This window comes from Tuber melanosporum (assembly GCF_000151645.1).
Source record: "Tuber melanosporum whole genome shotgun sequence assembly, scaffold_16, strain Mel28".
In the NCBI taxonomy this organism is placed as follows: domain Eukaryota; kingdom Fungi; phylum Ascomycota; class Pezizomycetes; order Pezizales; family Tuberaceae; genus Tuber; species Tuber melanosporum.
Window position 1 is genome coordinate 621,457 of NW_003298819.1, and position 70,983 is coordinate 692,439.

General features: G+C 45.4%; 7 protein-coding genes; 3 read left to right on the forward strand and 4 right to left on the reverse strand.

Moving 5' to 3' along the window:
* Window positions 1–6,490: 6,490 nt before the first annotated feature.
* On the reverse strand, window positions 6,491–9,102 carry GSTUM_00004908001 (uncharacterized protein). XM_002836750.2 has 6 exons: window positions 8,782–9,102; window positions 8,640–8,727; window positions 8,371–8,576; window positions 8,174–8,306; window positions 7,555–8,117; window positions 6,491–7,495 (listed from the first exon to the last, which is right to left on the reverse strand). The coding sequence occupies exons 1-6, from the start codon at window positions 9,053–9,055 to the stop codon at window positions 6,786–6,788; spliced, it is 1,974 nt and encodes a 657-aa protein (XP_002836796.1). The 5' UTR covers window positions 9,056–9,102; the 3' UTR covers window positions 6,491–6,785.
* A 7,556-nt stretch (window positions 9,103–16,658) lies between these two features.
* On the forward strand, window positions 16,659–17,521 carry GSTUM_00004909001 (uncharacterized protein). XM_002836751.2 has 1 exon: window positions 16,659–17,521. Exon 1 carries the CDS (start codon window positions 17,058–17,060, stop codon window positions 17,388–17,390), a length of 333 nt encoding a protein of 110 aa, XP_002836797.1. The 5' UTR covers window positions 16,659–17,057; the 3' UTR covers window positions 17,391–17,521.
* Window positions 17,522–18,591: 1,070 nt separating this feature from the next.
* GSTUM_00004910001 (uncharacterized protein) lies at window positions 18,592–19,871 on the reverse strand. XM_002836752.2 has 2 exons: window positions 19,115–19,871; window positions 18,592–19,057 (listed from the first exon to the last, which is right to left on the reverse strand). The coding sequence occupies exons 1-2, from the start codon at window positions 19,762–19,764 to the stop codon at window positions 18,619–18,621; spliced, it is 1,089 nt and encodes a 362-aa protein (XP_002836798.1). The 5' UTR covers window positions 19,765–19,871; the 3' UTR covers window positions 18,592–18,618.
* A 1,793-nt stretch (window positions 19,872–21,664) lies between these two features.
* On the reverse strand, window positions 21,665–23,613 carry GSTUM_00004911001 (uncharacterized protein; the record flags this gene model as incomplete). The annotated part of the gene is made up of 3 exons (XM_002836753.1): window positions 21,665–21,991; window positions 22,045–22,871; window positions 22,935–23,613. The coding sequence occupies 3 exons, from the start codon at window positions 23,611–23,613 to the stop codon at window positions 21,665–21,667; spliced, it is 1,833 nt and encodes a 610-aa protein (XP_002836799.1).
* Window positions 23,614–28,882: 5,269 nt separating this feature from the next.
* On the forward strand, window positions 28,883–29,820 carry GSTUM_00004912001 (uncharacterized protein; the record flags this gene model as incomplete). XM_002836754.2 has 1 exon in its annotated part: window positions 28,883–29,820. One exon carries the CDS (start codon window positions 28,883–28,885, stop codon window positions 29,693–29,695), a length of 813 nt encoding a protein of 270 aa, XP_002836800.1. The 3' UTR covers window positions 29,696–29,820.
* A 3,059-nt stretch (window positions 29,821–32,879) lies between these two features.
* On the forward strand, window positions 32,880–35,040 carry GSTUM_00004913001 (uncharacterized protein). XM_002836755.2 has 3 exons: window positions 32,880–33,123; window positions 33,214–33,489; window positions 33,559–35,040. The coding sequence occupies exons 1-3, from the start codon at window positions 33,005–33,007 to the stop codon at window positions 33,971–33,973; spliced, it is 810 nt and encodes a 269-aa protein (XP_002836801.1). The 5' UTR covers window positions 32,880–33,004; the 3' UTR covers window positions 33,974–35,040.
* Window positions 35,041–70,467: 35,427 nt separating this feature from the next.
* Window positions 70,468–70,983, reverse strand: part of GSTUM_00004917001 (uncharacterized protein) — a 2,530-nt gene continuing 2,014 nt past the window's right edge. The window contains exon 1 of the mRNA XM_002836756.2: window positions 70,468–70,983. This exon is cut by the window's right edge and continues 2,014 nt beyond it.

Sequence of the window (70,983 nt, forward strand, 5' to 3'; positions counted from 1 at the left end):
TCGGCTATGAAGGAACGAATCAATTCAGAGTATTGATTGACGAAAAGGTTCATGTTACCAGGAACCTTGATTTAGTTAAAATTAAACTTAGTGAGATTGATCGACAGTGATTTAGCACATTAGCTGAGATACATATTCTAGTAACTACACTCGAGGAGGCTAGTAGGGAGATTCCAATGCTACTTACCAAGGAGCCAGCATCCACTATGCTGATACCGAAACCACATGAAGCAGAAAATGATCCACGTTCATCTGGCTCAGAAACTCTACCAAGATATAGTACACCAGGAGAGTTTCCTAACGATATACCAGAGGAGGAAAACATACAACTCAAAGTCCAATAAAGGAGTCCGATACCTCAAGAAGAGGTATATGACAACCAACTACGATGTTCCAATACTGGAAAGTTTACCTCAACAAGATTTCAGGACGAGCACTACTTGAGGTTAGCTACAGCTACCCACGTATTAGAATATTATGCATACACAGCAATGAATGATACTGAACCTATAATCTGTGATGAGGCTATTAGTGGTATGGATAGCGAGAAATGGAAAGTCACAATAGATGAAGAACTAATATCACTGGAAGAAAACAATACCTGAATGTTAACTCAATTTCCAAGTAGGAGAAGTACAGTAAAGTACAAGTGAGTCTTTCAGGAAAAGAAAGAAGCCCAAGGAGAAACAATTAGATACAAAGCAAGACTGGTTGCAAAAGGATTTACGCAACAGTATGGTATTGACTACCTAGAGACGTATGCTCCAATAGTTAAACTAAGTTCACTCTGAATTCTTCTTGCAATTGCCATTTTCAACAACTTTGAAATACACCAAGGAGACATCAAAACCACATACTTTCTAGGCTATCTGGACAAAGAGATTTTTATGGATATCCCGGAGGGGATAACAGTTGACAACCCACGCCAATATTTAGGAAGGCCAGTTTGTCGACTCTTTTGTAGCCTACATGGACTGAAACAATCTGGACGAATTTGGAACCAAATCTGGGATCAGTTCCTTATTGACAAAGGTAGTTTTAAAAGATTGGCTGAGGATTATGGCATATATTACCATCTTGGATTGAGCAACAATCCTATATGGACTCTTATCTGGGTTGACGATATTCTCTAAATCGGTCACCAGAATAATATCATTGAAGCTAAGCAGGAACTTGGAAAACAATTTCCACTAAAGAATTTAGTATTAGCACACTTCTTTCTAGGAATAAAGATTGTACGAAAACCAGAGGAGGGGAAAATCATACTAATTCAAAACTAGTATATTGAGACGATACTCAAACGATTTGAGTTCCAAAACAGCTATACTGTCTCAACACCAATAGAACCTGGATCACAACTAATTAGTCGAAATGAAATAGAGAAGTTAGAAGACGAAAATCTTTATCAGAGTATACTGGGAAGCATAATGTACCTTATACTATGCACTTGTCCCAATTTCACTTTCGTCATTGGAAGATTTAGCAAGTTTAGTTTGAACTCCAGTACTAGGCATATGAGTGTAGCAAAACACCTCCTACAATACATTAGTAAAATTTGTAATTAAGGACTTCACTTCAGTCCATTTACAAGGGGTAGTTCACCAATAGTTTTAGTTTTTAGTGATGCTGATTGGGCAGGGGATAAGGAAAACAGAAGAAGTACAGGTGCTTACCATTGTACTATTACCAACAACTGACCAAACATAATCCAGACAGCGATTGCATGGTCTAGCAAGCAACAGTCCATAGTTGTCCTCTCTTCAACAGAGGCAGAATACATGGTACTGATATAGGCTTTTAAGGAGGCCATTTGGATACGCCGATTCCTCATAGAGATTTCAGGCATTAGTCAAGTGAGCTAGACACAATCGCCAATTACAATTTTTGCCAACAATCAAGGTAGTATGGTATTAGCCAAGAATCCTGAATATCACAATTAAATGAAACATATTAGTATTCAACAACACTTTATCAGAGAAAAGGTAGAAGAGGAAGTGGTAAAATTGGAAATACTTACCAACTGGCAACATGGTAGCAGATCAGTTGACCAAGGTACTACTACAAGAGAAGGTAGAGTAATACCGGAAATAGATAGGAATTGAAAATGCATGAGAGGAAATAAAATGATAGAAGAACAAGAAGAAAAAGAGTTAGGTAAAACTGCAAGGCAGTGGGAGAAAAGTTTTTCTTGTTTTCAAAATTTTCTCAGTATCATCTTTTTCTATTTTTGGTATTTTATTTCCTTACTCCACATTATAGTTTTTTTTTTTTTTTTTTTTGTTTCTCTGTTTTCAAGAGATTAGGGAAGAGGAGGATGATATGTGTTTGTAGAATGGGAGCGTTGGATGGAAGTGTTTCTTTGCTGCTCACCACACATTTCCCCTATGGTAATGACTTCACAACGCTAAACCTCTTGGCATATCAACTACTCTGACACCTTAATGTTTGACTACTAGTTAGCTGTAACATATTTACAAGGTGCTAATCACGTTATTGGTAATAGATACAATAGTTAGAAGGTGGCCTGCTCTTCCAGAGAGAAGGCGAGAGCTGAGAACTAAAGGAGGCTTCGAGGGTGTACTGAGGAACCAAGAAGTAACTGTTCAACCAAGTATATTGAAATACTGTCCATCGAAGTCGGTCTTTTCCATCATGGAATCAGGTGGTCTTTAAATACACAAATCCGTTCATATCTAGCATGAATGTGTTAGGAATACTGAGATCCGATACCTAGGAACCACCCTAGGTAGGTTAACCTCTCCCGAAATCGAAATCTCAGGTCTCCAACACCCCCCTCCGGCCCCCTAACGGGGCCCGCGCGTCATCATACATATTAATCTAAGTTGCGTCCTGTGAGTATTATACCACAGAATCGAAGGTGTTAAAATAACACCGTATACGTCGCCGCCGTCCGTCCGACCAGATCCTGTTCGCAGGATATATAAGAGGGGACCTTCGGCTAGGTCTGGGAAGTATAACGGAGTGAATCCGTCAACTATCCAGAAAGTTACTAGGCTTCAAGAACGAGATATCTTTGGCATAGGCCGTAAGTAACGGGACGTTTTCGCGCAAAGAGATGATGATGAATAGTAAAGGATCTTAATGAAAGACCAATACATTCACATCCATCCTACGATAACCAGAAGAGTCTGGAACTCCTGAGAATACTACCATCGAACCCAATGGAGTTCGAGGAGTGTTACAACTAGGTTCAGGTACATACTGCAACCGAGGGGGTGACTCCCAAACCGGTGACAGTAACCAGAATCCTATTACCCATGGTAACCAAGTGTTACCGACCGAGGGATTATCTACCAACCCTATGGAAAGGCTTCCTGCAGGTAAGTAGGAAGTCCTCTGGAAAAGATCTATCGGTTGGGTATGGAGTTATGAAGAGTTGAAGTTAGATGACCTAGAAAGGAGACGATTGGAGCCAACACAGTTTGACTTGAGAATTGGGCCAATTGTCTAAAAAGACTCTCACCATCAGATAATTACTATTGGAAACAGCATGACTTCCAAATAGTCATATTATAATTATCAAAGAGGGTGTGATAATTTTCAGGGTCTCCAGGTATTCGCACCTTGGAAGAAAACCCGACGTTGCGAGTTATATTGGAAAAAGGTACATGGTTGTATGTTAGTTAGATGTAGCCCGCGAACACTCAGACGCGGAATATAAATATCGAAGTGCCTCCCAAGTTTTAGACATCATCAAGCAACGGAGAAGAGACCTTAACAATATAATATTGTTCTTACGATTTTACTTTACTTTACTTTACCCTACTTTACTTCGCTCTTAGTAGTCATAAACGAAACGAGTAAAGTCCGAGCCTTCCTAGACAATCTCCGTCTATAAAAACGAATCTCGATCGGCCTAGACAACTCTGAAGTCTATCAGGTTGTCTCTGCCTAACAGAATGAAACTAATTAAAGGTATCAATTGATACACTTTGGTAAATCTAATTAAGTATCAAGCGATACTCAAAACAAAACATAAAACAAAACCAAGTATTAAACGATACTTAAAACAAACCAAGTATCAAAGCGATACTTAAAACAAAACATAAAACAAAATCAAGTATCAAATGATACTTAAAACAAACCAAGTATCAAAGTGATACTTAAAACAAAACATAAAACAAACCAAGTATCAAAGCGATACTTAAAACAAAACATAAAACAAAACCAAGTATCAAACGATACTTAAAACAAAACATAAAACAAAACCAAGTATCAAACAATACTTAAAACAAAACATAAAACAAAACCAAGTATCAAACAATACTTAAAACAAAACATAAAACAAAACCAAGTATCAAACAATACTTAAAACAAAACATAAAACAAAACCAAGTATCAAACAATACTTAAAACAAAACATAAAACAAAACCAAGTATCAAACGATACTTAAAACAAAACATAAAACAAAACCAAGTATCAAACGATACTTAAAACAAAACATAAAACAAAATCAAGTATCAAACGATACTTAAAACAAAACATAAAACAAAACTAAGTATCAAACGATACTTAAAACAAAACATAAAACAAAACCAAGTATCAAACGATACTTAAAATAAAACATAAAACAAAACTAATAACCGAGTACCCGTACCGGTTACATTAGCCCTCCTTATCAAACATCATATGCGATAACATCTGTGACGATACCTGTGATGACTCCATATTAGGACATTACCCCTATCATATGGAAATACTGAATGTCCTCGGCTAGAATATACCCTTGGTCGAATTCAGTTATCCTCGGCCGAAGCGGTACAATGGGCAATAGTGAGACTGAATGTGATAGAGAACATGGTATACTCTAGAAGTATGTGGAAGCAGATCAGTATGATCTCGGGAAGGATAAAAGGCAGCTTGTTTTCCCTTGTTAGTTGTTTTCATTCATTATTCAATCTATCTCTCTTTGCTCCGTTACTCGCATTTGGGTCATAGCAGTCTTTACTGTTTTTTTTTTATTCCCTATTGTTGTTCTTTGTGAGAATATTTCTCCAGTTAGGATATTGAAATTCATCTTTACATCATTGCCCTGCCTAAGTCAACATTGTCCAAATCGCTGCCATAATCCTTGTTGTTTAAAAAGATAGATATTACTGACCGATTTCATTCAATCCAGCTTCCCGCGACGGACTGTTCATTATCTATCACTCGCTCTACCCCAGAACTTGAATCGTGGCAACATGCCGGCATCCCCCGGGTAGGTATACGGTCTTCTGCGAAGCTGTATGTACTGTACGAGTACAGTACTCGAGTAGTGAAATATCTGACGCAAGATATCCTATCAGGGAATCCGATAAAACAACGAGCGAATAATATTATGAATTTTATATCACATGTCACTACTCATATCTTTATGATAAATTGACACGCTGGTGCTCAACACGAGGCTATCATACTCGAGTAGATGTTTCAGTGTCCCAAGGGATTACCCGCGAGTAACCAATAATTCTGACAACTACTTGTTCCATACTCGTAGCCAGCTAGGGCTGAACTTGCCCCGAGAAACGACCTCGGTGTGGTGGGGTATGCGCATGCGCAAAACCTAGCTTGCTTGTTTATTATCAAGGGCGGGAATAAAAGTTGCTCTTTTATTTATTTTCGGTTCCCGCATCAGCACTTGAGCTGGCTAAGCTAAATTTATCTCGCGTGCCTGTACCCTGTACTATACAGTACAGTACAATACGTGACTTGTCACTCCCAGAGAAAAATCTTTAAAACTTTGGCCAGTGCTGATAATTTGGTGGGTACCGTTGCCTGGTAGTGGATGCAGTTGTGTGCTTAATCCGCGGGCCGGACTAACCCACGTGGTATCATACGTTTTACTTTTTTTCTATTTTACCAAATGCGAAATGAAATGGCCAAGCTCATGAAACCTTTAGTTACCGATCCGTTGAATTTCTTTGTCAGGTTATCACGATATCTAAGTAAATTTAAGTTACCTTTCACTGCCCCAATGCTTAACCATTTGGTTTCTGCCAGGGGATGACCAATTAATTTTACCTTTCGTGTGTGTGTGAGTTTCCCCTCCTCCCATTTAGGTAGGAGGTCAATGTATAGATAGTCGCCATGGCTGCGACGTCGGTCTGGGAAACAAACAGGCTTTTGGTGTTTTATCCTATTTGGGCTCGCCCGCTTCCTTGCGGCGCTCTAGAGCTGGGCATGGCCATCCATCAGCACAGTAATGTCAGGCCGAGGCTCGTAGGTACGGTACTGTACATAACGTATACATGATTATCACAGGCTCCTATTCTCGCTGAGTGATGCTGACCGTGGGAATCTTTGGCTGTCGGTCGGCTGTCGGATTAATGGTGAAGTACTGTACTGTGCTCGTGAAATTCGGGGGTAGAGGATCTGAATCGATGTTCTCCCACTGGCGAGTTTCCGGAGCGTCCTCGGGATATCCGTCGGATTGCATGTGGTGTGAGACAGAATTATGGGTAGAGGGTTTTATAACAGTATGATGATTCCTTTCCAACCCTTTTACCCAATAAGTGATTATAATTATAATCGAAAAAAATAAAAATAAAAGAGCCCACCCCGAACCTGCCCGGTCACACAATAAGCCCCAACGGGAACCAAACGAAATATCTTACAATCTAGAAAAGAGAAAATTGACCAAGAACGAAGCGCCACCCGTGTGAAGTTAAAACCGTGGTATATAGGTACATGCTAATGCCGTCGATTTAAGCATAAGAAGAAGAAAAAAATGGTGGGGACGCGAATGACTGTAGTTTTTGAGACAGATCTATCCATGTCCACTTTACAACATAGCGCAAACCACCACGACAACAACCGCCGAGTAGAAACATCTAGACGCCGACAGAGATATTGCCAAACTCTTGTCGCCTCCACCACTGCTGGGCCGATTGCCCCCACCCCCCGCACTGCCCTCGCCGCCGCTACCGCCGTCGCCGCTGCTGCTGCTGCCTGTTGTATCCACTTTGAATGAAGACTCCCTGGATAGCGCATGTGCCTTAAACGCCGGTAACCAGGTCCTCAGCGCATCCTTAAATAGGTTATGAGCAGTATCTGCCTCCGGCACATAACCCGCTGGAACTTTTATACCCGTCGTGTCCGGGGCTGCGCCGGTTCGATTTCGCAACCCCTGTCCAACGTACTGTCCTAAATCCGCACAATGCGATCCTCCCTTCATAACGAAGCCGAAGAACGTATCGCCTCCGGCGTTGCTCCCGGACGGGGGAATATTGGTGGTAGAGGGCCGTTTTGGTGCACCGTCTTCAATGGAATTGGGGGTAAGGGCGCGCCAGGGGTCGATTTCACCATCAGTCCAGAAGACATTCGATGGGTTCATGTTCCAGCCGCCATATTTTTTGTTGATGGGATCCAGATTGGGGCCACCTGCTACCGCGTTGCCAAACCAGCCTTTACAATCCCTGAGCTCGTTTTCGATGGTTTCGAATTTGGGGAGGAGGTTTGTTGGACGGGAAATATTCGCAGTCTGGTAGGCGCCTGAGCGAATGTTAGCTTACCCAGTGATTCCGCAGCAATGATGGGCGGGTTTGAGATACCAAATTCAATGCAAGTCTGGTAAATCCAGGACCACTTTGTAACTATCTGCTTGCAGAGGCCCTGATTCCTTGCGCAGTTCACGTTATAAACTTGATCCATCTTGACTCCGTCTGCCGGGTAATCTGTTGGTTTGAGAACCTTCGGCCAGAGTGCTGCCAAAACACTCGTATAGATATCGATGGCAGCACTAGTATTATGCGTCTCAAATATTCCCCTAGCGTTCCGGAAGTCCGCTCCCACCCCCGCCGAATCGCCACTATTGGACTGCAAACCATCGCAGAAGGTCCTTAGAATCCCATTCATCCCCACATACTGAAAGTCACGGTACACGACTCCGATTGCGGCCTTCACATTCATCCGCCTGTTGTCCCATATCTCTCCCGGATCTGAGGAGTCATCAAAGTGGAAGAAATTCCACAAGTCCGAATTCTCCGGGCCGGTGATTTTTTCGAGGAATTGGTCGACAGCCGGTCCATTTTGATCGTCGAAAGCGTTGTCAACCCATTTCGTTATGTTGCGGATGTCCCTGGAACAGTTGGCGTAGCCGGTTTTGTCCAGGGTTCTTGATTGGGAGGATTAGCATGTTTACCGGCGGGATTGGATGGGGAGGATGGCTACTCTTCAATTACGCGGTAATACTGCCACATATTCTTCTGAAGTTGCACCACAGCGGATGAAGCCAGACTCACATGGAAGATGTCAGGATTGCGGATCCGCATCCAAGCTGACCGTGCGCCGGGGTAGGAACCACCTAATGAATCGTCCCCCGTTAGTAAAATAGCATTTAGCTAGGGTGAATGATTCGACGGGCGCACCTAGGTATACCCAAGGAACCTCCCCGGGAGAGACTGTTTTATTGTTGAAGGTGAATTGCTTTGCGAACACTACCACGTCCTCCAATGCCTGCTCGATCGTGTGATATTTTAGATAGGCCCCGAAATTATCGGATGTGAACCGCATGGCATTTGTCATGTCCGGCATTGAGGTACCATAGAATCGATGCTCCCACAATATCAGGAGACTAGCATCCAAAATAGTTAATTACATGAATTCTTCGGATCGGCCGAGCGCGGAGAGAAAATACCCATTGAACTCTTTTGCTAATGATCCCGTGGCTCCCTTCCTCAGATACTCTTCCATGCCGTCCGCATCCGCTTCCCCATTATCGACAACTATAAAATATTAACATCCCACCGAGTTAAGTTGGCGCCTAGTTTCCTACATACAGAAAATGGGCCCCCCAGGGGAATAATAGGTATCATCCACCCAATACCTGTTCTTGAACTTTGGGGACTTTGGATCACCATGATTAAGAGGCAGCTCAACGTAGCGCTTAGGGGCAGTTGGAAGGTCGTCATTCTCCAGTGCCGGCTTTAATATATCACGGTTTATAATTTCTGTAAGGTGATAATCTGATAGCCTAACGCTATTTGGTCGGAGAAGAGATGCCACCGCCTGCGTTGCAACCAGGGCCAACATAAGAAATAAAGGGAAGAACATCTTGAGCGATGCACTGTGTCGGGTTGTGGTAAGAAAGTTAGATTTCCCTTCCCCTCAGAAGTTTTTCCCATTTAAGGGGGACATTAGGGACCTATATACCTACTAGAAGAAAAAATAAATAGAATGCGGGCACACGAAAAAAAAAAAAAAAAAAAAGATTGCTAGGGAGGGATGAGAGGTTACATCTTGTGGGTGTGGCACGTTTAGGGTACCCGTTCAGAGAGAGCAGGATGGTTGGAGGGCAAGCTGTGTGGTTGTCTCAGTGAGCCAAAGCCTCATGTGTGGGGATTAGAATTGAGAACTCATTCCGGTAAGCCCAGCTCCTCAGATACTTCCCCCCCTTCATCGTACTCGCCGTATGATATCTGTAAAAAGCGCCCCCCCCGGGGCCCTTGAGTAGAATTGACATGTTGAAACTTGTCAAAGGGACCACACCACAGTACTGTACCGACCAAGATGCACTTTTGGTTTCCTGAGCCAAGATTCGCGACAACAAAACACTGTGCAGTACCAAGAGCGCGAATAGCCTTCCGGAGCGTGTCGCTCAGGGGGTCTCTTTCAACGATAGCTTCTTAGGAGCGCTGCACCGTCCCCGCCATCACAATCACAGCAATTGTGGCATCGCTTTTCCGCCCACTGCCGGTTCCAGTTGCGATCTGTGTGTGTGGCGAGAAACGAGACCTTAACAAGAAGCTGTCTACGATACGTGGTGAGTAGGGGCTAACCAATTACCAATCAGACTACAGAGTGGGGAGCCTTTATTGCGACAGCCGAGATAAACTGCCAGATCTACGCTGTCAAGCAATACCACGCGTGAATAATTGTACTTTAAAATTTCTTCAAACTCGGGAAGGTAAACTCTATCTACTACCCTTCGCGATTCTTAAGGTTCCCCCGTTCAGCCTGCCTCACTGATTTTTTACTGGTATTGCAATACTGTACCAGTGCTCCAAGTAAAATCGACTTGCGGCACAGATAATTTTTCGGAACCCCCTGCTCCCTGGCTTAGCACCGAGAGCCCAGCTAAGGTTTTATGATCATGCAGCGGTTTAACCACTACCGGTACTCGGGTAGCGCCCCTTGAACCTAATAATCTCACAGTACTTAGGATATCAGGGTAGGTCCGCGAACGGCAGGGTTTATTCAGCCAATGGTAGGGCAGGAAGCGTTCGAGGAATTTTGCCAGTTTTCAATCACACCCCATTTAGTGCGCGCACTATTCCAACCAAACCTTACTGTTCGCGGACTAACCCTGGTATCCGAGTACTCGTACGGAAGGCCGCTCTGTCTCTTTGGTAGACTAGCAACAAGACATGAATTGCAATCGTACTCGTACACTGTAGATCCACTTGCGTTCGGCTGAAGCTTACCACAGGAGGAATCGCACCGGGACTATGATAGTAGCCTGTTCATAATACTGTGCAACCATCATTAGGATGAGATACTGCCTACCAATGGGGGCAGGAGGCGGATATCAGTACTAGTACAGGAGCGTCACCCAGCGTGAGTAATCATATCATAGCCTCAAGGCACTGGTATGAGTACTTGTATGATACCTTGTTGTAGTCAAATAAAGACAAACAGCCTTGTCAGATGATGGATCTTGGGCCCAGAACTTCACCAATACCGGTGCTCCCTGAGGTGCACTAATACCCGTACTCAGGTGTGGCCGAAGTATGCATTACTCATGTCGCCGGATTGAAGTCTAATCGCCCTTCGTGATGACGGGTGAGCGCTCGAGCATAGTACGATAGTCAGCTCATTTGCAAATGTCCTCGGAATTTATTTATTGGGGGTTGAAAAACCCTTAGGGTATTCAATTTTTTCGAGTCGAACTCTGGTGTGTGTAAACGCCCTTTCCGAGTAAAAATGTGGCAGACCCACTCGAAACTTGGCGCTCGAACAATGCTTCTTCGACCCCAGGGCTGAATGCCCTTGGTCTAATGAGGGACTTTCCCTATCAATGTTGTCGATCCCGGAAAGGTCACAAGTGCTATTCTCAATCTTTTTTTAGCTATGAATCTTACCCGTCCCAGTTAGTGAGCCAATCTGAGCCCCTACCGTGGCGTCTACTCGAGTACGAGTACAGTAGTGGGGAAAAAAAAAAAAAAATGAGAAAGTTGGAGAACTAGCAAACTAATAACCCTTTCGAAATCGATCATAGACTAATAGAGGGAGCGTTTTTGTTTCTACGGAAAAAGCCCAGGCCGGGCCAGAGCATTCCTAATAATATGACTTCTGAAAGTCTTTTCGGCTATCGTAGCTTGCGCATGCCAAGCTCTCTACCTGCCGTGACATCCGGCGACCGCATGACTCCACCAGAGCAGTTTCGACCGCTGCAACTTGTATCCGCCTTGAATTTTCGGTAATGACCATTTTATTAATCGGGGCTGGAGGAGCAGAAGCGTCTGGCGGATCGGAATCGAGTCAATTGTTCGCTTGGGAAACTTAATAGAACCAGGCAGCGCTCGATTTTGGACCCATCCAGGCCAAAGTAGAGGTCCCATTCCAGCTCCAAATCGTCGGTTTCTTGGCACTTGGGGGGCCCGTGTGCGTCCCCCGCGGGGATCTCTGATAGCTCTCGAGTAGGAGGATCACATCTGAGACAGACGGGCTCATGCCATACGCATACGGTACCCTACTCGAGTAGGGTTCGGGAGGAAGGTCTTGGTTGGATTGTGCATTTTTACGCGGGTTGAGTAAATTTAAACATGCTCGAGTAGATCTAACAAACGTGATTGAAAGAAGTGGAACGTGTAAATACTGTATGCTGAGAATTAATGTTTCAGGGTTGTCTTTTGCGACTGCATCCTATCTTGTCCGGTGAGGCGAATATTCGGGTTTGGTAACACCGTCCCGGTCCTGTAAATTTACACAAGCACGGTGAGTACCGGTAGCCCATTCCAACCCTGCCTCCCTCAGCTGGCCAACGATATACAATACGGTAGGGGCACTCACGCTTGGCCGTTTTTGGTCCTATGCACTGGTGGCCAGCCTGATGCGCAAACCAAATATGAGGTTGGCTTGCATGCTAGTTGTTGAACCAAACTTTTGAGCACTGCGACTGTGAATCTCCAATTATCATACCTGGGTGTGCTCGGGTAAGTACCGGTGTTGAGCGGGTAGATGTTGTAAGCGTGAGTGCCCCCAACTGCGCCCTTGTAACCAACAACGTAACCAATTATGCCGGTAAGTTACAGCCCAAAATGCCCTGGGCACCTCAAGGAGGGTGGAGAGGAGAGAGAGAATCCTACCAATTACCAACTCTCATTGTTCAATTATTATTACTGTATTGTTCTTATTGGATTTTCGAAAAATTTGTTCTATTTTTTCCTCCTTCCCTCCACCTACTTTACTTGGCGTGTGGCTCATTAGATGATTCTTTCATAGCTGGTGGCTTTTAGGTTGCTCGTGTATGGATGCTGCCGCAATTAGTGATGGGATGCGGTACCTGTAGACAGGCGATTTGAATCCGTGTGCTCAGCGAGGATAAAATATTGGATTATCTGACTTCTTGAACCCCTGTCCGTCCTATCACTTACCTCCGTACCCGCGTACCGGTACTCGAACACTCGTACAGTACCTCCACGAGTTTAATCCCAACCACTGTGCGAGTCCTTCACAAGCGAATCCTCTCAGATGTAACTAGCCTGCCCTACTGCATGAGTACCGTGCTTATGAACGTTTTCACCAAGGCGCATTTCCCGTTCCAAAAACCTCTCACTTCCTCGCTGTTCCACAGTAAGATTCGTACCATACCATTGGCTCCTTGTAGTCGGAAGCAACACGGCACGGCAACGGGGTGAAACCGCAACAGCTTCCAGGGGTCTTCTTAGTAAGGGGTTGACCACCAATTACCCTACCACAGGTTTATCGCAATGGACTTTTGTTTCACAAGCATCCGCCGGCAGAAAATAGTACAGTATGATATGTTTTGGAAAAAAAATGAAGCCTTCTCGGGAAGTATGTGTGCTTGTGGGGTTGGGCGATCGGGGAGGTCTTTAGCTGTTTTTCAGTTCATGGATCATTTCAATGCCACAACTTCATCTATCATAGCAGTACTCGAGCGGGAGTATCGTACAGCATCATACGCTTAACATCTGACCCCGTGGCCTCCCGTGTCCCACTATAGCACCAATATCACTGGCGGAGAGGCAGGTGCATTGCCTTACACTTCGTTACAACAAGGACCTGGAGCCAAGGGACAAAAGGCTCCGTATCTCGTATCGATACCCTACGCCCTCAGCCCTGGTGTCGAATGGGCGTTTTTTCGAGCGCCGTTCTGAGTTGGTTTGCCAGATTTGTATGGTATGCAAAAAGGGCGTTATACACGCCAAAAGACCTTCAGCTCGGGAAACTTATAAGCGTTTTTTTCGGCCCCGGGGCTGAGCGCCTCTATTTGTGTTTTATGCGCTTTTATTAGGTGTGGCCTCTAGCTTGCTCTCCGGCTTGACCTCTGGCTGGGTCTGCGGCTTGGCCTCCAGCTTGGCCTCTAACTTGGTCTGCCGCTTGCCCTCTACTCGAGTAGCTTGCTCTCCGGCTTCGCCTCTAGCTTGGTCTGCGGTTTGGACTCTAACTTGGTGTATAGTAATACACTTGTGTTGACTAGTGTGGGAAAACAAGGAACTTCTCAACATTTAGTGGGGAATGGGGCTAGAGCCTAGAGCGCGAGTGATTTGGCATGAGTGTTTGTTGCATGACATGACCGAATTACCGGCAGTGGAGATGTTGGAGCGTGAGAGGGTTGAACATAGCGGTCGGAGGGCTTTTGTATTAAGGCATAGGAGAAAAAAAGCTGATAAAAAAAGTATTGCTGATATCTACGGGGCAGTGGGCGAGTGGTCATTGAGTGAAAGAAGGGAAGCCCTGTGGACAAGCATGGCTCTGGGTGGGAACTACCTGTGGGCACACAATGTCACCAATAGCAATATATTCCGGGATACTGTGCTGTGCTAATGGGAGTAATGAAATTGAGAGACCTGTCGATGTTTCCAACTCGGGTCTTTGGAAGAGGGCAGACACGTAGCGGGTGATCCGGGTTTCTAACTTCTACTGTCCCATTACTCGTACTCATTCCACGAGTTTATCAATTGGTTAACGTGTTTTAATCCTGGCGAGATTGATAGCCAGGGCACTTCTAAAACGCTGGTAAACCCGAGATATCAACGAAGCCAGCGAATTTATGAAAGATCCAAGGGCATAGATCGGCCAACAGTGTCCTAATTGCTCAAGAACTTGTTTCTCAAATGTCGAAGGCTTTTTGAGAGGTGGTGAACTCCCACTCCATTGCCAAAGTCACTTTTTGATCGTTTTCGGTTGCATCATTGTGAGGTGTCCGAGTTCTTGATCTCACCAGGAGTCTCCTGTCCCTTCCACCTCAAGTTTTTTATTTTTATTTTTATTTCACCGTGCCCGGGACTGTGGGCTTATATGCGTACATGGGTAATTTATAAATTTATTCCTGACTGTGACCGGGATCGGTGGTGAGCGGGATGCATACAAAATATCTTGGCGTATCCCAGATGCTGGTTTTTGATTGCATTTTTCTTTCTTTCTCCTTGAACCATCCTATTCGTTGGGTCCTCTTGCCGTCTGTGAGGCGATCGGTACTCGTGGAAGAGAGGTCAGTGGCAAGGTGCAAGTGCGGTGTGCAGTAAATTTACTCGTGCGGGTACTCGTACTCGTAGTGCCATAAAAACTCGTTAAATCAGCTATGATATCGTGGATCTCAACTGGATCGCTGAGCTAAACCATAGTGGGCTTAAAAGAGTAGGTTAACGAAATAACGAATACCAGTTAATGAACTCTGGAGAGCTCAGCCTCTCCCAGCTATACCCTGTCTAGAAAACATTATCCCTTTTCCGGGCGTTTTGGATTGGATTGCGAAATGTCGAGTCACGATCCCCGATAGCTAATTTAACGAGTTTTTTTCGGCACTGTACTGTACTCGTACCAGTACAGTACAATACCCAACGAAAATTCCTCCCAAGGCCTCATGAACCAGACTTGCCTTGGCCTTGGACCTTTTCCTAGATCCGCGAGTTGAGACCGGGAGATGGCGTGGGAGATGGGTGGGGTATGATGGCGTATGATGCGGGTACTGTACAATATACAGTAGCACAGTGAGTGCAGGCTGCCGGAAGTGCGCGCATGCCTAGCTCTTAACCGGTTCAACCAAAGGGATTTTATTGCCAAGGCAGAGAGCTGCGATAGAGTAACCCCACAGATATTTACTGAGTACAAGTGCTCGTGCAGGTACAGAATACAGTACTCGTACCGTGCGTACAAGTAGGACGCATACCGGTGGATTTCCAGAGGAGGTTGGATTTCTGTTGTACTGTACATCAATAATAATAAATCATTCGAGTCTCCGTCTCGCAGGCCAGCCTTCCCTGCGTCGGGGATAATCGCAGCATACCGGTAGTGCTTTCTGTTTGATATGCGTGATGTCTGCAATACCCACAAAAACTCGAATAATTGGACCATGTTTTATGTCGTTGGGCTTTCCCCCTTTGCAAGGTCAAGAATTAATTTTTTTTCTGTCTCGGAAGGGGTACTGTACGAGTACTCGTAGGAGGGCTGTGTTTTTGCTGTGTTTTTTGCTCCCTTTCCAGAGAAGGGAATTTTGGACTACGTAGCGCAGGATCTAATTATCCGAGTTTTTGTGGTACCGGTACTCGCATTCACCTTCTGTGCGATCTTGACAAAGTGGTTTCCTGCGCCCTGCTTCTGTGATACGGGGCCGGGGGCATTCTTTTGACGGGGGCTATGGGTGTTGATCTTGCCATTTCCATCAGAGGCGACCGAGGTTGGAGGTGGGATGGGGGTCTGTGTTCCATGTTAGAAGGAGATGGAGGAGAGGTGTGTAGGACAGCTCAACTCAGGGAGAATACCGTACGGTAATACACATCTGGTAATATGCCTATTTTTACATTAATTTAGCATCTGATGCACTAGGGGAATATGAGGGGGGGAATGAACTGCATACCCTCTCAATACGAAAATTTCCTGCACCACCACGCAGTCCCCTCCTCTCAACTTCAAACACGCTTTCCAAGTCCCGCCAAAAGAACCACCGATTCTTCCCTCAGCCATTTTGCAACTAGGGTTGGTCTCGCTAAACCATAGCACGGGGAATTGTGGATGGAAATTTCCGCTAAACAGTGCGGTCGATGTTCGACCAGAACCAAGATGTGGAATCACGTTTGCGAACCGGGCCATCGGGCACACAGCCGCCACCGGTTCCATTTGCGAGACGGAATGAATTATAGGGTTGTTCAAGGCGGGGAATATATGGTCTTGGGGGAAAAGCGGATTGAAAATAATATCATTAACAAGTCGACCGATGGTATAGAGAGAGGAGAGTAAGAGATAGCAATAACAAACTATTTCCACCAAATCCATCTCTGAGGGGAAATATTGGCGAGTCGAAAAACCTTCTATCGGGGTTTATATCTGACGTCCAGTCCCAGTATCTGCTCCCCCGGCCCCGTTAACACCACTCCCCCAACAACGTTCCACCATTGAACAACTTCCGGTTGACGGCCCGTATACCCATGATGAGTTTGCGGAGAGTCTCCGAACACCCCGGTGAAGTACCTATGCCGAGGCAACAACTGGTCCTGCCAAACCTCAACAACGTATCTTCAAATCCCTAAGGCAGGGAAGCACACACATTTAAATGAACTTTCTCCATCTCGGATATATGCAACCCCACAAAATCATCAGACCTCGGTACCGCACCGGGAATTGTCAGGGTTGGGGCTGCCGGCAGCGCTTGCAGACACATAGTCCCGTCAGTGTAGCCTTTTCATTTTAACTGATTGGAGAGTCCGCCTGCAATTTGTTGGCTGGAAATGCTCCGGTTTACTGGAAGGTTAGAGATTTCGAAATTTTTCTTCTTCTCTGGAGTTATGGTCGTAGTGGTGATGGTGGTTGGGAAGGCAAGGAGTGCTTGGAGCCACACTAGTGCGGTATTTTGAACTGCTTGGAGAATTTGGTGATGGAGGATAAGGAGTGTCGAGTGACTGAATGTGAAAATGGCTGGCCTACTATAGGGTGTCAGCTTGGGTACTGTGAAAGCTACTATGGTATCATAGGACGTCTGGAATCCCCCCCCCCCGGATTAGCGGGGAAAAAACACAGCGAAAATATTATCTTTCCTCCCTCAGCTGGGATAAATAAAAAGAAAGAAGAAATACATCAGACTTTAGCATCTAGGAGAGGCAACTCCGACGTTCCTAGCGAGATTCTAAATTATTTCGGCTTTTATGGCATTGGGTTTCCGCGTGAATTTGAATGGTGGAATTTTTTTTCCTGCGCCGGCATCAAGTGATAGGACTTTCATGTAGTAGAGCTGCTTCTAATCAAAGCCCGCGGCGCAGTTTATAGTATCACCATCCAATTTCCGTGAACCCAACTCAAATGGATGATAGGGGGTGTAGTTTAACTGCAAAAAAGGATATCATACAGTGGAATTTTTTTTTACTAAGCAACTGATTATGGCAGAGAGCTATTGCTTAGGCATAATTTAATGAACGCGGATGGGTCTGAACGGGGCTGCGTATCCAGGATCGTCGACTTGCTGGGAGTGGTTTGTGACTTGATGATGGAGATTAATTTGGCCTTTCCATCTAGCACAGTGATAGTATCTGGAGATATTTTTGGAGTAGCTACTCCTAGAAATACCTGGTAACCTGTTAGCCTTCTCATTATTGCGGAGCAAATGCTAGTGATCATTAAATTGAAGACCTCCACCTGGGATGCTTGCGCGGCGCACTCCTAGTTGTAAGCGCCTTAAGCGCTGTATATCTATTACCGATTAACCATTTGCGTTACTCTGGTTTGCTAGCGCTCAACCATACGATTTGTTTGATTCAGCGCGTTGATTCGATGTCGCATCGCCCTCGCGCTGTCCCTTGGGGACTCCGCGCAGTCGTCTTCTGCCGCTTCCTTTCCCCCCCGGGCTCCTCGAACGACAAATCTTGCGCCGGCTTTGGGAGCTTGTTAAAATTGATCAAACAGGATTCCTGAGGAGTGGCCTTTCGAGTTGGGTCTCTCAACTTTCGTCGTTCGGAACTGGTCAAGAAACTTTAGGCGCACTTGGAAGGAAAGATGTCTTAGGATGGTACTGTATGATACTTGTATTATATCATGATTTTTTCTTGTTCGCTGCTCTCTTCTCACTTGTGGGTGAAGTACCACACTTATATACATGAATAAGAAAGACTTCCGTGTTCCGTCTCTTTCTCATCTGCCCATGGCTTCTCTGGATCACATCCAAACCATGCTCCTTCTTCTATCTATTTGCTTCTCATCACTTCTATTATATCTCATCACTTCTTCCTACATCCACTCACTTCCCAATACTAGATCCCCTTAGAGCTACTATGGATCCGCCGACATGTAGGCTCATGAAGCTCCATCCCGTTAATAAAAGAAACAACAGCTAACTTCCAGAAAAAGGCTTATTGCTCTTGAGGTGCCGAGGTAACGCAATCGCATTTGACGACTAAGCAGCAGTTATTCACAATATCAACGCCCCCGAAAACTCTTGAATAGCCTTAGTTTACAAGCCCAGAACGGTTCCGACCAAATCTAACCTGCTCGACTAGGCCCCTGAAGTAGTCCTCTCCATTACGCTCATAGCTCATGGTGCCGTCCTTCCATCCGTGAATATAGCTGTCAACGAACTGATCCCCTCCATCGTACTTCCAAACACACCAGTCCCCACTCCTAAACTTCCCCAGGGGCAATAACCCAATGGCAATGTCCCACATCTCATTATTCAAAGAGTCTAAAGCAAAGAACGCGGTAGCGCCACATGAAGCGCAAAACCGGCGCGTGCTTTTATCACTGGATCTGTAAACTGACAGCCTCGGTGTACTCTGTGGATATATGCGGAGCTGTTTTGTCGGTGTAAAACACCAACCGAAGAGTGGGGCTCCAGAAACGGTCCTGCAGGAAGTGCAGAAGCAAAAGGAAGCAGCAAACTTCCCACCTCTAAGGGAGGGAGATATATGTCAGTTGTGCATATTTGTGTTGGGTAATGCCACCCACGGTTTTACCCAGCGCAGCAGAGTGGGATCACTACTATAGTCCTCTGGAGGCCTTGCGATAGAGAAGCGAAGTGCCCCACAACAGCAGCGGCCGTCCAGAACGTCCGGGACCCCCTGACAATGCTCGCTCATCACTTGTGACTCATCCACCACCGGTCGCTCTACCATAGCTATCGTCTCACTGTCGAGATATTTTCCCGCGTCTTCCATATAATGCGGCAACCCGTCCTCAATAATGTCCGCAATCCCACCAACTTCTCCTCCCGCCTCGCTTAGATGTATGTGTGCTTGGATATAGACGTAGTCGCTTAATTGTTTTCCAGAGAGCACATCAATCGTCGGTGCCAATATGCAGGGCGGTTCCCAGCTTCTTTTAGTGAAAAAAAGCGTAGTGCCGCAGGTCTTACAGAAGAATGATGTCTTATCGCCGTATTTGAAGGATTGTAGATTTGGTGAGTCAGATGGAAACTGGAAGTCGCAGTCTGCGTTCATAGGAATGTAGAGATTAATAGGGAATCCAGTCTGACGTCTGATGAAGGCCTCATGAGTGTAAAACGCTGCTAATGGACCGGTAAAAGCAAAGCTGTATGTGACTGCTTGGCAGTGGCATCTTCCGGTGACGGTTTCTTGCTTGTCGGTGCCTTCGGACATTGGATTGTTCATGAACTCTTAAGCTATGGAGCCAAGATGGAATGGACTTACGGGTATCGCACATGTGGAGAGCTCTGGACACAAACCGGGCCGATTTCCCGCCTGAGCTCTTATTAGGATATCAATTTGTCAGCTTTGGCCCTTGCACATGTGTGGTACCGTAAACTTATCTTGACTGCTACCATACCGGCTCAAAATGTTCTCCTAAACGGGTCGCTCGGCGACATTACCCCCGTGACCTCCCCTCTAATTTTGTTGCTCCCGTGACGTGCTTCTACTTAAGACTTGCCGAGTTCCATAATTTTTTAATGCTTCTCCCCTTCCTTCGTTCTCTAGGATGGTTAGTGAAAGCATTCCCCTTGCTTGGTATGCATTATGCTCAAGACTACAGACAGGTAGTTAGCTAGTAATTCGCAGACTGCTGTCGGGTTCCGCCAAAAACCTTTTTTATTAAATCGTCGGATTTTTTCAAGTACCGGTACTGTACTCGGCAAACGTACGAGTAGCCCCCGAGTACACTCCCCCTGGTACTTCTGATCACTAGTCATTGGTATCGGAGAGTCGGACATCATTCTCGCGGTGTTCTCTTAGGTAGCGCTGAAGTTGCGCCAGCATCTCAAGCGGATTATTCTTCTCGTTTTCACCCTCTCCTCCCCCCCCTATCTTCCGAGCCCTATTATAGGCGCAATCCCCATTCCATAACCTTACGAGCTCTCCCATCACCGGGCCCGGGGGGCCACCATCGGTTACGGGTTCTATGGAGAGCGCATTCGGCTGCGTAAACCCTAAACGATTCCGGAGGCATATCTCTCTTCCCCACAGAACAACCCAACCACCCCCTATCATCACCGCCGAAGAGGGACCCGTTCTGGGGCAGTTTATCCCTAGCAGAGTGGTATGTGTCTTTGGTGGCTTACAGCAAGGAGCTCACATTGTTGACAGGGTTGAAGTCGGGGGTCCCGACGGATACATTCATAGGATGGGTTGTTGACACTTGACAGGCTCAAGGTTCGGAAGTGTTGAGAGGAGTTTCGTTTGTTTGGGTTATCCTTGTGAAGTTTCGCGTGCCTGGCTGGGTAGGGGGGATGTGGCGCTTGAGATGGTAGGATGGTCAGTGTAAGCATCCCCCTGGCCCATTATATATATAATGATCAAGAGTAACAGTTAACTTATAATTCGTAGACGGTTGCTAGGTTCCACTAGCGATGGCGGAGCTTCTGCCCCTGTAGTTCTGACCTCTAGCCATCCGAGAGCCGGATATCGATCTCGCAGTCGAGGGCGACTCTAACCCCTTACTTACATCGGTCTAGCTGCGCAGCCTTGGTTTATTTTACCACTTTAGGAAGTCATAGGTGATTCCTATAAGTCACCTAGGGGGAGAGCCGCTAACTACTTATCGCTCGCAACATACTCGCATTTCTGCGAACCCTGGCCTAGCATTGTGAGATGGAGTTTGTCGAGGAGACTGAAAGTACTGTTGGCTTCGCACTTAGGACGAAATGTGCCGCGAACTCTGGCACATATCTTTAGGGGAAGATGGGACGTTTTAGATTGGTCGGGCATTATAGAATAGTATAGAAACTTGACAGCGAGTTCTCAGCTATGATGAATAGGAGGGCAGTAATGCCGGAAGGAATCTCACCGGGACCCGTGCCCCGTGGAAAAAATGAGAAAACACGGACTAACACCGGAAGCGTATCATACAATCCCAACAACCCAAGCCACGCTTGTGGAGCGATTCTTCGGAAGAAAAAAGACTATAAATTCTTCCCAGTACAGTACCCAGGTATAAGAAACCTCACATTAACTGACGAGTATACAGATATCATACAAATAAATATATAATAATATTATGATACAACCCCCCCTCCCCCCAATTTTACTCCCAACCTGATTTTATTTATTTACAAACGTTCAACTTTGCAACACTCGGATCATGATCAGACACTTCCCCCTCTAAAGTGTTCCAGGTATTAATATGTACATGTTCGTACTCCGGATCCCTCTGCGTGATCTCATAACTGACCAACATGTGGTCTAATTGCTGACTGTTCATGTCAAAGAGATAAGTGTACCTCTCCTCTACTGGGGTCGAAGTGACCACGTCGAGGTCGTAGGCTATTCCGTCGAAGGCGCGCATTGGAGACACGTATGTAAATTCGTTGAAGTCACCTGCAATGATTATCTTTGCCGTGCGGTCCTCAGCGAGGATTTTTGAGACGAATGACTGTGTGATGCGTTAGAAATATGGGGTATGCAAGTGAAATAGGGTGGACATACAGCGACAGACTCGGCTTGAGCCTGTCTGTCTGCGAGTCCGCCGTTAACCGGTGGTCTGGCGTCACTTTGTATGCTACTGCTGCCACCTTTGCTTGTAAAGTGCACGTTGATAACAAAAACTTTGTCACCATCTCCGGTATCAAACACAGCAGCAAGTGGCTTTCTGCTGTTTGTCCAGGCGACATTCACAGGATCGATTCTTCCAGGATTGAACTTCAACTCCAGCCCTGGAAGAACTTCCGTGGCCTCCGTGCTTGATCCTGGGTTCGGATTACGCACGGTGAAGAACTCCGGATTATAGAAGTATGCTACTCGGATGTTTCCTCCGGGCTGACCACCGTCCATCCCATCAACGGGGTCGATAACGGCGAATTCATAGCTTACCCCGGAGCGATCCCTTATGGCTGCAGATAGCGCGGCGAGCGTTTGATTCGAGCTTACGTTGCCGGAGTTATTTGACCCATCATCATCCTGGACTTCCTGCAAGAAAACAAAGTCTGGGGTGCCCATATATGTCACAATGTGGTCTGCGACTTGAGGAAGGTGTGCTGAGCTGAGAGCGAGGTTCTCGACATTGTAGCAACCGAATGTCAAGCCCGAGCAGGTGGAGCCAGACTTTAGCAGCGTTGGCGGCGGGAGAGACGGTTCCGCATGAGACTTGACCTTGAGTGCGGTCAGCGGGAGGACAGTATAGAAGCCGAGCACATAGGTGATGACACCGGTGACTTCTTCTAGTTTATCGCCGAGCTTGGCCGCTTCGTTTTTAGTACCGTCGAGCGGGGAGCCGATTCGGATAGCTTCCGGGTTAGCGTCGGCGCCCGTGTATCCTATCATATTTTCCAATTAGCCGTAGCTCTGGAACCGGACCTGGTCGTTCATCCCACCCATACCGGGAACAATAGTCAAACCCCCTCGAGAATTCTTCCCAGTAACCCTCCATTCTCCATTCACCCAAACATCCCCAAAGCTATTCGACTTAGAAAGCACAACAGGCCCAGGAATTTTAACCAATTCCCCGCCCAGACTCTCCCAAAAGTCCAACCCATACTTATCCTGCTCAGCTGTAGCATTGACCACCGAATACAGGCTCTGGTTGTTCGGCACAGCAAATACTCCACCGGCCGTCTCGTCTATCGCAGAGTAATGATACGCCGGTGGCGCCCTCTCCATTCCGAGCACCACTGGCTCAACTTTGTTCCCGCTGGACACCTTACGCAGGTTCCTCGGTGCACTAATCTCCGTCAAGAATAAGTACGCTTCGCTGCTCCTATACTCGAGGATACGTCCATCAATTGTGATTATGTCACCGACGGCGATATTGCCTCGGATGCTGATGGAGGAGGAAGTGAAGACGTAGACGGAATTTGACGTCTGGATAAGTCTGTCGGGAGTAGTATCTCTGAGAAAGAAACCTGAAGGACCAATAGCGGTAACAAGGCCAGTGACATCCGTCACATCTTTGTTCTCATAGGGAGACCGGTGCGCAGGGCCATTGATTTCGGAGATCGTCAGGGAAGCACCGAGAAAGAAAAGCCCCGAAAGACCCAGAGAAAATAAGAGGAACTTCATCGCCGCCAGGTGAAATCACAGTGGCTTGTGAGCGGGCAACCAAAAAAACGGGGAAAAAATGGGCGATTCCCTCCTCTCTTATATATGAATACAGTACTCACTCGATAATTAATTACCCCTTGAACTCCTACCTAATCGATAGTTTATCATACGTTACCGCACTGCGCCATACAGCTACGAAAGTCCCAAATTCAGCAACCCCGCCGACACAACACAACAGCCGGTGCAACCCACCCACCTCCTTTCCGATTAATGTTTCAGTGTCCCAGCGGGAAGATCTTGCAAAATCCTATCGATCCATCTTAAGCAGGGGCGTGCTTCTCTGGGGTGTGGATTCTGGGCGTTAAGAACAGGAAGGTAAGATCCCGAGCGACTGGGTACGGAGGGTGGAGGTCACCTGGTTGTCTGCTCTCATAGTTTGGGTTTTCTTCTCCCGTTGTTCCTTCTCCCGTTGATACAAAGGTATTATATGTGGGGATAGAGCTGAGACGGTGTCTTTGATGCATGTCTCCACGGTTATCGAATACCGGTGCCGTGAATTGTTGGTGAATGAAACTGCAGGATTCAATTGTGTGATAATTTATCATAGCTGTCATTTCACAAACCCTGAGGGGCTGGCAATATTCCGGGGGGAAAGCCTATAGGGTTAGGGTTCCTAGATAGCTATGAAAAGATGGTATGATATCATACTCAAAAGTTTCGCAGGGTGATCATCTTTCGCAACGCAGCCCACAAGTATCAGAAAATTGTTGTCGCCGTCGCGGCAACTGCCCCTTTTGTCCCAAACCTCTCATCAAATCCCCCACCACCTATATCCCCGGGCCGGGGTAATTAACGGTGTGTTCTCACAGCACGCCTCCTCCACCTAAATCCGGGACCAATGCTTCATATCGTCCGCTGTGCCCCGTCCCAGCATAAGTTGCTCAACTAGGCTTTTTTTGCCTCTCAACACCTAGGAGTCATGGCCGACGAACTGAATCCGCATCTTCTAGCCGCAGAATCGCTTTCTCGCGAATACTCGGGTACTCTCAATAGCCATAAGACAGCACCCACCCCCTTCCCATCTTGGGCACTAGACCCAGCGTGTGCTAGTATCTGTGCTTCAAGAGATATTGCAAGTCATCGAAGCGGCTCTGAGTTAACCTCTGGAAATCAGACGGCTCATGTAACTTAACTAGGAGTCGCCAATAACCAAATATTGAGGATATCTTAGCCAGCAATTCCACGAAGATATCATATGAGAATTCGTATTGTCCGTGCCAAAACAAACGCCACCGGAGGTGGCACACCGATTTCCCTCAGAATGAATCAAGCACCGATAGGTGTTTGGTTTACATACCTCGCGCCCGCAGCTGGAACACCAGCGCCCGAGCCCCACTGAGAGGAGAGCCCATCAGGCTAGAATTAGAGCACGGCCATTTTAGGCTGCGGTTTAACTATTTCAGAGAGAGGCGGGGGAAAGAAAATAGGAGAAGAACGCAAAATCTGGTAGACAACCTTATTGCATGGTACAAATACCGCTGGAACTGAGCTTGAAGTGTATCACAGGGTTCAAAGGTTTCCGTAGCAACACCTTTTATCACTCGAGACTTGGCAACTACCCCAACCCTGCAGGAGGCCGTATACCGGTGGCTAAAGTCGAGGTCTATGATGCGTGTAGAGCTGCTACGCTTCATATCGCTAATGATATGCGGTACATGCCTGAAATCATGGCTGAAACACAGCAAATACCACATCTGGGCAAATAATTCCCTCCATGTAAGGGAGACCGCCAAGGTCAACGACGGCTTTCGCAGTAGCGCACTGAATGACAATTACCATATCACAACACCGAATACTCCACCCCCTTGCCGGATAGACAACACCCAAGCCACCCATCCTGTCAGATTCCAAAATGCACAAAAGGTGCCCACCGAACCGGATCCCCCTTAAAATCATTACCAACAGACTTCGTACTCTCCCTCAGTCCCAAAATCGCAAAATGCAATACCCTCCCAGCCTCCAGCACGTCAAACACACTACCATCACCACCTTTCCCAATCTCTTTATAAAACTCCTCGACTGCTTTTAGCGATGCATCCTGTCCAACATACCAAAACGATCCTATCGCACTGGGAAAACCAGCGAGCTGGCAAGCGCTGACGAGATGAATGTTTTCGTTTCGCAGGTCGATATTCCCGCCGTGGGCGGCCCAGCATGCCGATAGGTAGGCGAGTTTGGAGCCCTGGAGGGAGAGACGCTGGAGTTGACTGACGTTCAAAGGTGATGTTTTCCAGTCCGACAGGAGGAGCTTACTCTCTGTAGGATCGTAGTAATCGGTTTCGCCGTGGCAACTGAAATGGATTATTGATGGGGGGGTTTCGAGCTCAGCAACCACTGCTTGCCGAGTGGGTTGTTCGAGGATGGTGGTGTTTGGGAAAGTGTCCATTACAGTCTTGGCTTCGAGCATGGAGTGGTCGAGTCGTGTTCGCTCTGGGGTATCGGCCATTGCAATGACTAGAGCTCGGACATCCCTTCTATCTGTTGTGTCACCGTCGTCTGCCGACGAAATAGAATTCTGGTGCTTCGCTCTAGCATACTCTAGTGCCTTGACACTCGGAATGTATGAGGAGATAACCCTATCCATTACCGTAGCCTTTCCGGGGATCCCAGCTGCGTGGATGGGCACAAGGCACAAGTAATCCGTAGGGATCCACCAGATATGGGGCCAGCTATTCACATCCTGAGGCTTTTTTGTAAATCCCAGCGCTTTAAGTGTAGGGTTCATCGCCTGCCTCCAAGTAGTTTTGAGAAGCTCCGTCAAATTCTTGTACAATAGGTGAAAGTCCTGTTGTGCATCCTTGATAGCGGCCAATTGGTACTGAAGTTCCAGACTCTTCTCGCTAAGAAAATCGACGTCCAAATTGGGGAGGTTTATAACCTTGATCTCATCCGATAAAACCGCAATGGCATCACATCGGAACTTGGAAATGTTCAAAACTACAATCGGGCCTCTATCTGCAAGTCTCATCATCTCCCCCTTCCCTAACGTTTTTCCAAAACCCTCAAACCCTGGCTTCTGACGGATCTCGGCAAGGAGGTCGCGGAGGCCTGTAGTTATCTCATGCCGTCTTTCGAAGGGCTGTTCGGTAATCTTGGATGACTGTAGCTCAGTATGAAGCTTTATATACTCATCCGCTAGCGCAGGGTGTTGTTTTTGCAATTCTGGAATGGGCATCCGAGCGCCGAGTTGCATTGATATCAGGACGCTGCGGCCCAACTCTAACAAACGGAGCGCTTCATAAGGGTCATTCCCTGCTTCGAGCGAAGCGGCCGCCGTGTCGCTCGCAAAGCCATAGAAACGCGACAAAATTCTTTGCTGGTCCTGACCAAGAGGGCGCAGTGCTGCCCAGGGAAGCAATTCAACCGCACAGGTTAAAAGGCGATCTAATCTCCCTGCTATGCGCCTTCTCAACATTGGCTCAAATTTCAGAACAATTTCCGTGAAGGTAAACACGCCTCCTAGGAGCTGGTCGGTAGTCATACGGGGAGATTGTATTGCACGGCACATCTTTTCAATCGATTCATCCAAGTAGTTTGACCCAGCTGGCATGGAATCTTCTATTTGTGGCAGAGAGTGGTCCAAACTGCACTTGTGAGCGAGCAATAAACGATATGCGAGCTCACTAGAAAGTTTCCAATCGATTTCTTCGCTGGCAGCCCCATAACCCATGGCTTTATAGGTTAAAGAAATTGACTCCTTGAGATCCTTCCACGAATTATCCCGGCTAAATTTGCTATGAAAACACTGGGCAAGGGTGGCCAATGCCTTTGGCATCAAGCTACTCTTTGGCATCAAACTACTCTGTAGAGACTCCACCTTGTTCGCTAGGTCACAAGCCTCAGTTGCTGCAGCAAACGCCTTATCCAGATCCCCAGGCCGACAGCACGCATTGGCCCAATGGTAGGCGGAAAGGCCCGCGAGGCGCTCGGCCAAGTGCTGCTCAGCCCCATTCCCCATCTTCCTCGTGCGTTCCACAGATTCTTCGCCGTATTCGACAGCATATTGAATATCCACGGAAGGATCATCATCCGGGTCATGCAGGCGAAGGAAAAAGCGAAGATACAAGCAATTGCCAACTAGCGAAAAAAGGGAGGCTAACTTGCCGTTTTCCTCCTCTGGGGTCCACTCGATAGCCTCCCCGGCGTAACTGACAGCATCATCAATGTCTGCTAATTCGCCCGCCAGTATAAAGCGTTTTTGGAGACAACGAGACAACATATGAAAAACATCAGGGCGCTTGGGATGTTCGGAAGGCATAGATTGGAGAGCCCCTTTCCCATATGCAATAATCTCGTGAAGTGCGTCTGCTGAACCGGCCACCTCATACATAGCCGACAGGCATTCCCAAGCACTTGTCAAAACTTGCTCGCAATTTTGCTCATCCATATCAATTGTGCGAAATGCCGTCTTCACCAATCCAATAGCTTTCTGTAGATCTTCGGCGTCATGATTTACCCCGAATCTCTTGGCGAGGGCAGTGGCGTATTTGTTGATGTATGCTGGAAGCAAAGGGTCATTCGTCGCTACAGGGTGATTAACCCCTTTGTCGAACAACCCGATTGCTGTTTCTAAATCGTCCATGTTCTTGTTCTCATCATACCTTCCCATAGCATTTAAAGCCACGCCAATATAAAGTCCGGATGCTTCCTCGAAACCATCATCGAGGACCGTTTCTGGGTCGGTAAAAATCTCCTCAAGGGCACTGATGATCTGCTCATGTACTCCCTCGGTGGACATCTATGAAAACCGCTCATTAGTTGGTTGACATAACGTATGGAACGCAAATTTTATAAGAAATACCTTTGTGGCTTTGATTTGTTTGGTAGTTTTTTTTTTGAACGCAGAGGTCGGCGGATACCGTGGGGGGAAATACGACCTTAATAACCGCCAATTGTAGGGAGCCTTGTACCCCGCCCTGCTAGGTTGAGACGCGGGCCGAATATGTGACGCCAGCTGCGATGGGACCAACGATCGGACCGTGAGATCCTGGTACATTCCAGATCCCTATGAGTACTTGTATACTCGAGCACTAACCTGCTCCTGCATGAAGCCAATAATGGGCCAGAGCCCCAGAATTTTGGTGGTATGCAATAGCAAATTAAAAGATTCGAATTTCCTCTTGAATCACCACCATGCTTCTTGCACTCCCACAGCCAGATCGCCACCCAAGAAAGGAGGGGAAAGAAAGCACCAACATAACCCGAGCAAAATCTCACAGCTGAGAACATGAGTCCGCCGACAAAATCTGTTCTGTTACCAAAGGTTTTCCCACTCTCACTCGTTAACCTTGGTCAACTCTTGCCGAACCCGTTAAACCCCTCATTCAGCTCGTGCATACCTGAAAGGCCAATCACGGAAGACGACTACTCAAAGCTAGAGGAGAGCGAGTACACAGCCACCCTCACGTTGGAGAAATCGGGAAAGCTCAAAGCATCCTTCACAAAACTTTTCGGGGCATTCTTCGGAGTTCGCACGGTAAACACGATCGGTCTTTACGCCCGCACGGCTTTCCACCTAGAGCTCATACAGCCTGACGCCATATTCCGAAAGGTTGTGCAGGAATCGGAAGTCCAGGCTTGGCTGAACGAGATGGCCCAATACCACAAACCGGTCTACTTTGTCGTCGGATTGCAGGTCATCATAGACGGTGTCTTCAAGCAGAGGATCGACAGGAGCGAGGAAGCGGGTATCAGCATGCACGTTCCCCTCGAGGCCGTGGGGCTCCCGGCACATGGCAGTGCTCAAGCTACGGGTTTGGTTAAAGGAGAAGGGTATGTGGAGGGGAAGGTTTTGGGGGAAAATGTTCTGGGGATTCTGGTCCGTAAGGTCAATTACAAAATCAGGAATTCCGGTGACCGGCCAACCTTGGTTGAGGAGTCCGTTTGGAAGTACCCCTACGAGAGAGTAAAAGGGGATCGAGAAGAGGAGGCATTGGTACTGGAAGTAAGCATTGGTGACCACGTAGGGGACGACGATCTGGGGGGTATGAGCGATGGTTTAGGCGAGGAGGACGATGAGGACGATGAGGACGAGGACTAAATAGCACCGGTATCAAACCTTAGTGTCGAAATGCGGCAGGATGTTTTATTGTTACTCACTCTACTCGTAGCGATAGTATATATTATACTCTAGTCCCTTGAATCAAGAGAAAAGCGCTACAAAGGTTTGACAAAAGTCCGTTTAAGTAACGAAATGACTGAATCCCACTGAGTCAAAATTTCTCTGATACTAGTACTTGTACTGTACGTAGCACCTAGTCCAGTGTTCTAATTTCTATAAGTATGAATCAAAAATGATCTCGCGCGGGCGACTGAGCTGCCGGTTGGGAAGGCTTGTCATCAATGCGCTACTGATAACCGGGCTCGGAGTGCTGCGGGGGGCAACCGCCCGCCAGAAAGCTGCGTCCACCAAATTCTCAAGCCCTACGGAGGCACAGCTCCTAAGTTTTGTATGTTACACCAGTTGCTAACAAAATGCCCACTACTAGTGTAATATATAAAACTTAGGCGCTGTACCTCCGTAACTCGTACTCGAGTCACAATACCAGACCACAGCACTAGTCCTCGAGTACGGCACTTATACCAGCACATGGCGCGCTAAACAATGTGCAAGCTGCTACTGTATTGTACTCGTACTGTATTTCAGCAAGGGTGGACAAGACGAAATGGGGCTGTAGATGATCCCATCCCTCGCGCTTTGATATCGGTATGTGACTACGAGTACCGGTCCACAATAATACTTGTACAAATTCCATAGGAAAGCCCATCCTATGGTACCGTGCCCGTACAGCACAACACTCGCACATTACCGGTACAGTACCGGTACCGTATGAGAACCTTGCGGATGCGGCTTCATGCAGACTGCGAGTATTCGAGCACGGTACCGGTACCAGTACGATACACACAGGAAAACGCAGGCCAGTTTTCATGTGTTCTTCAGACAGCGTAAAAAAAACTCGAATAATTGAACCTTGTACTCGAGTACTTGGCACTAGTACAGTACCACGTCTGGGGACCCCGTTTCTCTTGTCTGTCCAGAAAGAGGGAAAGGGGCAGTGCTTTTCGTCCACTTTCAAGAAAAGGGGGGTTTTGACTATGATACATCACTCAGGCTCCAATTACGAAGCTCCACGACACTGCTCGAGTGAACGGGGGGGATAGAAAACCCATGACGCCCTCAGACATAAGCCAGGATACCCACAGGATCTCCACGATAATCCCCCCCCCTTAGCGGTGTCCCCCGAGTCCTGCATACCGTACCGGTACAGTACTGTGGCGCAGTACTTTTTAGCACAATAGAGCACAATTTGTACTATTTATTCCCCGGGAGCCCCAGCCATCTCCGCCTTCTTTCTGCGAGTGCGAGCCCATCAATTTAGTCGTGTGATTCATTCAATTCATACCCCAGTTCGAAGCCGATAACCGCTCAACTCCGCGCAAGATGCCACAGCGCTTCAAACACGGAGACCGGACGACAACTCCTTTGTTGCAACCCGCAAGACTCAATTCGTGCTCGAGTCCTCCGCAAGGAGGCTGAGCCATGCGGCTCTGTGCAGGGAGCGCCAAACTTCACACTTTTGGTGCCGATTCACCTAGCCAAGGATCATTACAAGAAGCCCATGCGCATCTGAGCGCCCAGACAAACTCTCCACCCGTGCTTCCGAACACCCCCCGCCCGCAACGAGCATGATTTCTCGAGCGACAAAGCCGCCCGTTGTGCGACGCTGGGAGGTACAAGTAAATTGCGGTACTAGTACTGCTTGTACTAGTACTCGTACTTGTACAGTACAGTACGAGTAGTGACAGGCTCATGGTGGTGGTGGAACAGTGCCGTACTCGAGTACCGTCCCAGTTGAGCTGCCGTTGTCACCATACGGTGTTCGTACACACCCCAAGTGCTCGTGCGATAATTTACCGGTACCGCACTCCAAACAGGCACACACTTCTCTGGGACAAAACCAATAAATCTGCTAAACGAGCAGGAGACCTGTAGCCAATGGGGCAAGGAAGAGAAGGAGAAAGGAGAGGAATTACCGCTGGTCGGCAGAGCCAAACGGTGCAGGTATGAGGCAACCCCAAACACCACCCAACCCAGAGAGTAGTCTACCGGTACTCTTACATGGCGGGGGGACGAAATCGTACCGACTGCTGCTGGGGCAGGGTGCTGGGGCACGGTGCTCGGGTACTGTACTCGTACCTTAGGCCGGAAAAAATTGTGGTGGCAGGATAGGGATTATGTGATCGATTCCCGTACTAGTACGTACAGTATGCTTGGTGCAGGATTGTATGATAGAAATTAGAAAGCCAGCCTAGTTGCATTGGTGTCTGCCTTTCGCTAGGATGCGAATTTTAGAGGATCTGGTGAGCTTCTGGGAGTTTCGGGCAATCTCTGTAAGCCCAATTTGTACGGATGGGGTTTATTTCACCCCAACCTTGTGTCGTGGAACTTATTATTCCCCACTCATACTGACCCCGTCTGCGAGCATGTACGAGTAAAACTTTTCGATACCATACTCTCGGCAGAAAAAAAAACCTTCCCGATACCGTTGGCTGGGAAATATAGCATCAGGGGAGATGTTTTCGTACAAGATAGGAATTATTCCGCAGGTTAACCAAACTTAACCATTCACTAACTTTCTTGTGGGCACTTGTGTACTCGAGTATTCGTGCTTCGGGTGCGCGATCCAACTGTTTGCGACTCGGAAAACAAAAAAAATACCCCAATTCACCACAAGCTTGTCTTGGTCCCCCCCTGACAGTCAAGGTGACTGCAAACTCTCCTACGAGTACTCGAGTACGGCATACTTGCACAAGCGCCAAAATAATTCGGGGGAGAAGGGGAGAAAAAGGAAAAAAGAGAGAAAACAAAAGACAAACGCCATGTGTGACACGATGGAACTAGGCCCAAACTCAGCCTCGTCTCCATCCGTTCCAAGAATGATACCATCGCGCAAGTAACCAAGTTTTGCCATTATTCGCTGCTTTGTGAGACAGCCAGGAAAGCAAGTGATTGGCTCTCTGTCACATGAAGGGGGAAAGAGAGTGTAGTGGGACATGGGGGGGTGGTGTTGGCGCTGGGCCTTCTTCTGAGGTGGGTGGATGGGTAATGCATGGATGGGTGGAAGAGGGAAAGTTCCGCCCCTCTCTCGCTTTCGCTCTCGATCTATAAAGAAGCCATTGCCTGGTCTCCATGGAAATTTGCTTTAAATCTGCTTTGCACTGTACCCTTCCTTGAGAGTTCGCTCGTTGTTCGCCGTTTTTTTAGCGAACTCACCGGCGACGATCACCAGGAAATCTTTAAGACTACGGGAAAGGCAAAAGAAGAGGGAACTATATCAGAACTTTCGCCATGGTTCAGGATGCTCGTTGGCCTTCGAAGATACTAATCACCCTCAGGGGTGTGCAGTTGTTTCTCGCCATCATAGTGTTGGGACTGTCTGCATACATCGTCTCGGTGATTGATTACTGGTGAGCCTTTTCCCTTCCTTCTTCTGATTCATCATTGTTTACTTGCTTTGTGCCACCATTGGACTAACAGCAAGGGTGTCTGCTTGTTAGGTGGGCATGTATGACTCTTGTCTCCGCACTTTTGACCCTCATTTATATCGGGATCAATTTCTTCCTTTTGTTCTCAAACTTGCTGCTTCCGCTAGCCATTACGATCACCGATGCCTTCCTAGCAGTGTTCTGGTTGATCTCCATGGCTGGAACCGGGGATAGCGGGTACCTTTCTGTAAGCGACTGTGAGCTCACCGACTGGTACTGGCTTATTACCTACACAAGTACCGTCTGTCAAGTTTCCAAGGCCTCCTTTGCCCTTTCATTCCTTCTTATGTAAGTTCTCCAATGGCGAGATGTACCATTACTTTGGGATTTGAAACCAACGAACCCTCCTCCCTCTAGGCTTCTATTCATTGGCTCTCTCGTTCTCGCGGCCATAATCCTCGCCAAGAACCGAAAGGATCTCCGGGGGGCCAAATATAACTCGGGTATGGACCCAGATGGGAATCCTCTCCCAGACCATGCCGCTGCCGCCCCCGCCGTTCCCGATGCCGTCGCGATGGACAGCGCCCCCAACCAAACCCAATACTACCAGGACCCTCCAAAGAACGAACACTACCAGCAGTCGCTCACCCCGCAGCCGTACCAGAACACTACTTCGCCGGTGTACTACAACGCAACAGCAACACCTCAGCCGATCGCTTCTCCGTCGGCTACACCAGCTCCTTATTCACAGGTGGTTGGATACCCGCAAGCGGGAGTTGGCTCTCCGCCTCCGCCGCCGCCAGTTAACGCTGCTGAGATGCCGACACGTTGATCACTTTCTGTAAGGGGTGGTTCACGTTGAACTTTGACTGAATGATAATTTATGGGTTTAGTTATGAGGGTTTTCTCGAACTGGAAACATCTATGGAATTGCATTTTTTCTTTCTTTTTTTTTCCCACCCGAATCTTTAACCTTTGGAGTGACTGGGCGTCGTGTGTGTATATTATGATCGGTTTAATTAGGGGCTTTTTACCTATATTTGTTGGAAATACTCGTAGTATTTGTGGTGAAAACTGGCTTGACTTGTAATAGCGGGAGGAATCGCATTTCTGCCGCATCGCACCAATTGGGTTTATTAACTAGTCGTCGTACTACTACGAGTGTACCTGCGCTCTACGTGTGACAAGGCGTTATTACTATGCTTCTCCTGAGCCCGCGGTTGTGATTAGGGGTTTTGAATTTACAGTACCGATACATCCAGTATTGTGCAGACGGTATTTTACCCTGGGATGGCAACTTATCCTCGAGTATAAGTCACCACAGCCACATCTAAAGCAGCCAGACGACCACTGAATCGAATTATCGGTGCCTATTCTTTGCAGCTCGGATCTATCCATCGGGAGTCTCGGTGGGCCTGCAGCGAGAGATGGGGGCCACACAACTACGAGCAGCGTTGTTGCCATACGCATGCAGAATCGCAACCCAACCGTGATACCGGTACCAGTGTGGAGCCATATTTTATCTATCATTCCCCCCCAAAAACAAATAACCTTCCCCACGGCCGCTTGCCCGGTGACCGGGCTGGTGGCTACTCGAGTAGGAGGAGATAGACGGTGCAGTGTGCGATCAGGAAGCAAGAACAACATCCCGCATACACCAAAGCACCCGCGCAGTTCCACGATGTGCCCCGTCCCGAGAAGGGTTCCTAGCAATTTATAAATCGGCCAATACTACGAGCACTGTACTAGTACTTGGACACAAACAGCACAGAGCAATGCAGCGGCTGTGTCTCCTCTTTGATTCGCTAAGTACGTTGTACCGGGCTCCCAGGAATTCCGGTGTGGGAGGCTTGATCGTGTTCTCCCTTCGTTGGATGGTGTTTTGAGCGCCTTGTGGAATATATAAGAAGTTACCTCTTGCTACCTCTGAAAAGTAGTATTAAAATTCCTGATTCATTTCATATGTATATTTTATTAATAATAGCATATAATTTCTTATACTAAGTTAGTGTTTCAGTAAACCTAAACACTGCATATATTACTACAGCTAGGACTTGTTTTATGTTATTTCATTAACATTTGGTAATAACAATTAGGAATTATGTATGTGTTACTTTCTTTGATTTACAGGATATTTTATCATCTTTATATATTTTCTAAGACTTTACACCCAGTATTATTTCTTCAGATTTATGGTAATTCCTCTCACATTCTCTCTGATTAATGCATGCTTTATGGGAATATCTTGGCAGATTTTCAGGATCAAATATGTTTGTCCTTATACTTTTTCTACTTATATTATGGTTTTACATGGTTGCACTTATATTTCTTATTATGTGTTACAAAACCGGTGTGATTTGTAAAGAATTTCATTTACCATGATTGATGTTTGTACACATGACCTGTTTAGGGGTCACGTAGGATATGGTTTTAATTATTGACTCATTTGAGTTTTATGATGTTATAATTATTGTTTGTACACATGGCCTATTTTGGGATCATGTGGGTTTTGCATATCACTTGAGTTTTAAGTTATGATTGTTATGTTAAATCGAGATTGTTAGTTGGATAGGAGTAAGTCTTGTAAGTCTTACTTGGATTTTGCACACATGACCTGTTTAGGGGTTATGGGAGCTATGCATATGACCTGAGAAGAGGTTATAAGGATAAATATTTAGGTAGTCATATGGAATGTAGCTGTAATCCATATGACTATTGGATTTGTAAGAGAGTTGTAGAAAGGTCCATATAAGTGTAATGTGTTTGCAAGATACTAATCATGTTTCGGGGTAAGGTATGATACTAGACAGGTAGCCTACTCTACCAGAGGGGAGACAAGAGCTGAAAACTAAAGGAGACTTCAAAGATGAACTGGGAAAACTATAAGGTAACCATTCAACTAAGCATATTGAAATACTGTCTGTCAAAGTCTACCTTTTCCATCATAGAATCATGCGGTCTTTGAGTGGATGAGTCTGTTCATATCTAGCATGAATGAAACTAATCAAAGGTATCAAACAATACACTTTGGTAAAATCTCTTAAGTATCAAAATGATACTTAAAACATAAAGTAAAACCAAGTATTAAATGATGATAAAACAAACCAAGTATTAAATGATACTTAAAACAAAACAAGTATCAAACAATGCTCAAAACAAACTGAGTATCAAAGTAATACTTAAAACAAAACATAAAACAAAACCAATTATCAAACAATACTCAAAACATAAAACAAAACGTGTAACCCAGTGCCCATACTGGTTACAATAGAATGATAGGTTTGGTCTTAGAGATAGATCTTCATGCAACCATCTAAGTTATTTCCTTACATATATCTTTAAGAATACTACTTCATATTCACACCTCACATATCACCCTTATGGGAAACTCATGACAAGTATAGTGAATAATAGTTGTTGTTATAGTATTTAAGAAAATAAGAGTATTTTCTTAAGGAACAGGAGACAACTATGAGACTGTCACTATATTGAAGAAGAAGTAAGTAATAATATATATTACTTCTACAATAAGACTTATTACCTGTTGACGAATATATCTTAGGAGCGATTGACAAGTGATCCTAATATTATAGTTCTCTATTACATGAGTTCTATGTGAAGGATACAAACCTGTATAATAATGTTTATAGATGCTACTGTCTGCTTCATTTACAGAGAATTAAAGACAAGAATCTCTACCAATCTGCCTTTATACCTTTTACCTTCTAGCTAGAAATGTGCCTGAAATATCTTCTTAATATTACATTCATATAGTCTATATTATTATTAAGATTATACTGTCTACAAATTTAATATTGTCTACTATCATTCATATTATAGTAGTTTCTTAGTCCTGATATGCGTATAGGTTTAGCATTTTCTAACGTCTGTTATTCACAAAGGTTATCATAGCAGGATTGAAGGTATCAAGGTTAGAAATGAGATTGAATATAGTATTGGAGGTACACTTGGAGGTAAAATTGCAGAGAGAATCTTGGAGGAAATTGAATAAGAGATTAGTGTAGGGATAGAGATAAGGTTTATTTGTTATCTGATTGAGATTTATAATCAGGATCTGGAATTCAAATTCATGAATTGCTTGCCAGCATTTAATGCCATTAGATATACTTGTTAAAAGTTATCATTTGAGTATGGTCCTAGAAGTTCCCAGAATATTAACTAGTAGGTCCTTTTAAGGATTGAGATTCTGAAGTAAGAATGAAAGAAAAGCAGTTAGACTAAGGAGAAAGAGATATGGGAAAAATAGTAAGGCTGTTCATTATTGTTTAAGGAGTTTTTTAATATTTATTTTACTTACTGAGAACAGGTTTTAATTTTTAGCTTTTTTTTTTACATCTATATTCAGGAATATCATTATTAGATTACTACAAGCCGCTAACATTTCAAAACATCATAATCCGATATTCTGATATCAGCCAAGCTATTTTTCTTTTCCAATCTGCTATCCTCTCTAATTCATTTTCTATACAATTTTACCAATTCTTTTTTACAATTGTTTGATGTCATTAGAGTATTTTGATACAAGAGTAAGTCAGACATGATCGTACAAAGGTCCAAGCCTTCAAGACATTATTAACTAAGTAGAACTAAAATTTGAAGTACCTGAAAGAAATGAGTACACTACTATATAAACAACTATATGTGACTACTATATACGAGACAAAACTACTGTAACGATCCCTGTCTCGGTAGTTAGCTTCTTGGCGACGGGGAACGATACTTATCTCTTCTGTCTTCTTCCTTGTCTAATGCTAGCTATAGGCCTATGCTCACGTTGCCGATAGTACAAGACCTTTGTCTTCTATCGGGAATGCCTATCGTAAGCTTTCTCTAACTTGTCTTCTTCGAAGCCCTTTCTCGGCGCAACGATAACGTTGCAATAAAGATAAAGATCGTAAAAGTGTTTTTTATTTGTTATAGTAATAAGTAGGAAAAGTACTTAGAACAAAGCGTGAAGAACCTATCTTCCTCAGCCGTATCGGCCTCCTTATATAGCGTTCTTCCCGCCTTTAGTCATGTGACCTAAAGTGGTCACATGTGCGAAACCAAATCATAACAAACCAATCATATGACCAAAGTGATCACATGCTCAAAATCCATGACCTCATAGCAAGGTCATGTACAAAACTCATAAACCAATCATAACGCAATAAACAAGTCATATGACTCGACTGAGTCATATGCATGAAACCCATGATCTCATAATGAGGTCATGTGTGAAACATAAATCATATGCGTAAGGCTTACCTGCAAGGTACCCTCGCAAGACATACTTGTCAGGCGCCCGTCCCATGACTCATACTTGAGCCATGTGCGAAAGCATCACAAATCTCACACATAACAAATCATATAACCCGAATAGGTCATCTGCGCAAAACAATAACATACTTGTGACTCATAACCATGTGTCACGTGAAAACCCGTTTCGTGCTAAGCCACGTTCGTGACATTAGCTCCCCTCCTCCTAAGCCTGAGTCCCATCAGGCTTTTTCTCCCAGTTTCAATAGTTCCCGTCCTGCCGAGTGCATGGTCCTTCTCAGCTTGTGGAACTTTTCGTCTGCCATCCTCCACCTGACCCTTACTGATTCCAGGGTCAGATTTGCCATCTTGATTGTGTGCCGCTGATTATCATTCAGCTGTCTTAACTCCGCGATTGTTTTGTCGTTTGCCAAAATTGTGGCCTTGGCTTGGCCAACATGTTCTCAGAGTCCCCGGATCTGCCTGTGAAGGCTCCTCACGTCCGGTTCCGTGTCTGCTGAGGAGTTTTGGGCCCCTCCCTCTCTGGACTGCATCCTCGCGGCCCATGCCTTTCTGGCATCCTCTCCTTCCAACTCTTTCCTGCTTCCATCCTTCTGTGGGTAGAATCCCGCAGATATTTTCTGTGCCCTGTGCATTCTGCACCCATTTCTGAAGCATTGTTGCCAATGCTTTAGAACGTAGTCCGGGCATGGGCCACATTTTTGACATTCTCTCGGGAACCATCCCGAGCCTTCTTTGTCACCAAAGTGTGTTTGGCAACCGTCATCGTAGCATACCGTCCATGACATAGCGTTATACTGTGCTTGTTGTTCCCTTTCCTTGAGCGCTTCATCGGTTGGCCCCATGAATGAGTATTTGGGGCTAGTGGGTGTGGTTTGGCAGGGGCTATCGCCCCAGCCTTCGTGTTGTTACAAGGGCACAGGAGTCTTTCCCTCGCCTTTGTCTTGGTTGAACGTGATCGTCACCTGGGCCGGGCTTGCCTGGGTATCGTTGGTGGAAGGTTGAGATGGCATCTCGTGCGTTTCCGAAGTTATGTGCGAAGTACCAAGTTTTATCGTGTTCTGGAGAATATCCTGTCCACTTGGCTCGGTATTGGAGGTGACCGTGGAAGAAGCGGGAATCGACTATTTCGTCGAGCTCGTATTCTAGTTCTCCGTCGAGTTTGATCGGTGGAGGAGGAATAAGTGTTCGTGAAGGAAACTTATTGTCGTTGTGTAATTCAAGGAGTGAGATGTGGAATGTGTTGTGTATTCGCATTGAGGGAGGAAGGTCGAGTTTATAAGCTCGACTGCCCACTTTTTCCAGTATCCGGAATGGTCCTATTTTCTTGTAGTCCAATTTCTTTGCTGGTCGCGTTGTATGAATATTGCGTGGTATTAGCCATACCATATCTCCTGGTCGTATGTTCGGATCTGGTCTTCGGTGCTTATCGTATTGTTCCTTCTGTCGTTGTTATGCTTGACTCATTTCGTATTGTAATGTTTCGTGTAGTTTCCCAATATTGGTTTTATCCGGTATCACATCATTTGTAACGATCTCTATTTTGATAGTTAGTGCTTGGTGACGGGGAACGATACTTCTCTTCCTGTCCTTCTTCTTCTCCTTGTCTTATGATAGCTCTAGGCCTCTGCCTATGTTACCGATAGTACAAGACCCTTGTCTTCTACCGAGAACGCCTATCGTAAGCTTTCTCTAACTCTTCTTCGTAAAGCTCTTTCCTTGGTGTAACGATATCGTTGCAATAAAGGTAAAGATCGTAAGAGTGTTTTATATTCGTTAAAGTAATATGTAGGAAAAGTACTTAGAACAAAGCGTGAAGAACCTATCTTCTTTGGCCACATCGGCCTCTTTATATAGTGTTCTTCCCGCCTTTAATCATGTGACCATGTGCAAAACTAAATCATAACAAACTAATCATATGACCAAAGTGATCACATGCTCAAAACCCATGACCTCATAGCGAGGTCATGTGTGAAACTCACTAAATCAATCATAATGCATATAAACAAGTCATATGACTCGACTGAGTCATATGCACGAAACCCATGACATCATAATGAGGTCACGTGCGAAACATAAATCATATGCGCAAGGCTTGCCCGTAAGGCACACTCGTAAGGCATACTCGTCAGGCGCATGTCCCATGACTCATACTTGAGCCATGTGCGAAAGCATCACAAATCCCACACATAACTAATCATATAACCTGAATAGGCCATATGTGTGAAACAATAACATACCTGTGACTCATAACCATGTGTCACGTGAAAAACCCTTTCCTCGCTAAGCCACGTTCGTGACATCATTAATCATATGATATGTGGTCTGACTTTGTGGGTATTATCCGTAATTTGCGAAGAAGGGTGTCGTGCCAATTGTTCCTTGCTTTCCATTGTTGTATGCGAATTCGGCCATAGATAATAGCTTGTACCAATCATCTTGCTGATAATTGACCTAGGCCCTTAAATATTGTTCGAGTATCGCATTTTCGCGTTCTGTTTGTCCATCCGTTTGTGGGTGCAACGCTGTGCTCATTCTGTTTTGTATTCCCATTTCTCCGGTTACTTTCTTCCATAGTCCCGATGTGAATAGTGTTCCTCGATTGGTAATGATATTCTTTGGGAGGGCATGAAGTCGAAAGACCTCTCAGAAGAATGTTTGTATAAAATCCCTTGTGTTGATGTCTTTTCTAACCGGAATGAAATGACTCATTTTGGTCAGGCGATTCACCACGACCAGGATACTATCGCAATTTTCCAATGTTGGTAGGTCCGTGATGAAATCCATAGTAATTGTTTCCCATGGTTGTTTGGGGACTTCGTTTGATTTTAGTAATCCATATGGTGCGTGTTTAGCCTTTTTCGTTCTCTGGCATATGTTGCAGTTTTTGACATATCGTTTGACATCTTCACGCAGTCCTGGCCAATAAAATGACCTCGTGATGAATTTCGTGGTTTTAGCCATTCCTCCGTATCCTGCCGCTCGGATATCATGGTGTTGTCGTATAATATCTGTCCTTATCTCCTCTTCTTCCGAGATCCATTGTTTTCCCTTGTACCACATATCTCCGTCGTTCCGTTGGCATAACCCCTGTGCAATTCCTTTCATCTCCTTTTTTCCTTCTTCCAAGGCTTCTCTTATTGCCCGGATTGTTTTGTCTTTCTCGTTTGCATTCTCAATTCCTCTTTCCTCCTTTGATGTGAATTGGATAACCTCCATTGCCTCGAAGTAGGTTTTTGGTAATAGGGTTCATGTTTTTTGTCTGATTCTTTTGTCTTCTTTCGTTTGTGGTTTGTCGCTTGCAATCCTCGTGAGAGCATCTGACTTTCCGCTCTCTTTTCCTGGTTGGTATTTGATTTTGAAGTTGTATTTGCTGAGGTGTTCCATCCATCTTATCTGGCGGTCATTCAGTTCTTTCGTGGTCATGAACGGGACCAGGTTCTTGTGGTCAGTTAGAACTTGGACTGGATGGTCATTGTTCAAAACGTATCTCCTCCATTCTTTTAATGCTTGAACTATCGCTAATAGTTCTTTGTTTGCACTATCGTAGTTGCACTCTGCAGGGGTCATTGTCTTGGATCGGTAAGACACTGGCCTCCATTTTCTATCATCGCATTATTGTGATTGTATGCCTGAGCATACGTATTTTGAGGCATCCGTTTTGATCATTGTCTTTCAGTTTGGGTTGAAATGAACCAGTATAGGTGCTGATGTTAGATGCTTTTGTATTGCATCATATGCTTTTTGTTCGTTTTCTCCCCATTGCCATTTCTTGTCTTTCTTTGTAAGGTTATAGAGTGGTTTTGCAAGCCTGCTAAATCCCTCTATGAACCTTCGATAAAAGTTGCAGAATCCCATAAAGCATTGAACATCTGTCTTGTTGTTTGGTTTGGCCCAATCCCATATGGCTGCTGTTTTAACAGGGTCGACCTTGACCCCACTTTGATTGATGATAAACCCAAGGTATTCTGTTTCTTCCTTATGGAATTCGCATTTTGTTGGTTTGATCTTCATTCCTGATCCTTGTATTGCCGCCCTGATATTGCTGATATCTTTTTGGTGTTGTTGTATGTTTTCCGAGTATATGAGTACATCGTCCAAGTATACGATGCAACATATGTCGAGGTACTTATTAAGTACCTTGTTGATCCATCTCTGGAATGAAGCCGGTACGTTGGTTAGCCTGAAGGGCATAACCTAGTATTCGAACATTCCGTATCTTGAGGCGAATGTAGTCTTCCATTCGTCTCCTGCCTTGATGCGTATATTGTGGTATGCATCTTTGATGTCGAGTTTGGTGAAGTATTTTGCTGATCGTAGTCTGTCCAGTACTTCCCCAATCAAGGGTAGTGGATATCGGTCTTTCTTGGTAACCGAATTGAGGCCACTGTAGTCCACGCAGAGTCTTATTTTTCCGTCTTTCTTTTTGACGAATAGTATTGGGGATCCTCCTGACGCGAAAGAGTCTCGGATCCATCCTCTCTTTAGGTTTTACTCGATGTACTTCCTAAGTTCTTCGAGCTCTGCTTCCCCTAGGAGGTATAACTTCTTATAGGGAATCTCGTTTGTCTTTCCTGTTTTTTCGTCTTTGTCCAGCTGAATTTCGTGGTCGATTCCTGGTCTTCGAGGTGGTAGCTCCATAGCTTCTTCTTCTTGGAATAGATTTGTGAATTGGTGATATTCTTTTGGAACCAATTCTTTCCATCCTTTTTTGCTTTGGTATTTCTTGTCCTGGATTGCTAGTTCTGTGCTGATGTTGATTTTTGCTAGAACCGCTTTTTCGTCTTCCTATGTCCATTTGAGAATTCCTGTTGTATCTCCTCTTCGATAATATCGTCCAAAGGCTTGTGCTGTGATCTCTTTGATCTCAATTCTCTTTGTTGTATTGAGCTGGTTTTGGTCCGTACTTCCAAATCCCTTGTTTCCTCTTATGGTTTCTTCCAGTTGATCTACTTCATGTAGATCCTCTTTGTTGATTTTTTCAATTATCAACTGTGCGATTCGATCGCCTTTCTAGACTTGGTAGTCCTTTTGAGCTAGGTTGGCCAGGACCACTTTGATTTTACTTATATAGTTGACGTCGATCATCCCCGCCATGGTCATGAGTCGGTGTTTGACTGCTAGACCACTGCTGGGTGCTATTCGTCTATAGGTGCCTTCTGGGAGTCCAATGGCTATTCCCGTTGCTATTGTTGCCTGCCCGTTGACAGGTATCTTGATTCCTTCATTGGCATATAGGTTGTGTCCTGCTGCCCCTTTGGAACCCTTGGTAGGTACTTTTGCCTCTTGGTCTAGCCTTTGTATCCGGACTCTCTTGTCTTGCTGCATCTCGGCTAACTTTGCATGCAAAGTTTCTTCTTCCGCTTCTCGTATCGGTGTTGAGTAGACCACAGGTGAACTGTTGAGACATCGTGTTGTACATAGTTCGCTTGTAAAGATCATCTTGTTCTCGTTCCAATCGATCGTTGGATTATGCTTCCGTAACCATGGCATCCCTAGGACTATTTCATTGTTCTTCAGATCTGCCACTTGAAAGGTTGCCGTTTCCCTATGGCTGTCAATGTCCATAGGTACTGTCACTGTATGGGTTATAGAACCCATAGCGCTTGGTTTTCCATCCGCTAAGTAGACTTGTCTTGCTTTCTTCGCTTGTTTGGTGTGGAGGCCGTATTTGTCGCATATTTCTTTGTCGATGAAGTCTTCAGTGGCCTTCGAGTTGAGCATTGCATATATTGTTGTTTCTTCGCTTTCTCCGTTGTATATTTTCGTGTTGATCATCACATGATCTCCATCTTCTTCTCCTCTTTGTGTGTGTAGTGCCGTGTAGTAGTTCGCTAATTTGATGGGTTTTTCAGGTCCACATCTTAGGTCTCCCAGATCACCGTTTACTGGAGACCCTCGTTGTTTTCCACCGGTGAATCCTCTGCTATCATTTCGCAGATGTTGCTCCTTTTCTGATTTTGGAAACGATTATTTCCAACAGCTCTGTTTCCCTGGTATCCGTTGTCCGGTCGGCTTCTGCATTCTCATATCCGATGCCCTGCTTTTCCACACCTTAGGCATAGTTTCCCATTCATCCTTCTGGCGTATTCCTTCTTAGACAGATTCAGAGCAGGTCCTGCTCTTGACTTGTCTAACTCCATTGGTTCGCCTGGTGGTAATGCTCGACTTTCTCCTCGAGGTGCTTGCGGTTTAAAAGTCCCGTCCACATTCCTGGATGATTGGACCACTCTGTGCGCTATAGTGTTTTCCGAGTTGCTCCGAACCATGTTTAATTTGCTTTCTTTGTCGATTGCCCATCTTGCAAATCGTTCGGCTGTCGTATAGCGCAGGTCAGAGATTCTCCATGCCTCTCGGAGTCTCTCACTGCAGTTTCTCAGCAGGATGATGTAGAGAGTCACATCATCAAACTCGGCCTCATATTCCAATAGTCGACATTCGTTCCAATATGCTGAGAATGTTTGTTTTCCTTGCTAGAGTTTTTCTAGCTTTCGCCTTGCTGTTTCTTTGGTATTGGGATCTCCAAATTGTTCAAAGAGTGTCGCCTTGAACTCTTTGTATGTGACCCATTCCCTCTGCTTCCTTCCATCTTGGAAAGGCACGGTCCATTGCCCTGCGAGTCCTCTGAGCAGGGATTCCACATATGGAATCTTGATTTCGTCATGTTGATCTCCATATCTCTTAACAGCAAAATATCCTTCGCATTGTGCTAAGAATATTCGTAGCTTATCTTCAACTCCTTCGTATGTGTCGGGTTCCTTTGCTTTTGGTCGTTGGATATTTCCCTGTCCTGTATTTCGCATGGCTGCGAGAAATGCCTGAAACTGATTTTCAGTCATTCCAAGTATGCTGGTTCCTAGTGCCGGAGTGGCTTGGGCCGGTGGCCCAGGTATTGCGGATCCCAACATTCTCTCAGGTCGTGGAGTTCCTGCAGGAGAGCTATCGACTGGGGATCCCTTCTCTGGGGTTACTGGGCTTGCCGCTCTCGAGGGTTCTGCTGAGACGTGATCTAATGCATCGCTGAATCCTCCTAGGTTGAGGTTTTGATCGTTGATGTCGATATCTCCTTCCCTGTCTGGATTGAAGGATGCCATCTTGTATCATTTGGTGTCACACTTAGGTGACGCTTTGTAATGTAATGATCCCTGTCTCGGTAGTTAGCTTCTTGGCGATGGGGAACGATACTTATCTCTTCTGTCTTCTTCTTCCTTGTCTAACGCTAGCTATAGGCCTATGCCCACGTTGCCGATAGTACAAGACCTTTGTCTTCTATCGGGAATGCCTATCGTAAGCTTTCTCTAACTTGTCTTCTTCGAAGCCCTTTCTCGGCGCAACGATAACGTTGCAATAAAGATAAAGATCGTAAAAGTGTTTTTTATTTGTTATAGTAATAAGTAGGAAAAGTACTTAGAACAAAGCGTGACGAACCTATCTTCCTCAGCCGTATCGGCCTCCTTATATAGCGTTCTTCCCACCTTTAGTCATGTGACCTAAAGTGGTCACATGTGCGAAACCAAATCATAACAAACCAATCATGTGACCAAAGTGATCACATGCTCAAAATCCATGACCTCATAGCAAGGTCATGTACAAAACTCATAAACCAATCATAACGCAATAAACAAGTCATATGACTCGACTGAGTCATATGCATGAAACCCATGATCTCATAATGAGGTCATGTGCGAAACATAAATCATATGCGTAAGGCTTACCCGCAAGGTACCCTCACAAGGCATACTTGTCAGGCGCCCGTCCCATGACTCATACTTGAGCCATGTGCGAAAGCATCACAAATCTCACACATAACAAATCATATAACCCGAATAGGTCATATGCGTAAAACAATAACATACCTGTGACTCATAACCATGTGTCACGTGAAAACCCTTTTCGTGCTAAGCCACGTTCGTGACAACTACTTCAATTGACACCTCCACTTCCCACTACCAAGAGAAAAACAAAAAAAAAAATGAAGATAAAGGAAACTCATAAACCGCTACTGCCAGGTAAAAGGCATTTAGAGACTACGCGAGATGACTGGATCAAGGTTATCTCACTATGGGATAGTGTTGGCTAGAGCTGATTATGCATAGAAGGTGAGCTTTATTTCGATCATTAGACTTGTCAAAAGGTGATTGGTAAGGATTTTCTACCTTAATTTAGTACTAAGAGAAGTCTAAATCTATAAATGCGCAAAGGAACATGGTACCTCCTCAAATCAGAAATGGTATAGCGGGTCTCCTGTTCTCAAAGAAGCAGAAATTGCTCAGCTTGTTGCCTTTATGAATTGAGATACTTCAACTCAATGTCTATCTTGGGATGCAATTGTGATGGAAATCGGTTATGCCTGTTTGCCAAGGACAGTTAAGAATGTGATGGAGAAGCTGGGATATTACAGATGAATACGATAGTGGAAATTCAATATCTGGCCAGCTAATAAGTTAAAATGTGTTGAATAGTGCCAAGAAAGACTTAATGGGGCCTATGAGGAGTAGAGCTGAGTTTTATGGACTGATGAATTGACTGTTTTAACAATAGAATTTGGCCATCACTCATGGGTTATTCATCTACCAGAGGAAGAGTTCCATATTCACTGCATTGATGAGAACTTTCAACAGGACAGAGACTCAATAATCGCTTGGAGTAGGTTTTACGATGCTCTAAAGCCTCAGTTGGTATTTATACCTGGGAAGGCTAAAATGGACTCTGCTTTGCATGTAGAGAACATCATAGAGGCCTATTTGGTGCTTTTTAGGTAACAGTACTGTGAGGAGTATGGATAGGCCTGTGTGTAATAGAGGCTTCCTCTGGGAAGATAGATCCCAAGGTTGCGACCATACCAAGATGAATTCTTCTGGAATTAATGCGAACAAATAAAACATAATTCAAAATCTCAGCAATAGAGTTTGAAGAAATAAAAGGGTAAAACTTAAGATCGTTAAGCCACAGCTTTACTCAATTAAGTTCTGATCTCGAGAGGTAGTTAATTGCCAGATTAGAGGAGAACTTGCACATACTTAAGTAGATTTCATATACTGCCAGTTGCTCCACTTACAACTCTGGGTTTGTAAGCATCCAACTTCTATGGGCTATCTAGCTAACCTCTACAAGTTGGACCAAAGATCCTCTATAGTGAACTAGACTACTCTGTGGTTTGCTAAAATCCACCAGATAGAAGTATTTTAGCTACTGCATCTACAATGCAACTGCAGGAGTAAAACTCTTCTTATCGCGAATATGTCAATAGTGAGTTGTCATGCTTGAGCAGATACAATACCAACTATGGAACTCTCTACCCATATACACTTAGTCTTTTATAAGCATTTGCAGTCTCTAAACATCTATCTGATTCTACTCTATTTCATATCATTCTGAATAATGGTCAAGTAGGTACCCCAATAGACTACTTCCAAAATTGACTACCAATAGGTGCTATCCACAGTTAACCCTCCTCAAAGTAGGTCTCATCGTGACCTCAGACTAGTGTCTTAGAGTCCTTAATAATTCTTCAATACTATTACACTTTCAGGGTAATGGACTTTGATTACCTCGCCTATAGGCCTCTGGTAACCTCACATACAACCTCTAACTTCAAAGTAGTATTACTCTGTCAGTTCTGGTCGGTTTTGCATGAAACTACTTGAAGACCATTCTCCAGGTTCCCCTCTACCCTCTCATATAGCCTGTGGACAGCTTCTGGTTGGACAGATGGTGTGAGTGTATACAGTGTTACATGAGCCTCTCTACTTGTAGACTTTTACTAAGCCTACAGCAACTCCCCAGTTTGTAGCCTATGATGCTAGGGACTTATAACAGGACCGAAGGGGGGTGTTAGCCACTACACCTCCAAGTTACAGCTCGTTCGGAGCTCAACTGGTTGTGTGGGAGTGATTTGCACAATCTGAGAATTGAACACGCTTTGTAGTTTCGTGTGACAAACAATCTAGTAACTTCCTCCAAAGTTCTGTGTAATAAGTTACTTTCGAGGTAGGGTAACTTGGCTCCATAGCAGGGAAGCTCTGGTCTGAAGGTAGGGTAACCACCGTTCCTTACTAGTATCTATGTACTTCTTAGTATGGCATAGCATATCTGACTGAGGTACCTAACCAACAGGACTTCTACTCAGTATACCCTAGTCTACCACCATTCCTACTATAGTAGTCTCTTGATACCAGTATGAGCATAGGTTTAGCTAACTGTAATAGTACTCCATGGAGTCTTGTTATACCAGGTGATAGAAGATGGAGCCCCTGGTCATAAAAAACATGCCGGGTATATAGAGAGTTGAATAGAGCAGATACTATTCAATGGCCAGCATAATTACTGGATTTAAATTTAATAGAGACCTTATGGATGGATATGGAAACAGAATTAAGGAAGACATGGGGCCTGGTTGGTGATATACCACTTCTTTAGGAGTGCTTGAGGATTATCTGGGGGCAGATACGAGTAGAGCGTTTAGATTCACTGATTCATAGTATGCCTGATTGCTTGAGGACTGTAATCACCACTGAAAGAAATGCGACTCCATATTAGATAGACAAAATAAAGTGCTGTTGCCTGACTTTTTTCCTCCATACAAAAATTCCTCTCTTGGCATGGCTATTGACCCTTTTTTGTTCTTGCTATTTGGCATATCCTTGTTTATTACACCAAATGTCAGCTACCGCATTTGGGTGTCGCCAGACTTATGCTACTCCCCGAGTAAAGGAATTTCTGCATGCCAAGCCATGTAAAGTACCAAACAGGAAATTCCACAGGGTGAAAAAAACCCAGACAATACCCTATAACTCTGCTCCCAGTCCACACCGGGAAGTTCACCGAGGAAACGGTGGATCACGAGAGCTCTGGCGATGATCACAATCGACGCGAAGTATGTGCTGGGCGATATAGCGTCGCATCTGTATAGTATCATAGGTATGGTATGGCATTCATCTGATTTGGATCAATCCTTTGGGTGTTTGGATTTGACCCAAGGGGCAGATTTTCATGGAGTCACTGGCGCGTAACAAGATGGGCGCAAACGAAAGTAGAATAGCAGACGATATGGGATGTTAGGATAGGTACCGTAGGCAGATGAGCCAACTCAAATAATTGGGCACATCGAGAGTCAAATCATGGAGGGCAGGGGAGATTGTTGCAAAGAAATTCCAGCCCCCGAAGGGATTCGAGATCATGATGCAGTACCATACTGCGGAAACTTGGTATAGGCTGAAAAGGCACATTAGTCACAATCACGCAGTGACGGTTCCGAATATAAGGTTTTTTCTTTTTCTTTTTCTTTTTCTTTTTCTTTTTCTTTCATGTGGATTAGTGTCTATTGTATTACTTGTACTCGAGCACACGGCGATCCTGAAAACAGCCTTGAAAAAAGCGCCAAGAAAACATGGGAAAAAGGAAATAGGATACTGGGCACAGGGTAATCAAATAGAATTTTATCGCAGAATTTTTTTAAAATTTAATCTAATAATAATAATATTATTATCATAACATTATTACGATCACGACAATTATGAAAGAATAAAGAATAACTAAAATTATTGTTATTAATCTATATCTGAACTGCGGTGAGTGTACAGTACTAATGGGTGTATATATTCCAGTGACTGGAGTGATAGTACCACTCATCAAGAAACTTTAAGGATATTCTCTTTGTTATATTTTAGAGGAAAATGTACTTGTACTACCAGTGTACCTGGGTTTGATTATTTACTATGTGTTATAATATGTGAAGGGGGTCAACCTGAATCACTATGTGCCATCAGGTGTCACAGCCAATTATTCCTCCACTATGTTCTTTACTTTAAAGGTTTTTCGGGGATATATATTTTCCGGTGTGCTCACATATTCCACCTTTCCTCTCCCCGGTTGCTATTGAAAAGTGCAACTCCATCGGTGTTGGCGAGCGGAGGGGGGGGGGGGCAAAAAAAAACTGATCTGGGCTTTATAGGCCCTGACTTTCTAAGCCTGTAGGTTTCATCGATGTTTGGGGGCGCTGGAAGTCTTTCTGCATACTCCATGTGGTTAGTAAATATTTTGTCAATGGGTAAAAAATATCATGAAATGTCTGCAACTACCTTCAAGTTCCCGCATCTCTGCCGATATTAGCAAATATTTGCTAGTAAATGCAATATCTGGAAATATCTTCTACTGGCTCGGCCACGGTACACACGAAGAGAAATAATAATAAAAAAGGGGAAACTGATAAATTTAGGGAATTGAAAATAGTGAGGATTCTGGGCAGTTTCCTGTAACTCGATATATTCCTAAAGTGTAGGTAAATTTCTCGCGGCATCCGACATGACTGCTGGACTGGATGCCCCAAACGTCACATCAGGTAATTCCGGTTAGACAATCGCAAGCAATGATCAATCCCAACAAAAGGAGGAAAATACTTGATAGAAATAACATGTGCTCCACTTGGGTCGCGAAACAACCTGCTTAGTGAAGTGGGTATCCCATGGGGCATGGCCTCTCTGGTCTTGGGGGGGGGGGGGTTAGGACATGTGTATCTATTGATAGAATGCTGCTATGAAAGAGTCACCTCAATCATTCAGGAGATAATAAAGATAGTATTCTGGATACCCTAATTGTGACGACGTGAAAGAAATCGCCGCCAACAAGTCAGAATCCCTAGTAATACCTGAAATACCTTAGCAAAACTCATACCGGTAGTAGTGCCAGCGGTCTGCAGGACAGCCCCCCCAATTTCTTGACAGCCCCAAGATTAACTCCCCATTGCGCACATAAGATCTCTCTGTTTACCAGATGGATGCCATAGAGGCTAGAACTTGTGCGATTGAGCTCTATCATCCTTACTCAAATCTAATAATAGTTTCCCCACTGAAGGAGCTCTTATGACCAGTTTGGGGTACATGTAGGTGATCTCGTTGATCAGGATCCTCCACCATCAATTATCAGGATGAGGAGTTCTTGGGGAATCATGTGGTGGCCACAAGGTAAGTGTTAGCGACTGGTAGTTTGTCGTGATACCCAAGTGGTGGCAGAAAATGGGTTGGGAATTGCGAATTAGTAACCAATTTATGTGCATTCTGCGAATTCTGTATCGGGAAATAATTTAGGATATTTCCTAGCACCCACCCACACCACCCTGAATGCTTTAAGCTTCAATTTTTTTTGATATTTATTGGCGTGCCTCGGACATGAGCTACCGATCGGTATCTTCAAGACTTCATGCACCTCTAATTGGAAGAATAACCCTCAGGTATATTTGGTATGCCGAAAGACCGCCTATGCGGTAAAGCCTTTAGCCTTTGAAAAGCAAGGCCTAGGAGCCTCGGTCTGGCCTACTCCGCCCAGACCTGACCGAAACGTGTATCTGTAGTGTATCTGTGGGCTGGCCTTGCTGCCTGCAAGAACTGGGAGGGATAGCTACTGGGCCAAGAGTATATCTACCCAACAAAGTGATGCTCTTGGCCTATGGGTAGAACATATTAATTTCAACATTTTCTTGGTGCACAATACTGAAGGGGATGAATAATTAGAAGGGTCAGAAGAACTAAGAGGTAACAATACCTTCCTATCAGGGGGGAGGGGTTTCGGGCTCGGTAGGCAGTCCAAGTAAATTACGATACACACATCTCTTCATGGGGCCATTGCGCGAGTTTTCCAACAACCACGCTGGCCATCGGTCGCGGTAGAATCCCTCGAAATACACTATCTCCGGCCACTCCCAATCTCCTTGACCAAGCCTTATGCAGCGCAACTTATAGGCTTAGGCACACCCCCGCGCTAGTTAACCAGATTTGACAGATCCCACGATACCACATTTAGTAGCCCTGTGGTAGTGTTGGTTGCGGGAGAAGGGTAATGGTAAGGGAGGTTGGCTTTGAAGCCATATTATGATACCAGTAGTGAGGGTCTGGACAAGAGAACCCTAAAGTAATTCTCCTCACTTAAACCACCCCCCCCCTTTCGGCAGTTTTTTAAACAATGTCACACGGGGTCTTCCTTATCCCGTCAGACAGTTTCGGCTTCTTTTGCTGGGTGGCGTGCTGCCTTCACTTCGTTAAGGGCGCTCGTGGTTTCACAAGTACCGGTATGATACCATTAGATCGCTACCCGCAAGCTAGTTCGGGGAGTTTAGAAGGCGCACCAGGCTGAAAGAAAAGTGCTACATGTGGCCGTGCAACTTTAAATGCCGAGAAGTGATTCTGGATATCGTCATACGGCTTACCATAAGATAAGAGAAAAGCGGGGCTATATGCAGAGAGGGTTTTAGCTAAACTACCAAGTCATGAGAAAGGGGGAAAATAGATCACAATATTATTATGATACAAACCCCCAAACCGTAAGACTTTTTCTTATGACCCCTCCTCCACCACAGAGTCACGGGTACGGGTACCCTAGTTCTTCAGAATCGCAAACTGTCTCTTCCCCCCTTTTTTGGAGCCAGCTTTTCAGGTCGGATACGACTGCTCAAGAGAGGTATGGTGTATAAGTTTCTGTACACTCCGGGTCTGCATTAAGCTCTGTGTAAGTGGTCTTTCACAGCGATAAGCAATAGTGATGAAGATGGCATATCACTCGAGTACGTCCTGTGCGGCGGGAACTGCTGATGCATATGCTGGTGTTCTGTCAGTATATACAGGCCTCCTGAAAACTACCGGTACCAGGCTGACAACAAAGATCACTGGTGCAAGTGCGTTTCACAGTCAAAATAGCAATGTTGACATTATGACACCACCTCTATTTCATCAATAAAATCCAGAGTATACTGCGTATCCAGGGGAATTCCTTGGGTCTTCTCCATGTTGATAAATAAATGTCTCATTTGCTAGGATGTCCATTGGCCAAAGGTCAAGAGCGGTGTTACGTCTTGGCGCTGTTTGTATGTATGGGAAATGCTTTTCGGTCATTTTTCAACATCAATTGGATAATTTTAGCTACTAACTTATTAGTTTAATTTCCTAGACCGAAACTTCCGTGCATGAAAAGTTAGAACGGTTCTGAATCCTGCACTAGTGTTTTTGTATTCGGTAACCTAGGGAGGAAATTCAGCCATCATACTTGAAGACGGCTACTTTTGGTGTGGCACACCTACACCACCGGCGATTTTGCTTGCCTCCTTTATATCCTACTGGTCACGGTAGATCACTCGGAAGCGTGAGGATATCATTAGTCCCGCAAGGCTGGTCGGGTGAGACCCGGGGGGCCGGACTGCCTGCTTGCCAACGCTGAACTCCACCCCGCGACTCCGAGCAGTTATATTATTTATTACCTTGAATTCCCCCTCCCCCCAAATAGCATGTTGCTTCTTATCCCCTTCCATCACCCGGCTGTCACTGCTGCATGGCCGACCTGTGCCGTTGCTGCAGCAGGACGGGTATCACGCCTGGATGCATGGCTCCCACTCAACAAATGCCCCGGACGTGTGCGTAGTAGAACAATGACTTCAATACTAATGCAGATCTACCGACAGTTGACAATCATTGTGTACAAGCACACCCCGGGCTTTCTCAGCTTATGCCCTCGCGGCCGAGCTGAAGTTGTACAGTACCGGTACACCAAGGACGGTAGTTCCCATATCATACGAGTGCTGGTCGGGATCGGGGGTATAGACCCGACCTTTCCCGGTACCAAATACCCGCCCTACCACACCTTGCTTGTAAAGGTTGCACTTCTCTTATAACCTCCCAATATGATACGCTGGTTTCTGGCGATATCTAATATAATATTATGAGCGGTGACTATGCGAGTGATCCGGTTTTGAGGATTCCCCCACCGATCCCTTTTGCACTCTGCGGATCGAGGGATAATAAATTATTCCACTCGATCGATCCCTCGGTAGTTTCTACAATATCGCACGAGGTCTTCCTTATCCGATAAGATGCTTTTGTCTTGTATTGTTGGATAAAGGAGTACTTTCCATTCACTTCCTCCAAGACATTGGGAATGTCAAATGCTTTCTTTGAGAAACCTAGGGTGACTCCCTGCCAAGGTGGGGTTTTTTGTCTGCAAATGATGCATTGCAACTTACCTTGGCCGCTCTGAATATGTGCCCACCTCACCTACGCCAGATATAAAAAGCTGGCAAAAAATTGTACTATATTACCATATATGTTTTAGCACGAGCGGTTGCCGAGATATGCTGAGATGTGGGAGGGAGCCGATTGGTTATTCGTGGGAGTCGCTGGTACTTGCATGCTATATCAGTTGATACACCGAAAATGGACATGGAAAATGTACGGAAAAACGCCGGGCAGGGTACCGTACCGCACAGCACGACACAAGGAAAAATAAACAAATTAAAAACAAGTAGAAAGGTGACTTGGTAGATACAAACGGTGCGGGCAAGGGTTTCAGCTCCGCTGTAAGAAGAGTTCCATAGGACTTTGTTGATAAATGTGCTTGTTCTCTTCTGGGTTGAAAGAAGTAAAAAATCTAAAGAAACGTACAAAAAGTCTATGCCCTGCTCAGCAGAGTATCATACTCCTCAAATGCTGTGGGGTCATTTGATATTTCAAGAAACAAAGGTTATTTTATTTGAGAGTGCTATGGATTCCGCCAATGTCATTTCAGCGGGGGGTTAAAAGTTCAGGTTATCCCAACAGCATATTAAAAAGAATTTTGCAATTAAACAAAAAATACGGGGTTATTTCTCAAGAAACTTGAATAGTAAGGGGCTCTGAATGATAGTTGCCGGTCACACAGCGTATATGTGCTCCTTGAGGAAAAAAGCCATCTGTTCTCAGCGCAGTTGTATTTCCAGCATCAAAACTATTTTTCTGGCCTCCCGTGGTTTTTCTCACACTAATAATCGCTTGCGGATCGATGGCAAGACAGCTTCTAACCCCCCGGCGCAGCGCTCGTACACGAGTGCTTGAGTTTGGCTTTTGTGGCGCAGCTGCAGAGCATGCGCCTGTAGGATACGAGATGATATGATACACAAGGTGTCATGGGGGGAGAGGACAACGAACAGAGAGGACCGCGAACAATACACCGAGAAACCCGGTGGCAAACGCCAAATTTGCTAGGGCTGTTTGATGTCCACCCTGTTCGCTGTCCCCTCTGCTAATCGAGTATAGTATGCCAATAAAAATTGCATTTTTGTGATAACACTTCTAGTTGGGCTTGAACGAGGCTGATAACAATATATTCCTCTGACATGTTTGGTGGGAATTCTCTCCAGCCTCGATGCAGAAGTGTTACTTAGAAAGATTAAATTTGCCTAGTCCAAGCCTTGCGAGGTCATTTTGGTCACATGGGACAGGGTGTTGGCCAACGGTTACTTCCTAAAGCGCTGTTTGAAATGAATTCAATCATACATACCCCTACTGTCTTTCTTCCTCGGTCTCTCGCACATTCAAGGTAAAGACATAGATGGTGGTAAAATATGAAGACAAGAACCATCCCAGCTCCCCACATAAACCCAAATTACCAGAGACTCGCAAACAGAAACACTAGAAGAAAATTAAATAAATAGAAGTAGGAGGAAAAAGTAAAGTCGGCTCTTTACATCTCGACAAACTCCATAGCCCCGCCCCCCATGTGGAGGCAATTTCGACAATTAATATATCAATCGGTATTGTTGGCCTTGATCTACAAGACCTTAAATATTAGGAAGCAAGTGTGGTTGGCGGTTTTTAAGCTAAACCGAGTTGTAACTCTCGACTCTGACTAGAAGATTATTCTCCTGGCTCTCGTCGAGTAACCGTTCAAGAGAATAGTTCGGGGTTTCTTCTAAAGTGCTTAAGATCTCAGCTGAGAGTTCCGGCGCTGGGAGGTTGTCGGGCCGCTGGGGAGGCTGTTGACTACAACCGATAGAAATGGTTTGGTCAAAAGAGAGTATTTGCAACTGACACCGGGTGACTCGGAAACATTGAGGGCAGGTCCCGCTGGTTCCGCTGCCAGTATGGCTCGAGTTAGGGCGAGGCCTTGGAGGTTGTTGGTTATGGTAGTGTCTGGAGGTATTGCTCCCTTGGTCGGTATTTGTAGGGTCATGCGGAGTGGCATTCTTTGGGGTAGTGTTAATGCTGGGTGGTCATGAAAAATCTCGAAGAGAAGACTAACATCTGCAGCTTGCGGCGTATGAGCTATCGCACTCGCTTCTCCCTCTAGACACGGGGCCATGGTTGACAAATACCTGGGAAAAGGAGGGTCTCGTCAGCAGCAGTCATGTACAACACGGGGAGTTTTTTTTTTCTCATTAAAAAAAATCACGAGAAATGACCTTACGTTCTGCAATTTGGACAGGTAGTTGGTGCCCCGTGAATGGGGGGGGATGAAGTGTTGATAACGCCAGTAGCCATCTCGCAGAGGTCTCAAATGAGTAGGTAGGTTTGGTTGTTAGAGAGGAATTTAGAGGTTTTGTTTTTGAGTATTGAGGGAGACTTTGGAGAAGGAGATTCTAAAGGATCGAAAGTGTGTTTTTGAGTGTTGAGGCAGACTTCGGAGAAGGAGATTCTAAGGGATCGAAAGCGTGTGATTTCGGGTCAGGTCGGCATTTATGGGATTCATGTCTGGCTCCTGGCCCATTGGAACAGATAGCAAAATATGCAAATATTGTCGAGTAAGCTCAGGTAGGTTTTCACTTTGACTACTGGGAACGGGCACGGCCCCCACAGTTTAGTAGCCTTCCATCCAACATGCCATTCCCCAAGCCGAAGTGGTAGAGTTCTCGTTCTGCATGCATGTTTTCACCTACCAACCCTGTCCATAAGTTATGATAGATGTTGCTTTTGCGCGCTTATCTCGCCAATTAGAGTACTCGTCGCCCGGCCGCCTTGGCGTATAGCGCGCTTATCACCAGCCACTTTGCCTCTTTACCGACGAGTGCAGGGTTGAGTCATTGCTCGTGCTCACATTCCGCAGCAAAAAGGCTGCGAAAAAACCGCTGGAAAAAAGGTAGGCAAATCCTTTCCGTTTTCTTTTTTAGAGCTTTCTGTTTAATTAGCCACTGGGCCCAGGGGCTTGCAGCGTATCTGGTACTTCGGGGTGGGGCTTTCGGCCCGGTCCCCCGGTGTGCACTTTTGCACGGTCGAGCTCTGGAAAGGAAAAGAAAAAGCTCGGGGGAGCTCAACCTTTAGGAAATTCACCGTAACCGTCTCTTTACTGTAAATGGAAGACCCAATCATGAGGCTTTATTCCCGGTCTCCGTAATTGGGAATCGAGCTAGGACGTCCAGAATTTCCCCCTTTGGATTAAAGGAGAGAACGCAACGGGTGGATTGCCTGTCTTTCCGCCCCGCAGGAATACAAGACTTGGATTACAAGTACTTGGGCTGAGTGTAACGTTGGCAGTTCGCGAAAACGAGAAGAAGGAATGCACAAGGTGAGAGGAAAGGAAAAATAGAGCAGGTGTAGAAAAGGGAAAGAAGAATATAGAAGGTCGTTGAGGGAGAGGGGGAGGACAAACCTGGCTGGTAAAAACTCGAATATGGCGCGGTAAGCGATAGGGGGGAAGTGCGTAACTCCTCTGGCCACAGAGTGGCTTGCGTGCAAATATTGAATCCATCCTGGTACTGTACGTGAAACATAAGGCTCTGTTTGGCGGGAACGGAACTGGTCCGTTCCCCCATACAAACGACCGTTTCCTTCCGTTTCAAAACGGTTGGAGTAAATCCAGTGTTTGGTAATGTAGAAAAACAAGAACCATTCCATTCCAAAGTGGATCTTGGCAACCAGGTTTGCAACAGTAGCTGGTCCCCCACTTAGGCTAGTTTTGTATTAAAAAAATTTTGTAATGTATAAAGACATCTTAATTAAAAATAATAACCAGATTATTCCCTATACATCATATTTTCCACTGGCACCTCCGAAAACAACTCATACACCTCCAAGATGGCATCTCACCCCAATATGAGCACAATTCATACAGCCATAATTCAAAGACGGATTCATATCGCAATTACCTCTGCTCTCTATTCTCATCTATTCCTCTCTAAAGAACCTGTTCATACATCTATTCGAACTGGAATGATTTATACTGCTGAAATCCTGCAAGCACATCCTCGTCGTGCTCTAGAGGTTATTTGTATGCCAATTACAACATTGTTAGACCTTCGAGACTGGGTAATTGAGAGGGGATTACTGGTGTCTACACGTCAAGTAGCTGTGGAAGAACAACTTGTATTGTTTTTATGGATTATTGGACATGGAGCTACAAATAGGAAAGCTCAGGAACACTTTCAGCATAGTGGAGAAACAATTTCACGGTTAGTATTAATTGCACTATAATATTTATATATGAAATGTTTATTATTCTAATTATTTTACAGCTATTTTCATCAAGTTCTAAAGGCTCTCCTGCCTCTGTATGAAGCATTTGTACATCTTCCACCAAACAATATTCCTGCAAAAATACGGAAAAATTGGGGAAAGATGTCCAATTTTAAGGATGTTTGTGGAGCAATCGATGGGACACACATTTTGGCCCATGTCCCACGAAACCAGCAGGGTCCCGATCGTAACCGGAAAGGTACCCTCTCGCAAAATGTTCTTGCTGGATGCAGCTTGGATATGTACTTTTTCTATGTATGTTCTGGCTGGGAGGGTTCAGCCAATGATGCTCGAGTATTAGAAAATGCTGTGATTCATGGATTTCCAAGACATGAAAATACAGTTTATCTTGCAGATGCAGGATATGGTCTTCGTCCTGGGTTTTTAACACCATACCGTACCGTACGATATCATCTGCGGGAGCAAGCACAAGCTCATTTACGTCCACGAACTAAGGAAGAGCTTTTCAACCTACGTCATGCTCAGTTACGAAATGTTATTGAACGTATCTTTGGAGTTTTACGGAAGAGGTTTCAAATTCTCAATACAGCTCCAGAGTTTGACCTTACCACACAAGCTCAACTTATATTGGTAGTTTGTGCATTACATAACTTTATTCGACACCGGGCAAATGGAGAGGAGGATCAATTTTACCAGGATGCTGATTCATCCTTGGAAAACATCAATCACTCTGAGGAATCAAATCCAAGTTATGAGGAGGAGGATGAAGGAAATGTTAGAGATGCACAAGATATGGGAGAGATGAAACAAGATCGAGACAAACGTGCAACACAAATGTGGCTTGATTATGTACAATACCAAAACCAGTCACAGTAGACTAACTGCTGTAGAATTCCTAGGCCTTGTAACGTACTATTTGACCTCTTAACCAAAGCTCCTGATCTTCACCTTCCTCTAATGCTAAAAACACTTCTGCCTTAACTGGGTTCTCAAAAAGCTCATATCCAGTAACAATATCTTGTGTTGACCACCCTGGTCTTCCTTTATACTTTTGTTGAAGCTTTGATACAGCTTGCTGAACAACTGATTGGGATGCTGCAATAGTAATTGGTGTAGTGGCCATCCCTTCAACAGCAGTGATCAGCCGTTCAGAAACACTCCTTGGAGGTTGTCGAATATGTCCCAGTGGTGCTAGCCTTCTCTGCTTATGTTGATGAGGACTTGTATCTGGGCTGGTCTGCTCTGGATCAGCCTGAGTTGCTAGATCTGACCTAAGGGGCGAAGGAATCGTGATTTGTTGTAATTTTGTATGGCCAGGATAGATTGCATGACCACCTGTTGCTTGAACTCCCTCCATGATTTCAGCCAACTCAATTGCATTTGCAAGTGGTTTGTCACGAAACTCTCGTATTCCAGGCAGTTTTTTTATTTCTTCCTCCCATACTTTATCTGGTGCAGTAACTGCACCAGTCTTAAGATCAACCCCAAAACCACTCAAATCTTTCAACCTGGTCTACATCTTCCATTTTTTCTTCAAGGTCTCCAATTTGCCTTGACATCTCTCACCTGTTACAGGAGCCCCAGGTCCAGCAATCAGAAGAACTGTCTCAGCAATCTCATCCCAAACTTCCATCTTTAGCCCATTATCAGATTGTTTTCCAGTCCTAATAGCTTGAACTAGTTCTCGCAACAACACAGATGTCATTTCAGGAGACCATTCAACTGGACGCCAGCGAGGCTTGCGGGTTTTCTGCTTGCTTCCTGTAAAGGAGGAAGGTACTTCACAGGGGTCTAGAACACGAATTTCGGATAAATTTTCTGAAAAAAATGTTAGAACTTATCATAGTAACTATAGTGATATTTAACTTACCTTCAATCTCGCAGGAGTGGTTAGAACACTCAGGTTGATGCCCACTTGGTAGTATATATGCAGTATTTTGACTTGCAGTAGTATCCGAGTCTAACTGTATTGATTGAGTCTTATCGCTCAAGGTTTGTGTATTCAAAGGTGAACTACTATTTTAAATTAGTAAACAATTATGATAAGTATGGTGAAAGTGGTAACACACTGGTATTGAGGAGAATGCTTGTCCATCTTGGTATCTGTGAATAAATTGAAACCCCTTTAGAGAAGGGAGAAGTTTTCACGAATGTTAAGATAAGATAGTTTTTTTTGTACAGGAGACTGAGAGATTTGCACATAATATAGAATTTATTTCATTAGTTTACAAGAAAAAGAAAAAAGCAGATTTATTAGGTTATGGTATTCAAAATTACTCTACCCTATAGAGTGTTGCCAGGGGTTAAAAAAAATTCTCAATTGAAGGTAAGAGAAACCGTTTCGAAACAGAAGTGCTCCATTTCACCTGTTGCAACCATTTTGAAATGGACCGTTCCTGAACGGTTCCGTTCCCGCCAAACAGAGCCTAAGTGTGCCAGGACGTTGCCCTCGAGTACCTGTAGTTGCCTTTCCTATTAAGGCTCTGTATACTCGAGTATCATACACAAGTATCATGCTTCCTATTTTTTGGCCCCAACTGAGGGCTGAGCTCGGGATCTTTCCCCCTCGTGTACTCGTAGCCCAGAAGAATACTAACGTGCTATCATGTTCGTCTTCTATTCGAGTACTTACGATACTAGTTTTCCAATAGAATTGGCACCTGCGGCGACCCCCGACGTTTTGTGGATCCCTAGCAGTGCTCCTTCCCCGCAGAGCTCCGGATTGGGGGCTGTCGGAATCGCAGGTTTCTCCCGGGTTCCGCCAGCCTTGCGCATCAGTCTGCTTACTGTACCTGTAATTTTCTGGTGTTTGTGAACACGACTGCTACTGCATACCACCAAAATCTTGAGGCTCTGACCGAGTTATTTGCCCATATGCAATAGCAGCTGTGCTCACGGACGTCAGGAAATTACGACTGGGCGGAGCAGATCTTGTAGCGGTAAACTCTCATCCATAGCGGTAGTGAGAGAATGTCGGCGATTTTGTCAGCTATCCCCGTCCTATTCTGTGCAGTTCCATTGGGTGAGCACTGTCAGTATCATCCTGGGTAGAGGATCTTGGCCCCCCTAAAGAGGAAAGGTCTTCCTTGCTTCATTCGAGATAACTCGACTGATCTAAGAATGATGCTCCAAAGTACCTCGAAGTGGTATTTCGAGGCCGGTAAGAGACTCCTGGAGTTAGTTTTGAGTTCCGTATGCACTCCGAAGTAGTATAGTTTCTTGTATGAGGCTGACAAGAGATAACTTTCCACCGAGCTGTAGGACCTCATGAAACTCACAAAGGGACAACCTTTTTTACTCAGAACGACATAAAGAATTTTCCACCAAGCTACCGGTAGGGATGGTATTTGGTAGGGAGGGTCCGAGTTTCGCTGGTATTGTATTTCTGTGCATCTAGTCCATGATCCTCGCAATCCCCGGGTACGAGTAACAGAAGCCTGTTCCTGGCACCTTCCTTAAATGGAATAGTATACAGAACAGCCGGGTAACTGGATTTGACGTGCATATAGGGAGCTCTGTCAATTGTAGAGTGTTTGCTTCTCATTCTCTACTCGAGTATCGCACACCTCACTTGAACGAACGCTCATCAGGATGTTGACTTATCGGATTGCCCGTGCGATACTTGGTCATAAGACTCCTGCATTTTGTTTGAGGCCTGCTCAGCTACACGCTTTCGGTCCAATTCAGCCCACTTGTACTTTTCAACCTATGCGTTTCTAGGTTTGCCAATCAATTGTGTTTGCCAATCAATACATAAGTGCTTACTATGTGGCTGGACAGGAGTACTCAACCGACGAGAACGGATTCGAGAACGAATCCGAAAACACATCCAAGAACGCATCCAAGAAGGCCTCCGAGAACAAACCCGAGAATTCATCTGGGAAGACTTCCGAGATACAAGATTTGGCCAATCGGGTTACAAAGTTGGAGACGGTAATGTTTTTGATGATAAACCCGACTCTTCAAGTTTGCAATGTTCTAACTGGGATAAGAGTTTGGAAATGGGTTTGCAATCAATAAAAGATGCAATCAGAGATACCCGTGCATGGATGAGATGGTTTATGGGAACAGCTGTGACGGCGGTAAGCTACCAGTAACCTTTTTGCTACATGACCTTAGGCTAAACAAATCGATAAGGTTGTATTGAAATTTTTCCTCTACGATCGTCACGTTCAGGAAAAGTTTACGAAAAGGCAGAATGAGATGGAGGAAAAGTTTACGAAAAGGCAGGATGTGATGGAGGAAAGGTTTACGAAAAAGCAGGATGTGATGGAGGAAAGGTTTACGAAAAAGCAGGATGTGATGGAGGAAAAGATTATGAAAAGGCAGAATGAGATGGAGGCAAGGCTTACCACAACGATCCAAAACGCTATGACTCAGCTTAGACTAGAGTTGACGGTTGAGGTTCAGGAGAGGCTGTTGTCTGCCGGTGGCCAGGACAATAAGAAAAAATGAAGGGTCCGGAGAGAGTTTCGTTTTCTTTATTCTTTTGACGATGTCCGACATTAGAGGTGTTTTTAGAAACTAGAGCGGGACCCGGAATGATTGCATAGATTGATTTGAACTAAAGAATCCTGCCTGTTGTCGCGTTTACATTCTTATTCTATTGATTTTATAGGAGGTCCTGCTGATGGCGGGAGGTTAGTCTAACGTAGACGAAACCCAATGTAGACAAAGGCCGGAGATGGAAAGTGATTAAGCAAAGGTCTTAGTAGGTCCACCGAACTTTTGACGACAGAGACAACACCACCTATTAGCTTTGTTGGCACTTGAAGTGCCTTGTTTCCTGCCGATGTGCCCGGCACAGCACAAAGTACTCGTACAGTAATGCTAGAGTGTGGATCAAAGAAAGGATCCTGGAACAGCCCAAAGAGGCACCCAAGGCACCACTTTCGGACCCAGTCGTAAAATATCACTACTCGTACTCGAGTATGGTAATCCTCCTTCTTCCCCTTTCAATGGTGGCGGACGTCCACCCACTCACTATTCGGGGTAAGAAACCAACAAGGTTCCTCGCAAGATCAATCGTCCACCCCCTTTTCAGCGCTCTGTTAGAGAAAACTATTTATGCTCTAGAGATAAACACACCTATAGAAAGCTCTTCCTGACCAAAAAACATACTGTCCCCCAAATGGGACTTTGTATAGTTGATAGTGCTAAGGGATCTGCCATCTGCCTGTTTTCGATGCCTCTGGCGGATGATCTGCCCAGAACGCCAACTGTCTGTGGGGATGGCTTATAGTACTCAAGTGCCGTACCAGTAAGCTTGGTTGGGATGGCGGGTGCTGCGCGTCATTTCGGCGCAACCTTTGTCGCGGGTGGGGGCTATGGATACGGGTCCCCATCTCCTTGAAGGAAGAACCCGAACATTTGAGCCTGAACTCCCGAGCTCAGCATGGGCGCTCAGGTGTACAGTACTGTACACAGACGGTTGGCCATATCAAGTTTTTGTCCCCTGTATTCTGGTGCTACTCGCAATCGAGCGCATGCAGGGAGAGTTGTTGCATTGTACAGTACCATCGGAACCCCCGACTTACGACCCCAACTACAGCCGCAGCAGTCCTATAATCCCCTACCAGTAGTCTCGGGCCTTTCCCGGGGGCACTATTTCATAGTGATCTCCGAACTAGGTACTCGAGTACCATGCGACAGAGGATATTTGTTTATGTGGGTAATGTCGTGCAATACCGGCACCACATCCTTGGCCCCAACCACAATCGCATGGGGTACAAGGCTTGTTATTGCAACTCTAAAAAATCTTTACAATCTGAACGGGGTCAAAAGGAAAGGGGAAAAAAGGAAATACCCCTCGCGCCTTCGGCAGATGTGGCCATTGACTAACCGAATAAAAAATAAAAAACTTCACCAAGGAGCAAACCTCTGCATGAAAGAGGATCCTAGACACCCGGACCCACTTCTTATTAAGAATACCGGTGACGGATCTAGATATCTTCGCTACCTCGGGTTAAAACATGGCCCGATGCATGCCTAAGACGGGCAAAAGTTCAGAGTCGCGATACACCCCCTTACCAATCGCATAAAACGACGGTTACACCTCTGTGAAACCCGAAGGATCTGCTCCTCGGTGGGCGTCCGGTTGAAGTGCCCGAGCAGTTGAGTCAGAGTTTACAGCCTGTGGTAAAAAGAAAAAGTCAGAAAATGGAACACGGGATTTCGGGGTTCTGATTGGGGGGGGTGTGACTTGAGCCAATCGGTTCCCGGGTTCCTACCCTCCTAACCCCAATATTCCTATTTATTCCCCTGAAGGCCGCAGCATGAGTGTTCAGATGCAGATGTATATTGAGATTTTAGAAGAAACCAATGGGGAAGGGAGTTGGCTTTTTTTGTCGTTGTGTCTTGCATAACAAGTTAAGTGTGACCGTTTCGGGGTTCACAGAGATTCCACTAGGAAATCCACCGCCCCGGGTAGTGTTTTGTCCTAAAAGGTGACTCCGGCTTCAACAGCCGACAATCCACTCGAACATACAAGTACAGTGTTCTAAGGAGAGATGTTTCCGTACAAGACAAGCATTATTCTTAACTATTATTCCTGTTTTATACGTGTACGAAAACATCGCTCCGGGCAGTTGTGCTGTATTTATTCCCACAATTCACAATTCACTATCGATAGGTAACAGAGCTAAACTTCATTAGCGTAGTCTTAGCTGAGTACGGTAGGTTAACGAAATTCTGAGCACCGGTCGATGGAATCCACAAGTTTCAGCTTGCTTAGGTAATACCAAGTTAGGGGAGGCTATTCCTGGTTCAGGATGTGTCTAAGCCACAGAGGATGCTTTTTTCAAAAATTTCCCGTTACTCAAGCGCTTCCAAAATCGCAATAATAATTGCCATACTCTATTACAAATTTCTCATGCCTGAGTTTGTGTACACCATGCCCTGGTCCTGTAGTACATCGCCAGATCTCCAGTGGGAGTGCGTCCTAACGTGTATCTCATTCGGTCGTGATATGCCTGGCGCCGGGTAAGGGAAACGGGTCGGCGAGCTCACCGCATCGTCTCCATCTCCTCGGGGCAATCGAAGGCCAAGAAGGGAATACCGCTCGCGTCACACACCGGAACTCCCTGATTGTACTCGCATTGGTATTCGTTATGCCTGGCGGGGCAGTGTTATAGGTGAGCTGCATATGGATTCGCCGAACACCGTAGATTCTCGTAAAATCTGCTATTGGGTTACCAGCGGAAATCACCAGCTGACCTGCAATAGGTTCAGCTTGGCAAGTTAACGAATTGCAAATACCAGTTGAACGAGGACCAGCACATCCTCAAGGCTGCGATGGAAAAACGCTAATCCTTCTCAGGAGCTTTTGTCCGTGAAACCGAATATCACATGGTTGGAATGCAGATTGTGGATTTTGAGATTTTCCGGTTTCAGACGGCATCATTATTTATAGGGATGAGCTCTGAGCTCTGAGCAGACACTGCGGGGTGAAAGAGGGATCAGCCGTGTACCTCGTTGTAGCAGAATCTGATTTTACATGGGGAAGGGAGCCACCGCAGAGGAGCAGGTAAATTGTTCTGAAAACTCAACACTTTCTCAACAACATTCAGAAAAGAGGGGGAGACTCCTTCCGCTTTTCTTTTTGGGGATCTTCGGTCTGCTACTAGTGGCAGTTAGTATTTAGTACGGTAAGTGGGGCGTCACAGGTAATTTGCCATGCAAAATTTTGATCCAGTGTCCGGGTACTTCATGCTGGATACTTGTAATTTTTCCGAATTTTTATAGAACATATATCTAGCATTGCCCCCACCCGAAGCATTTGATGTTTGTCGCAATGTGTCTTCTGTACAGTGTACAATACGGCTGTCTTAGCAGGTATCATAAGTGGGGGGTTCATGTGATGGCCCGTTATTCAATACGATTGAAGTAAAAAGTTCCCCCTTTATATCATAATATTATTAGTATCATACACACACTTTTTTTTTTTTTTTTTTTTACCTATAAGGTTTAAGGACTCGGCTTGAGATAGTTGGATAATTGCGGTTAGAACCCGTATTTAAATTAGTTTTTTCTACTCCTCACACTTTCTCTCATCTCATACCTATAGCAAGTGAGACATGAATGCTTCACTATGGATCACTCGGAGTGTTGTCTACTTGTATACTATAGGACGTGATGGAATCCGCTGCCCTAGGACCAAGGTGTGTTAGTTCTAGTCTGATTAGGAAATGTTCTTCTTGGCACCTTGGCGCGGAAAGAAAGATTTTGATTATGATAACTAGTTCTCATTGTGATTGTTAAGGTGGTCGATGGGCACTGGATAGCAAAGGAAGGGAAGGTATAGTCAAAAGAACTTTGTTCTCTTGTTCGGCCCCCATCTCGCTAACTCTCCCACTCCCTCAACTAAGCGAACAGTAAAGACGGGTGTATAAAATAAACATGATCAATCAATCCTCCTGACCCTTCTGGGTATAGCCACACCTATCCCTGTAGCTCCATGCACACCACCATTGATCCGTACACACTCCCGTGATGGCGAAGGAAAGACATGCCTGGAGAATCTTCTCCGTAGACTACTACGCTCTGGGGCAATCCATCATACTTCTGAACGATTCACCAGGCTCCCACAACTTCCAGAACCAACCATAGCATCCTATTATCCTCTCCATCCCTAACCTGTGGAGGCGATCAATTGAGCTATAGGAAGAATAAATTGAGGCCCAGTTCTACCGTTTTACTGGGTGGGGGTTGGGATATCTTGAATTGAGGGTATAACTAATTCAACAGTTCCAGGAATATGGTCGTCGGACTGCCGCGTGTTTGAGACGAGAAAAAAAAATCAATTTTTTCTTTTTGATTCCCCCCTCCTTTCGGATTGAATGGCATGGGGGGCAGCACCGCCAGAGTCACATAATGCTTTGTTGGAAAGTTTCTAGCGGGTAGGAGTTTTTTCCACCTGCTCTTAGTCGGACACTCTCACAAAAACAGGTACATGACAACCGCTTGATAGCTTGGAGAATTGATCACAAGTGCGATGCATATATATATTATTTTATAGGGTGTCACTTGATACCGATTTTTCAATTTGTATCATGTCTACTAGAGGCTCCAGACCCAGGAGCTGAATGAATTTGCTCACAGGCAACGATGTTACTTGTATGATACATGCAATTGAGCTTGAGTTAGAGGAAATTTAGTGCCACCATAACCTTTATGTTAGTTCTCAAGATCAAGCTTCACAGGTTTCTTTGCTCTTGTTTCATCCGAGTATGGAGGGGTGGCTTAATTATGGAAAGCGCTGTGCACCCCGGCAAGGACCGCTGGAAACAATCCTAAATTTCTTGGGGTCAGAATTCAAGAGTTTTATGTGGTCGATTGGTTTTTGGGAGGTTGAGAGGACATGGGTAGCTTTCCCAGCCCAGCACATCCGGACAGATACAGACTGGTGGGCTTTGTATGAGGGAACGAGCAGTGGCCAATACTGACCGGAACATCGAGTGTGGGTTGTTCCAAAACCCAGTTGAACATCGGATACCACCAAAATCCGAGATTAGTGACCTTCTTCTCTCCCATCTCTCTTAGCTATTCCAGAATATGTCATTAAGAGATTTCATCGGTCTTGGAAAAATTATATTTGACTTTCCCAGCTTACCAGTGGCCTGGGATACCGGCTGCCAATGTGAAGCGTTTAAGATAATTTGGCACTTGTGGTTGACCCTGTATTTGGTTGCTGTGCTGTTTTCTCATCCATACGGCGTTTGGTGCAGAATAAATGTTTAAAGTCAGACAATTTTGGTTAATCCATATTTTACTTTTGCAGGTCTCATATCAGCAGCCAAGCGGGAAAAGTGAAATTCTGTTTTACCGAGAAATTTGTCTAGTGACTGTACTAAGGCTGTGGAATTTAGGCGCAAGGGGGGGGGTTTATATTGAAACCCCTCTTTGGTTTCTTCCTTCCTTGAAGTTCCTTCCCATATCCCTATAATCTTCTCGCATCTGGAACGTGCCATTCTACCTTTGGAGAATTTATAGTCCAATTGCGATATAAAGCCGCCTCACTTTAGTCTTTCCTTTTCTCTTAAAAACATTCTCCTCCCACCTCTTAGCAGCTGGTATTCACAGCCGCCCTCATAGGTATTAGGGCTGCGCAATAAGAACTCTCTGAACCGGGAGAAAGTCCTGGAATTATGTATTTCTCCTTATATAGCCACTGCCGTAGCTAGGAAATATGATACATCAAATCATTCCATCCACGAACACATGCATCCAACCCCACCCCCCCAGTAACACCATTTGTTGAACCCATTTTTGCTTTTACTTCATCTCAACCAAAAAGCAAATGGAGTCCAACGTCCTCACGGGTGGACGCGGGAACATGTATATCCCCGACAAAGATTTCCTCCCGAGTTCCGCCATCATCAGCTTCTTCGAGCAGTATACCACCCTGAGAGGAGACCAGATCGTCCAACACATTTTGAAAATTGTGAGTATCCCAACTAATACCATTCCACCCACACCGCCCTCCGACAAACGGCGATGTATGATATATCTAACAACCTCTCCAACAACAACAACAGCGTTCAAAAGCCTGGCAACTCCAAAACTACCCCTGCATCGGAAATTTCTACTTTCTGGAATTCACCTTCACCAGTCAGCAAATCTACCCGGACGTCCTGCGCAGGCTGGAACAGGGCGCGAAACTTCTCGACGTGGGCTGCTGCTTCGGTCAAGCCATCCGCAAGCTCGTCGCGGACGGCGCTCCAGCAGCGAACCTCTACGGCATGGATCTGCGCCGCGAGTTCATAGAGCTTGGGTACGAGCTCTTCCTCGACAGGGGGACGCTTTCCGCTCACTTTATAGCGCCGGTCGACATGCTCCTCCTCGGGGAGGGGGGTGGCGTGGCCAATGACGAGAGTGTCAGCCGTCTCGCCGGTAAGATGGACATCATTCACCTCGGCCAATTCCTCCACCTCTTCAATTGGCAGGAACAGGTTCGCGCCGCGACCAACATCGCGGGGTTTCTCAGCCCTGCCAAGTGCTCTCTCATCGTCGGGCACCAGGTTGGTAGCATGATCGCCGGCGAATTTCCACTCCCGTGGGTGGAAGACAAGGTTCACACCGTTTTCGTGCACGACGAGAGCAGCTTCAAGGAGTTGTGGAAACAGGTTCCAGGAGAGTGGGAGGTCGAGTTTGAGTTCGTGTCTATGCCCATGAGATTGGGAAAGGATTCTTTGGATAGGCTTTTGGTTAATTCACCTCGCAGGCTTTTCATGTTCACTATTAGGAGGGTCTGACTTTGTGGGGACTTTTGTCGTGCATGGATCTCGGTTATTTGTTTCGTTATTCCCGTATCTTCATGGTCTGGTTGAAGGGTTGCGGTGAAACAAAAATTAAATAATTCACCATATTGGTATTCTAGATGCATTCCTTTCCCCATTCGGTTTCACTACCGCCGTGACCTGACAACGAATCACAATGTTCTCCCACCGTGCATACCCATTCGGCGATGCAGTACCAATTGTGTCCGCCGACCAACGCCACAGTACGAGTAAGGGCAGAGAACAAAGAAGGGTACCAAGTGTATTGCGTCAAGACTGAATCACATTCTAGCGGAAGCCGAAAGTAGAAGAAATATTCGACACGTCTTCGCCCGTACAATCCGAGCGGTCCAAAACGTGCACCAGAAATCCAATTTTTGAATTCTATAGGTTCTGCAACCACAACCATTGTTGCAAAAAAAATGAAAATTAAATTCCTGACACGCCTCTTGGGCTGCTCGAACCATATGAGCGTGAGTATGCAAATGATCCCACGAAAATATGTTTTGTCGCAAATCGGGAGCCTGCCCTGACGAGTGACAGATCATGCATATGATTCAAGTGGATCCCAGCAAAGTTTTATTTGTATGAAATCTCCCCCTCCAAACAAACAAAAGCAACTATACAAAACCCAGTCAATCTATTAAACCACCTCGAGCCAAGCCAAACAGTCCTCATGAATCATGATATTACTGTCCATGTACAACCTATGCTATCTAGACAAACCACAAATAGCCACAAAAAAAAAAGATTTGAAACAAGAGACGTACAAACAGATAACCAGAGTACCACCGACCACGCACCAGTACCGTAGGGAATAGAAGCAAAAGTAGAGTAAGATCCGCAAGCAATTAAAATAAACTCCTCGGTGCTATTCACCGACCCATCCGTCTCGTCTGCCCATACATCCAACCATCCACCGGACTGACCAACCGGGAAGAGAAGAAAGTAAATGTGAAGAGAAGATAAAGTGCCAAAAAGCTATTATCGTATCAAGCTCGGGAGAAGGGAGAATATGAAATTACGAGAGAAAGGGGAAAAGAAAGGAAAAGATAGAACATAAGTAGACCCTTAGCCCCAGA

Coding starts and splice junctions, on each gene's coding strand:
- GSTUM_00004910001 (XM_002836752.2), bottom strand. CDS start 19,764: ATGTCCGAAGGCACCGACAAGCAAGAAACCGTCACCGGAAGATGCCAC. Junction 19,058..19,114: donor CTGCTGCGCTGGGTAAAACC/GTGGGTGGCATT, acceptor TCCCTCCCTTAG/AGGTGGGAAGTTTGCTGCTT.
- GSTUM_00004908001 (XM_002836750.2), bottom strand. CDS start 9,055: ATGTTCTTCCCTTTATTTCTTATGTTGGCCCTGGTTGCAACGCAGGCG. Junction 8,577..8,639: donor TTAGCAAAAGAGTTCAATGG/GTATTTTCTCTC, acceptor TTTGGATGCTAG/TCTCCTGATATTGTGGGAGC. Junction 8,307..8,370: donor GGTTCCTTGGGTATACCTAG/GTGCGCCCGTCG, acceptor ACGATTCATTAG/GTGGTTCCTACCCCGGCGCA.
- GSTUM_00004909001 (XM_002836751.2), top strand. CDS start 17,058: ATGGAGGATAAGGAGTGTCGAGTGACTGAATGTGAAAATGGCTGGCCT.
- GSTUM_00004913001 (XM_002836755.2), top strand. CDS start 33,005: ATGGTTCAGGATGCTCGTTGGCCTTCGAAGATACTAATCACCCTCAGG. Junction 33,124..33,213: donor GTCTCGGTGATTGATTACTG/GTGAGCCTTTTC, acceptor TCTGCTTGTTAG/GTGGGCATGTATGACTCTTG. Junction 33,490..33,558: donor GCCCTTTCATTCCTTCTTAT/GTAAGTTCTCCA, acceptor TCCTCCCTCTAG/GCTTCTATTCATTGGCTCTC.